The sequence below is a fragment of the Populus nigra genome, chromosome 6 (genome assembly GCF_951802175.1).
Source record: "Populus nigra chromosome 6, ddPopNigr1.1, whole genome shotgun sequence".
Classification (NCBI taxonomy): Eukaryota; Viridiplantae; Streptophyta; class Magnoliopsida; order Malpighiales; family Salicaceae; genus Populus; species Populus nigra.
Genome location: NC_084857.1, coordinates 19,271,949 through 19,343,462, shown reverse-complemented (window position 1 = coordinate 19,343,462; position 71,514 = coordinate 19,271,949). Strand labels below are relative to the sequence as shown.

The 71,514-nt window shown below is 34.6% G+C and overlaps 6 protein-coding genes across 11 annotated transcripts in view; 4 read left to right on the top strand and 2 right to left on the bottom strand.

Moving 5' to 3' along the window:
• Positions 1 to 1,116, top strand: part of LOC133695703 (protein SRG1) — a 1,792-nt gene extending 676 nt beyond the window's left edge. For both annotated transcript variants that reach the window (XM_062117631.1, XM_062117630.1), the window contains 3 exons: positions 1 to 178; positions 272 to 599; positions 680 to 1,116. The exon at positions 1 to 178 is cut by the window's left edge and continues 70 nt beyond it. In XM_062117631.1, coding sequence (XP_061973615.1) covers positions 1 to 178; positions 272 to 599; positions 680 to 940 — 767 coding nt within the window. In that variant the 3' untranslated portion in view covers positions 941 to 1,116. The remainder of the gene's footprint in view (positions 179 to 271; positions 600 to 679) is intronic.
• Positions 1,117 to 4,675: 3,559 nt separating this feature from the next.
• LOC133696564 (cullin-1) lies at positions 4,676 to 12,491 on the bottom strand. Of its 3 annotated transcripts, none has more exons than XM_062118782.1 (20): positions 12,257 to 12,491; positions 11,535 to 11,722; positions 11,313 to 11,412; positions 10,035 to 10,220; positions 9,782 to 9,829; positions 9,492 to 9,695; positions 9,312 to 9,389; positions 8,998 to 9,087; positions 8,822 to 8,902; positions 8,629 to 8,691; positions 7,304 to 7,339; positions 7,143 to 7,229; positions 6,912 to 7,061; positions 6,776 to 6,831; positions 6,551 to 6,671; positions 6,281 to 6,442; positions 6,012 to 6,155; positions 5,673 to 5,891; positions 5,426 to 5,593; positions 4,676 to 5,323 (listed from the first exon to the last, which is right to left on the bottom strand). In XM_062118782.1, the coding sequence occupies exons 2-20, from the start codon at positions 11,672 to 11,674 to the stop codon at positions 5,222 to 5,224; spliced, it is 2,235 nt and encodes a 744-aa protein (XP_061974766.1). In that variant the 5' UTR covers positions 11,675 to 11,722; positions 12,257 to 12,491; the 3' UTR covers positions 4,676 to 5,221. The 3 variants fall into 3 exon arrangements, with proteins under 3 accessions (XP_061974766.1, XP_061974765.1, XP_061974767.1); XM_062118781.1 differs by having other exon boundaries at positions 11,535 to 11,713; XM_062118783.1 differs by lacking the exons at positions 11,535 to 11,722; positions 12,257 to 12,491 and adding an exon at positions 10,689 to 10,811.
• A 13,445-nt stretch (positions 12,492 to 25,936) lies between these two features.
• Positions 25,937 to 26,863, top strand: LOC133697318 (uncharacterized). The gene has a single exon (XM_062119793.1). The coding sequence runs from the start codon at positions 25,937 to 25,939 to the stop codon at positions 26,861 to 26,863; it is 927 nt and encodes a 308-aa protein (XP_061975777.1).
• Positions 26,864 to 37,569: 10,706 nt separating this feature from the next.
• On the top strand, positions 37,570 to 42,810 carry LOC133696045 (uncharacterized). Of its 2 annotated transcripts, XM_062118062.1 has the most exons (4): positions 37,583 to 37,711; positions 37,888 to 37,957; positions 38,967 to 39,803; positions 40,511 to 42,810. In XM_062118062.1, the coding sequence occupies exons 2-4, from the start codon at positions 37,952 to 37,954 to the stop codon at positions 42,287 to 42,289; spliced, it is 2,622 nt and encodes an 873-aa protein (XP_061974046.1). In that variant the 5' UTR covers positions 37,583 to 37,711; positions 37,888 to 37,951; the 3' UTR covers positions 42,290 to 42,810. The 2 variants fall into 2 exon arrangements, with proteins under 2 accessions (XP_061974047.1, XP_061974046.1); XM_062118063.1 differs by lacking the exon at positions 37,888 to 37,957 and having other exon boundaries at positions 37,570 to 37,711.
• A 1,123-nt stretch (positions 42,811 to 43,933) lies between these two features.
• On the top strand, positions 43,934 to 47,121 carry LOC133697899 (uncharacterized). Of its 2 annotated transcripts, XM_062120723.1 has the most exons (3): positions 43,934 to 44,400; positions 45,307 to 45,428; positions 45,683 to 47,121. In XM_062120723.1, the coding sequence occupies exons 1-3, from the start codon at positions 44,244 to 44,246 to the stop codon at positions 45,965 to 45,967; spliced, it is 564 nt and encodes a 187-aa protein (XP_061976707.1). In that variant the 5' UTR covers positions 43,934 to 44,243; the 3' UTR covers positions 45,968 to 47,121. The 2 variants fall into 2 exon arrangements, with proteins under 2 accessions (XP_061976707.1, XP_061976708.1); XM_062120724.1 differs by lacking the exon at positions 43,934 to 44,400 and having other exon boundaries at positions 44,416 to 45,423.
• Positions 47,122 to 47,695: 574 nt separating this feature from the next.
• LOC133697898 (mitochondrial thiamine diphosphate carrier 2-like) lies at positions 47,696 to 51,956 on the bottom strand. Its single transcript, XM_062120722.1, has 7 exons — positions 51,537 to 51,956; positions 50,906 to 51,022; positions 50,166 to 50,277; positions 49,527 to 49,654; positions 49,129 to 49,281; positions 48,342 to 48,491; positions 47,696 to 48,177 (listed from the first exon to the last, which is right to left on the bottom strand). Exons 1-7 carry the CDS (start codon positions 51,681 to 51,683, stop codon positions 47,959 to 47,961), a joined length of 1,026 nt encoding a protein of 341 aa, XP_061976706.1. The 5' UTR covers positions 51,684 to 51,956; the 3' UTR covers positions 47,696 to 47,958.
• Positions 51,957 to 71,514: the final 19,558 nt, after the last annotated feature.

Below are 71,514 nucleotides of genomic sequence, written 5' to 3'. Positions count from 1 at the left end.
TGCCTTTAGAGGAGAAGCAGAAGTATCCCATGTTGCCAGGGACTGTTCAGGGATATGGACAGGCCTTTGTGTTCTCTGAGGACCAAAAGCTGGACTGGTGCAACATGTTTGCTCTTGGGCTTGAGCCCCACTTTATAAGGGTCCCAAAACTATGGCCAGCAAAGCCACTCAAGTTCAGGTAACAGTATAAACACAATTTCTATTTCCTCCAGAATTTTAAGCGGGCAAGCCTTCAATTTACTTATAATGCGTCGTGCAATTCTTGCATCAGTGAAACTGTAGAGGTCTATTCAGGAGAAGTGAGGAAGCTGTGTCAGCATCTACTGGAATATATAGCCATGACACTAAACCTGAGAACAGATTTTTTTGAAGAGATGTTTGGGGTGGCTGTGCAAGCCATAAGGATGAACTACTACCCACCATGTGCAAGACCGGACCTTGTTTTAGGTCTGAGTCCGCATTCAGATGGAAGTGCCCTTACAGTGTTGCAGCAAGGGAAGGGTGGTTCAGTAGGACTCCAAATCCTTAAAGACAACAAATGGATGCCTATTCAGCCCGTTCCAAATGCATTTGTCATCAACATTGGCGACACTTTAGAAGTAAGGAAATCATGCGCTTTCCTTTCTCCATCTTAGCATGAATCGATGTTGTAGAATTCACTAATTTTCTGCATGCACAGGTTTTAACAAATGGAAAATACAAGAGTGTGGAACACAGAGCAGTGACTCACAAGGAAAAAGACAGGCTCTCTATTGTCACATTTTATGCCCCTAGCTATGAAATAGAGCTTGGACCAATTCCAGAACTGGTGGATGAGAACAACCCATGCAAGTATAGGACATACAATCATGGAGAGTACAGTAAACACTATGTAACTAGCAAGTTGCAAGGCAAGAAAACCCTGGAATTTGCCAAAGTTGAAAGCAAGAAACCTACTTAGCCACACCCACCCACCTTGGGGTGCTCAATATTTAGATTTTGTATAAAATGTCGTTTATGTTTCTATTTAGAATGGTAAGGTCAAATCACAAGTTGATGGGATGCACTCTTCTTATGCAAACTCATTTGTATTAGCTCATCAATTAATACAAGGCGGTGGGGTCTTGTGTTTCCAAAGCATTTCTTTGTCCAGTGCGTTTAGTAAGCAGCAGCAGCAGCAAGTAGGAATGAAAACAAGAATCAAAACAGAAAAAAGATGTCACTTTTACTATTCCCCGTATCAGATTCCTAATAGCGAAAGAAACCAGCAATCATGTGGGGAGAACCTAACCACACTGCCACTCCATATTTCTGCAAGAATCAAAACACAAAAGGGACAAAATCGTTGGTCTTCAATTGTTTAAGGGGAGGAAAGCATTTTCTTAGTGGTAGGAAAGAGGAGAGCCCACATGTATCATGTAATGCATACTGTTAAGTTGTTAATATATTATTGGTGTGAGGGTAGCACTAAGCAACCAACTAGTAATTGGGCTTCTGGTAATTCTAAGCTGAAGTGACAACAAGCAGATCACAAGAGAAATTCCCAGCATGCATGACATAAGGTGTGAGGTAAAACAAAAATAATTGGCAGAAATCTCAAGATTCATAATAAAACTAAAAAGAAGAAAACGTTCAGCAAATTGAGAACCGCATTTCCAAGGAAAATGATGGTGGAACCTGCAGAGTAGAATATTTAAAAAATCGCTTCCCCTAAGCCCATTATAAATGACCTTTTTGAAGTGAATAATGTCTTGTGTTGAACTCAATCATAAAGCATAACAAACAAAGGAATGCTGATGCAATCAATTCTGCAGGAAAGACAGCCTGGAAAAATTGCTGGTGCAATCAGCAAAGTGGAATATTTTATACTAACTATCCACCGTTACAAGCTTATACAACAAATTATGTCTTGTTTGAACTTAATCAAGGAGAACAGCTAGCAAAGGAAAGATGACGCGATCAATTTAGTGGGGAGAAAAAGAGAGAGAGAAGAAAGAAACGTGAGAAATTCTGACCATGTTAACAAATAAGTGATGGAATGATTATCTCCACTTTCCATCAATCCCCCAGGCCATGGGAATAAAATCAGTATCTCATTGTATTCTTAAGAACTATGATTGAAGCTGAAAATGCAAATCCAAAATACACTGCACCGCTCATAAGTTTGGATTGGGATCATAACACGAACCTTGCCAGCTTTTATTCTCAGTTTTCACACCAAAAATCCTAGTTACTTCGACCTATCACAGGCAATGGAAAGCAAACATTGGTTCAAAGAACCTGCAAAACTTTCATGGTCATGGAAAGCTAAATCTTATTGAGCCCCCTGTCTATAGCAAATGTTCCTTGTTCCTCTTATTCAGGAATGAAGCAAGATAATCAAGCGAAGCCTCTTGTAACTCTAAAATGGAAATAAAATTTCTCTTCCAGCCAGCAATTACAAAAAAATACATCATTTAGCTGAGAGTTTCTGGGCAGCAGATGACTCCAGCTTTGATCACGTCAGAAAGAACTGGAGAGGATGTATTAAACAGCAAGATTTCATAGTTGAGCAAGAAGGACCGCGTAGAAATTCTCTTTGCCAGAAGAAATCATCTGCTTCAGAAAAAAGAGAGAGAAGAAGCTTTCGATGATGACGTTCGACAACCCACGATGGACAACCAAACGTGCAAGTTTATTGCATTCCACAACTTGCTATCACCATTTTCGATTGTGGAATCATCCCTCCCTCCCTCTTTCAAGATACTCTTTTTCTTTAGGAGTGGGGGTTTTTGCGGAGAGTGATCTCAGCAAAATGGGGTCCAAAATGCATGAGGAAATCCACAGGTTGCAAGTCAATGTCATTAAAATAATATAATAAGTAGAATGGCGAGGAATAGGAACTTAAGACTAATGGCAAAAGGACTCAAGTTGGGGACAGGCAGACAATTCATGGAAGGACGCAATTGCTTCCTAGTGTTTGCTTCCTGGTTTGGGAGAGTAAAGAGAACCGTCGGTTTTGCTCCTTTCACTTGTCCATTTTGGGACCCTGTTTTGTCCAAATTGCAAAATCTATGTTCGCTTCACGCACATTCATCGACCCTCATTGTCGCACATCATTTGTGACTGAACCGCGTGAATTATCTTGTCCTACAAGCTGACTTCAACTGAGAAAAATCTCCATACCATCTTTCAGTCTCCGGCTCCAAGCTTAACGCTTACGTTAGCAGTAACAGCAAGCTCCTTCCTGCACTCCTTTGGCGGCTTGATTTCCATCATAAAGGATCGAACAATCATCCCATGATCCCAAGCAGTGAGTCAACCACTTTTCTGGGATTTACTTGGCTAGGTTCCGTGTTTGAAAGCCAAAAGTCGGAAGATATTTGTCTGACGTCTGATCAAATAGAATAATAGGTCTAGTCATTTCAAATCAGACTACTGCAAGCGTCATTTCATTTCTCAGCATGACTTCAAAACCACAAATATTTCCATCTTTCACGTTATGGGACGAATCTTGTTGAAAACAACTTCCCATTAGAGCATGCAAGATGCACAGCTTCAGATTCTATGAACTAGAAATTATTGTTAAGAATCTAGACTCAAAAGCAAATACAGCTGCACGCTGCTCTGAAGAGCCTATCATGCTGCTTCCATTAAAATAAACTATTTCTAGGACAGAACAATTGCAACCCCGCAACGATCGACTTGCCCATTTTTACACGAGCTGTAATGGTTTAACCGGATGGCCATGCTCATGTTACACAAAAACAATGCCATTTCAAGCTGGCTCGATCCAAAAACTGATTATAAAACATAAAGGCTTCCGTTGTTTATATAGGAAAGGCCGAAAAAATAAATTCTTGAGTTATTTCTATTTAATAAAATCAAGGGGGTGGATTAAGCTATGGGGACCGGTCATGTCATCCCTAGCTTTTGAGGTTTGGTGCTGCTGAATGTTCGTAAAACACGTTCCAATGAAACAGTTTGAAAACGAACTCATTCCACCAGAGAACGCAGTTGATTTTCTAAATTTGAAAAGTTGGGATCGTGTTAAATAGGTGCGATCAAGTGAAATAAGTCGACCAATTAACATGCGCTCATAACTACTTTAAAGGGGAGTTAAGGAATCAAAAGTATTCAAAAGGGAGTTAAGGAATCATAACTATTTAAAAGGAAGTTAAGGAATCAAAAGTGAGTGCAAGCGGACATTCTGATTACAAAAAAAAAAAAAAAAAAAAAAAATTAGGGAATCACCAACCATATGATGCCATGGAGCTGTCGTATCATCTTGAACTCGGGTCCCCAAAGAGATTTGGCGTGTGGTTGCAGTTTATAAAAACATATGGAAGAAAAGCTATAGATTACAGTTTCACGAGAGTTTTTAGCAGAACTCATGCAGAGTTGCAGAGCAAGGACCGCATCACAAAAACAATCGGGGAGCTATTCATTATATGCATCATGGCCGGATGACACTTGTACCATACCACCAAAAGGGAAAACATTATGGATGACAAAATATTCAAAGTTGAACCATTTTTTAAAGAAAACCATCAATAAAACAACTGGGACAATGTAATGAGAGATGTTCAACTTTTAGCTCTCCTTGGAAACGGATGGACTTAAAATACAACAATTGATCTCAACTTTTTTGGAGACAGTGAAATGATGCAAGTTAAAGCAGTTCCAAGTTTTTACAAGTATGGACAATCTAATAATATTTGATAACCAACACATCCATCTAATTAAATAATGCAAACTCGGAGTTACTCTTATAGGTGATACAATGAAAAACATAAAATAGCACAGGTAATGATGCTCGCATTCAAAGACATACCATTCACCTGGTAGTTTCTGGATCCGACAAACAAAATGTAAAGTGAAGAGAACTAAATTACATTTCCCCCCCTTCTACTGGAATAGCAAGCACAATTATTAACAAACAAACAAGTAAGTCATGTGGTAGACTCAATGCAGCAAGGTAAATGATACATGATAGTCCCCTTGGCACATTGGATCACATTAGGGAAGCAATTAGATTTCTCCATCTGTGGGTACACAATCTATAGAAGTTGTTCATACCTGGCTCCGGAGGAAAAATATGCGAGGGTTCCAGCTCCTGCTTCCAATCAATCACCAAAGAGGCACTCGCTAGCAGCATTTATACACACCCGTGCTATTTCAACCGTATACAGTCGCTCTTTGGTGTGATTTGCAGCAACAATGGTCACCAAGTCATTATTCATGGACGATCAAGCATGCTGTTTTATGCCAAGTATCTGAACAAATTGGGGTTTTCTTTGTCCCTTTCAAGATAGTCTCGAGTAATCAGATCTTCAATCCGTTTTTTAATTGCCTTGAAATCAGGCTGCAAATCCACATTTCAATTAAAACAGTGATTTAAGATAGAGGGAAGAAAAGGAACGCATACCATCAAGGCATCAAGAGGAAACTAAATGTCAATATCAACCTTGAACATGCGACCCAACTGCTCAACACACTCCATAACCAATTGCTGGTGACCCAAAACTTTGCGGCTCTTCATGATGCGCACAATTGATGCATCAATCGCATACCTTCTGTCCTTATCAACATCTTCAATTACTTTCTTCTTTTCATCTACAGGAGGCAGAGGAATCTGCAAGTTGAACAAAGAAGGCTCATTAGCTTTCACATGATACAGAACAGCGCCAGGACATTGTAGAAGCTCTCAGCACCTTGATCCTCCTCATTTTGTCAGTAAATTTGGAGTTGAATTCAAAGTGATCGGTAGGAGATATTGTTTTTGTATTTGGCTCTTTGTTTAGAATCTTATACTTTGCACATGACAAAGAGTGGAGCAGTCTAACAACATCATCATCAGTCAAGTTCAATTGAGTCATGATCTCTGAATAACTCAATCTATCTGAGGAGTTAAAAAGCAACAGTGCAGAAGCCTATTAAACACGGGAAAAAATCAACATTAGAAATAAAGAAACTTATGGACAACCTGCACTTCTACACTAATCAGAATTAATAAATAAAAACATATGCGATTAAATTCATAAACATAACACCTGATAGGTTGTCACAATCAACTCCATGGTTTTTGGTTCAAATTTCCCAATAAGATTACAGGTACCCAATGAGTATATCCACGTAAGTTTCCTGTGCTTTGTTTTTATTTGATAAAATTCTCTAAAAACTTCAACACACTTGACCTAAAGCGGAAGCAATCAGACAATCAGAGAAAGGTATGCGTTAGTGACACGTGACCTAAAGAAAAACCACACATATCAACCAGAAAGCAACAAACATTTTAACTAAGACAAATTAATAAGCATACCATCTCCGCTGGAAGGTTCAAATCAAAAGACTTGTAACTAGGCCAGAAGCCAGTTGTCAAAACTGTAACCGTCAAGTCAATTCCTGGATTTGCATTTGGGTTGTTGCTTAGATACTCCTCAAAACTGGTTTGGTTTTCCCGAGCTAATGTCAAGTCCGTAACCTAGATGACAATCAAATTCAAGAAAGAATCGCAATTTGCATCCCAATCTTAAATGTGCATAGCAATCTAAACTTCTGAATTAGAAAATGATGGTTCAAGGCAACTGACCATTCCCTCCATCTTTGAGGTGAACTGCCCACCACATTGCTGCTTCAGCTTTGTCAAAATGCTTCTCTCATGGTCATCATTGGCACTCTTATCAAAAAGTAGACGTCGAGCAAGCTTTTTCCTGCCAGAAACCATGCAACAAAAAAATAATCCTCTTTTAGTTAAAAAGTTCACCATATAATGTTCGATTAAAGCATCTATTCATCAGAAGATGACATAATTCACCTATAAAATTCAGCAAACAAGTCTTTGTCGCTAATATAAGCAAGCAGCTTCACAACCTATAAATCAATGACAAATTCAATTATTAAGTTAAATAATAACATGAGCAACAGAACCATGCAAAGGCAGCACAACAGACCTTCTCCAGTGTTTCCTCAATGGCCTCATCACTCAGTTTCTCACTCCCACCTTTCTTAAGAATGTTATCACAAAAGGTTGCTAGTAATTCTGCACTTGAACTTCCAGCAACACCCTTGTTGCAAAAGACCTCAAAAGCTTCCTTGAGGGCCTGGAGAAGAACAAGTTTTAGACACAACAGATCAAGAAGGATTTAACCTTTGAATGTCAGGTATAAATAAACCACACAAACCTTGTGGAAAAGAGTGTGGTTCTGAAAACAATTGTTGACATATGCCAGATATTTGTCATGCAGCTCAATCACCTTCCTGACAAAAACCTGAAGGCCACCAAAATCAGCTTCCACTTATTTCAACAGTCAGTCAATATATGGATTTAAAAATGGAGACTTGCCTGTTCCTGCAAGCCAACCACGTCCTTTTTATCTGCCTTTTTTTATTAAAAAAAAAAAAAGTAACAAAAAAGCTGGCATTAGAATAACATGAATATAAAAAGAGCATTCACAAATATACCATGCATGTTGGTGAGAGTAATGTATCATGCAACCAATTTTATGAAGAGCTCATTATTAATGCAAAAATAGAGCTCTGCTGTACCAATCATCGGAAAAATCTCAACTTAGGAGCAGACCACAACCACGTGTGTTTGACTGATTTATTAGCCTAAAATCATCTCATAAATACCCTTCAACTCCTCAAGTAGTGGGGACTGAAAAATTTATCTATGATAAGCTTTGGGCAACCATCAGGACTATTCAGCAATACTTAGTGGCAGAGATACCAATATAGTTCTGATAGGTCATTCATTTCAGTTTTTTATGGTCTGTATTCCTACTTTCTCACAAATTGTAAAGACAAGAAGAACCAGTAAAGACCCAAGATTAGCAAGCAATCTTCCAAGGATGATATGCCAGGATAAATCTGATACTCAACAAGCATCTAAGGATCTATGACTAGGGTATGTAATTTATGGATGCTGTGCACAAGAGCTTTAGAACCTCAAGCTTGCTAAGGATATTTGACTACCCTAGCTCTTCTTTTAAAGAATGACGTTTATCATTGTCATGGATAGAGAATAAAATATTTCAAAAATAATAAAGTTGCTAAAGTGTTCTTAGCAAACTACAACTGGTGCAAAAGCAAGCACCATTTTGTCTTGGGAGCTGATGAGTTAGGGCCAGTGGGTTGCTGGGTTGGATAGATGATGGAATTGGATTCTGATATTAAACAAGGCTTTCGCCGATTTTTGGAAATTGGATTTGCTTTATTCATGAATGCAACAGAAAATGGTCATATACCCCATAAGGTAAGCAGGACGGTGGTGAATTAAAATCAATTTCAAAGCCAAGTTAAGCAAAAAAGGGATGCCAAATTATTGACAACAACATTTCACGTAACCTGCACACCAAGTATATCTTACCATCCTCATTATCATCATTATTATAGAGAAAACTGCTCAACAAATGAAATCTAAAAGTTCATACACAATCACAATACTTTTAGTGGAAGGGATTTATGAAAGCGGTTTCAAAGATTACAAAACAGTGCATAACCAAACAATGTTACACAGAAAATTGCACAAAAATTGAACAGATCTAAGAGAAAAACTCTACTTTTTGCTTGATGAGAGGGGCAATGAAATGCAAATATGAGGAAAGAGAATTTTCCCAGGAGTTAAATTACATAAATTGCAAAGTTTAGAATAGCCATAGGACCGACCTTCTTGCTGCTTGCTGCATCTTCAGCCTGTTTGACCAAAGCTGTACCTTCAGCAGTGACATGCTGTGTTATGGAACAGAAACTATCTCAGAGCATAGAAAAATGAAGGTGAAAAAACCAAGAAGAAAAGATAGAACCAACAAAATGCTTATCTCAGATTCCCCATGGCCAATAAATTATTAAGCCTACCAACCTGCTTAAATATACTAGAAACAGGATCTAAGCCTCGAGGTATTTTAGAAAAGAGCCTGAACATTCTTGATAAATCCTCCACCTAAAACAGCATGAAACAAAGCAAGAACACAACGACTGTTAGTTAATTTGCAATGAGCAGAAAAAATGGTTAACTAATGAATATATGATAAAAACCTTGTCATCTCTAAGCAGTGCATGACATCCAGAGTGCTCTTTTTCAAGCAGCTGGTTGGCATATACAGACAACTCCTCATGTTGAACTTTCTGCAGAGAAGAACACATGACTTCTGACACAACAACAAAATAACAGAGAGAATAAAAACAAGGGTAAAACTTTAAGTTAGGCCTCAAACCAGGCAATGCAGCTGTTTGAACCAGTACCTGAACTGGGATATCCCATTTTACAAGGTTTTCTAGTATTTTGTGTGAATAACCACCACTAATGAGCAACTAAAACAAAGAGTTACAGCATAGAATCAGCCACAAACCTCCAGCAATTTTGGCTCACTACTGGAATGCAAGTAATGAGAAACCCTATCTTTCTCCCTCATTAGACACTCCTCAGCCTGGAATCACCAACAAGATGCATTAGAAACTATTTGCATTAAAAACCATTTCATGAGGGCAAAAATTCTTTTTGACTCATTAACAGAACATATCCAGTTTACCTTTAACATGTAATCTGGACATGAATCATCTAGGATCCAGTTTGATGCTTTCCGAGAATAATAAGCAGCTGTATCTTTAAGCATCGCTGCTTCAAAGTCATTTTCATAATAATCCATCTGCCCCATTCCGATTTCAACAAATATATCTAAGACATTCTTCAATAAAGCTCGGTCAATCTGCTCTCCTTCACGCTCTTGATCAATCTGTTTAAGGACAATCATGTTAGCTATTTTGTCCATGTGTTAAGAAACAGAAAACCATCCATTTTAGAGAAACAATATGACCCTACCAGAGAAATTACAGCATCCCTCACTTTCCCATTCAACTCTTGGTACACCTGGAATCAAAAGACGTTCCATTATATTACATTATGATGTATCTTCTTGCAAGGGAATAGTTGTGTTAGCAAACAGAATATAGTGGAGTTTCAATTGGGACAATGGTTCAAGAAGCAATGGAAGGAAAAAAAAAATCCATCACAAACGCAGAACACAGACAGAATATAACACAGCACATGAGTCAGGTAATCAGCCATGACATACCTGATTGCGGAAACAAGCAAGTCCAACTTCATTAAGGGGTGGAAGTGACCTTCGGGCAATAAAATAGCGATCAAGGTAATGGAAGAAACGAGAAAGCCACCTGACCATGACTTTATGGTTTGCCCACCTTTTAACTAGCTCTCGTAACATAAACTCATCATGCTTCTCCCTTAAGGATGGCAATACCTGCATCAGAAAACAGAAAATTGGCAACAAATTGAGAAGTGCTTGATAAAAAAAAAACAGCAGAACATTGCATTTTTAATGGAGACAAATGAAAACTAAGACCAATCAGAAACATATCTACATATATTGGGTTGAAGTAAAAAGAAAAAATGATGTTAACAGAGGTTTAAGAGGGTTTTTTCTTCTTGTAAACAAAGTTCCATCAACTTCCAGTAAACTCATATGAAGGAATCTTATATTTGAAACAGACGGTAAAGCAAACAAATAGAAGGGGAGCAGCACCATGATGTTCAACATGTGCATAAGATGTCTCCCTCACCCAACCTATCTCCCTCCATCTCCTTTGAAAAGGAGCTGACAAGGTTATTTTGTTCCAAGTATCAATGAGATGGCAATGCATAACATGTGTTTATTGGAAAAAGGATAGAAAGTTGAGAAGACCTTGTCAAAGTAAGGGTATACATTAACCTGAATCACTTTGAATCCAATCCAAAACTGATTCACATGAATGCATGCGATCACTCAACCCAAATGTACAAGTAACCAGGGGGATTGAATATAAGATGCCTCATTTCTGAGCCACTGCCTCACCTGCATTTTTCCAGTTCCATGATCATGAAAAACAGCCAGGTTTCAAGAAGCAGGTATGTTTTCCAATCACATCACTTGGCATGGATTGACATGACATAAAATACACCATTCATTCACCAAGATGTATCAAACAATTACAAGAAGTTAAACAATAGCCTTACCTTAGGCTTTCTACTCCAGTGATAGGGGATGCTATCAATAATTGGTAGACAACACTAGCATTTAAAAATAAATGTTTCCTTCAAAACCATCCATTAAAAACCATAAATAGCAATTTCTCAACCCCCAAGCTACAGATCCTTGACTTGAAAGTATAACCATCCATTACAAGGACAAATTTGTCAATGCAGTAGTAACTAAACATATAATTTCTTGGTCAAGATGCAGATAATGGAAACGAGTTGACATTTCTTGTTGGTGAGAGTACATGTGACTCTAAACATGACGAAAAACTGTATGTACCAGACATGATTATGCAAACTTGATTTATATGTTCCTCACCGTTGAAGTAATGTATTCTTCAAAAGACTCCCGGTACTTGTCATATAGCTGTTGGGAATAATCATGAGGAGGCTTCTGCGTACACATGTTGTAAATGGTTCTACAAAAAAAAAGGAAATAAAAACATCATCAACAACAACAACAACAAATCAAGTCAAGCATATGCTAATTCAAACACATGTAAAAATCATCACAGACAAAATGTGGCATAGAAGTGTTTACGTGTATAGCATCATGTAGTCCTCGGAGCTGAACTGTGGCTCAGACAACCCTTCTAGGATGTTCTTCAGCTTAGTAATTCCCTTCTGCATAAACTCCCATCCTTGTTCAAGATCAATAGTCTTCCGCTCATTCATCGTCATATTTCCAAAAACTTAATTCCAAATTCCCAATACCAATATCTGCGAAATCTCAACACACAAATCATATATCTCACTACACATCCTAACACGAAACCAGAATTTATTTTATGAACAGCAACGAAACATCAAACGGTTAACAAACCAACAAAATTCACAATCTAAACAACATTCACTTAAAATTCTACTTAAAAAGAAAGGCAAATTTGTAACCAAATAGTCAATATCAAGCTACAACGAGCTGGAAGTTAATCTCATCAGGAATAAATAAATGAAACCCTAATTTATTTACAATAATGTTACTGACAAAAATCCCTCTTTTAGAGCCAAAACCCTAATTTTCCCAAAAAAAAAACCAGTTTAAATTTACGATCAGAGGAGGTATCCTAAGACTAAAAGTCATAATATTTCCAAACGAATTACGAAAATCGGAGGCTTGAAAAATAAATTATCAACAAAAATAAAATAATCAGAGAAATTAAAAGGGAAATCAATTTAACATGCATACAGTAACGATCAAAAGAAAAAAGAGATCGAGAGGACCAAATTCAAATCGATCGATAGCGAGCGAGAGAAGAGAAATACCTGATTTTTACTTCTGGGTTTTGAAAGAAATCGAAACCCTAGAAGATATAGAAATAGTGGATAGAAGAAGAAGAGGTGGGATTGGGAGAGACCATTGATTTGAATTAAGGAAAGGTTGGTGGGAGAGAAGGATTGTGTTGAAGTGGAAGAGTTTTGTTTCATTCACCTCTTCTTTCCATCCCTCCTATTTTCCATCTCTAATTATTTAATTTGTTTTTTTTTTTCAAGACAAAAACCACGACTAGTGTTGTTACACCACTTGTGTTGTGATTTTTATGTAATCGAATCAATTTCTGAAAGCTTACTACATGGATGCGGGCCAACATAAATTTTTTTATTATAAATAAAAAATAATAAAACTCGGGTTATTAACTTAATTAAAATTAATAAATTTATATAATTTTAATAATATAAAAAGATAAAATCAAAATGCAAAGAAAAAATAAATTAATAAAACCAACTTGAATTCATATAGATTAATATGTAAAATCTATAATCTAACGGGAAAAATCTAGTTATTCACATTTTCCTTCCATCTCTCCAATTTTTCATTGCTAGTTATTTATTTGTTTTTTTAAGACAAAAGCCACTACTTGTGTTGTGATTATTATATAATCAAATCAATTTAATGAAAGTTTATTATATGGGTGACTTTGGCGGGTTTACATTTTTTTTAATTGTACATAAAAGTAAAGGCAATGCAAATATTTTGACAACATAAATATTTTTTCTAATATCACTTGACATGGGGATAAAATTCTCAACAAGATTTTTCTCTCAATGCGATAGTCTAGTCTCACACTAGACTCAACCTTCCTCACAATTCCAACTCGTGTTTAGCCTACCACTAAGGTGTTTCACACACCCAAAGAACTTTCCCCGAATTCTTTCACGTAATAAACAAATCAGAAACGTAAGCACAATTTACAAGAAAACACTCTCAACCTTTATTAATTCCGAAACAAAAGATACACAAAACTAGTTGTGTGTGTCATGCACAAATCTGCTTGCAGGCTACACCTCATTAGTTCTCTTTTATCTTAAGAGAACGTGGAAGTTAGTTATAAAAATGTCACCCCTAGACAGATCTATACAACTAGTTAGTTTGGACAAAACAGTAACTGTCGAAAACTGCCTCCAACCGCCCCTTTGTAACTTTCCTTGGTCTGTTACCTCACATACCTTCAAGCCAGTCAGTTGAGCCCTCTCTGCCAACCTAGTTGTGCTTTTGCACGTCTTGGACATCCCTCTATCCAAGTCTGAAGTCGTGCCAAACATGCTATCGATGTTCGCATGCACCCGTTATGCACAGCTACCAAATCTGCCTCTGCCTATGCCTATGCATGATGCCTTTGCCTATGCATGTTGTTGATATCCCAGCAGTGTTCTCGTTGGCACGCCTTCGCGCCTAGGACTGTGACAAACCACCCCCACCAAAAGAGTCTTACGCCCTTATCGGAATCGATGTGAGGTAATCTCGCACCTTGTCCTCGTACTGCCACAAGTCAATATCTTTCTCCCATGAAACCTCTTCATTTCTAGCCCATTGAACTAGAAATTCAATCCTCCGGTTCTTTCTATGTTGCCCAAGTCTACGATGATCCATTATCCTTACAATATCATCGTCAAACTGCTTCTGAACCGTTATTGAGACTCGGGTTATTGACTTGACCCAAGTTAATAAGTCCGTATAATTTCAATAATATGTAAAAATAAAACAAATGCAAAGAAAAAAAGGTTAAAAAAACCAATATGAGTCCATCCAAGTTAATACACACATTTCATGTTAAGTTTGGGTAGGTTCCGGGTCAGTTTTGATTATATGTATACCTTATCCATTATCTATTAGGTAAGATAACCATAAAAGAAATATTGACATGTTTGTGTCGATATCCATCAAGATCGAATTAAATTATCATCTCTAATATTAAGGGATAAAATTATTTATCCATATGAATATTTATTATCTAACAATTATTTATTATTGAATAGAAAACAAATTAACTAGTATATAAATTTGAAGTGTGTGTGTGTGTGTGTGTGAAATTATTAAAATATAAAATAATAAATATTATATATATAACATTGTATTAAAAAAATCTAAATATTCAATAAATATATTTGTATAATATAAATATGCATTTTTCTCAATCACAAACAAGGAGGGATGAAATTTAAAAGAAAGAAAAAAGGCAATAAAAAAAGGAAGCATAAAAAACAAAGAGCAATAAAAAAAAGTTGATAAAATTTAACACAAAAATAAATTAAAATCAAATTTTGAGTATGGGTAGCAATGATTTCCTACATGTCAAATTTCTTAATATTCATATCCTACCTGTTACCCACTAAGTAAAAAATTTAGATATTCATAAACTATCAATCAAATTTAGGTATATGGGCATCAATCATCTAACTATTTTTTGTTATTCAATAAAAATTAAAATAATTAGTATATTAAATTATAAAATTATAATTTTATGTCAATATTAGGATATGTATAATTATATTGCACTAAAAAAATGTAAATGTTTAACAAGTGTGTGTGTGTATGTGTATCGCATTGTATTAAGAAAAATATAAATAGTCAACAAATATATTCGTATAATATAAATATACATTTTAGGTTAGGCTGAGGTGGATTTCAAGTATGTTTTAATAATATTTATACCCTACTCATTACTCATCAGGTAAAGTAATTATTCAAAAAACACTAACCCGTTTAGGGTAGGGTAGATCAAGTTGACATTCATCAAGTTTGGATTAAATTCTAATATCAAATATTGAGGGATGAAATCAAAAACAAAATTGAATTGGGAAAAAAGATAAAAATGAAATAAATAAAAATTAAAAGAATAAGAATCAAAATTGAAAAAAAAAAACTAAATGATGAGAGATGAAATTGAAAAAAAAAAACTAACCTACAAAAGATTTTAAAAAAACAAAATAGATGGTAAATCAAAAGAATGAGGATTAAATTTAAAATAAAAACTAAATGAAATCAAATAATAGGGATGAAATTGAATAAAAAACCTACAAAAGATTAAAAAAAAGATGGGAAATCAAAAGAATGATGACCTAATTGAAAATAAAAACTAAATAAAAGCAAATGATTTAGACAAAATTAAAAAAATAAACCTATGAAATTTTTTTTTTAAATGTGAAAATCAAAAGAATGAGGGTCATATTATATTAAAAACAAATGAAAGGAAGTTTGTGTACTTTGCCAAAGAGAAGAGAGAGAAAAGTGGAAGGAGGAGAAAAAAGTCTAGAACCACACCACCCGTCTTTTGCCACCTCGCACGCCACCACTAGGAAGCTCTTTGTGCACTGCTTCAAACGCCACTATGGAATGCAGTGTTATATGGCTAGAGGAGCCAATACGCGCTTCCCGAAAGGCGTTGGCTTCTCCCCCTTATTGATGTGTGCATTACATGCCTAACAACGTTTATATATATATATATATAAAGACCAAATTACTCCTAATTCTAATCGACAATTACAAAAAAGATAAAGTGAGATGATAATACACCCCTAGACCCAAATTCAAGAAAAATAAAAAAGCAAGGGTAACTAAGTAATTACATTGTTCAATAAAAACTAAAAAACCAGAAACACCCCTTGCCCCAGGTTATTTTTTTTTTAAAGGTAGATTAGTAATTCCATTATGCAATAAAAATATGAAAAGATTGATTCACCCTCAAACAAATTGGTAATGACCTTTCAACCTCGTGAAAATGTCAATCAATTTGCCTCCCCAAGACTTAGAGCGTGTTTGGGAATGCAATACAAACCGTGTTCCCTCAAATTTTGAAAAAAAAATTGCTAAAAATTATTTTTTTTAATATTTTCAGATCGTTTTGATGTGCTGATATCAAAAATAATTTTAAAAAAATGAAAAAATATTTTTTTGATGTATTTTTAAGCAAACAACACTTTGAATCGCAACCGCTACCACAATCTCAAACAGACCCTTAGCTCTTCCCTTACAATTATGGAGAACAAAATCATTAGTGCATTGTAGCAATCCATGATGTACTGAGTCTTGCTCCACAATGAAAGGCTGAGCAAGCTTAATTTTTTTAATATTTGAAAATATTTTGTATTTAACTATTTTTATATAATTATAATTTCTTATAGTCATTATAATTTTTTATATTCATGATACTTTTATTATAAAGATTATTTTTATTTTATTCAAAATTAAAATTATCATGTAAAAATCATATTTGTTAACTTGAATATATATAATGTAAAATAAAATAATTTTAATATTCTATATTGTTAAAAATCTAAAAATATTGTATTATTCATCATTTTAGTGTTTTTTTAGAAAAATTATATGTTTTAGGCTAATTTTTTCTATTGCATAGTTTTACACTAACAAACATATTTTTTATCTAACTGTTGAATCGGGATGGAATTTTACCAAAAGTCCTCAAAGGTTTTTTTTTATATTGGATTAAAAATTTAGATAAATCAAAAATCATGAAGGCCTAGAAATAAGGTCTAGAAGCTACTATGAGATAATTGCATTATTTTCCCAGTTGAATTAGGTTATTTTTTTTATTTTTTTATAACTCTTTTATTATTATTTTTTAGAATTGTTTAGGATATTTTTTTACGTGGTATAATAGAGTTATTTAGCTTGTATCTAGGTTTGATTCAGCAACCATGATATTTTGAATAAACTTGTGTTTTGCGCGATGTAACATTTTTTTCATTGTTGGGACAAAAAATAAATTTGACTTATCAAGATATAACTGACCTTGACCTTGTAATGTTTTTCTTATACTTCTTATTCGTGAATTGATATTTATTGGGTAGTAGTTCATTCCAATAATATTGGTGTTTTGATTCAGTTAATTTCATTGTGTCATACTCTTTTATCAAATCTGATTCATTGATGTTTGGGAATTTGTCTTTTTTACATGTGAGTTATGTAATCACATGATCATGAAGTTCGTATCAAAATTAATAAGATTGATAAATCTCTTAAACATTCTAAATAAAAAGGGAAATAAGCCCTTGTATTAATAAAAAACAATTTATAGAATGTGAATAGAAATTTTTATAAATAATAAAAATATTATTGTTGATTAAAAAATATGAAAATATGTGTTTTCTATATAAAATATGAAAATAAAAACTTGGAAAACATTAAAAAGTTGTTTTCCAAAACTAAAATTGAAAAGGCATGTTTTTTAATTCTCCAAATGGAATAAATTATATACTTGAACACTAAATCCTATTTTCCATTTTTCTTAATATATTTTTCTAGAAAATAGAGTTATTTTTAACATTTGAACACGACCCTAATTTTCCTTTTTTTCTTTCTTTAGTTTTTTAAAAACTAAAATAGATTCTTAATTTTTTCTTCACTAGTCATAACTTCTTCTTTTTTGTAACCTAACGTAGTTGTTTCCGTCTATTAGTCTGTGTGGTATTGTGGTTGCAGTTTGAAAAAAAGTTGTTTTATAAAAAAACTTTTAATTAAGATTGGTTTGATATTTATATATGTTTGGTTAAAACTGTGATTAAAATTGAGGTTGAAAAAAAAGTAGTTTAATGTATTTGGTTAAGAATGTTTTTTAAATTGAGGTTATAATATATATATATATATATATATATATATATGGTTTTTAAATTTAAATATTGTAAATTTAAATACTACTATTACATCATGAAATAAATAATGCTTTATATAAAATATTTTTTATTGTTCCATTAAACTATCTACAATTTCATTACGTATAAAATTCATTCGATAAGAACTACAGTTTCCATGATTTTTTGAGCGTGCAATAAAATTATGTAAAATATTATCAAGAATAAAATTGAGATTACAGTGCGAGTAAATTTAATTCACTCTAAACTAGTTTTTTTTAAAAAAAAATTATTGTTCATGTTCACGTGAACAGTGCGAGTGAAATCAATTCATTGCACTGGTTTTTCAAAAAAAAAAACAATGTTCACTGTAATGAACAGTGTAGAGAAGAAAAGCATGGCTACATTGTGCAAGAAGCAACAAGGAGTTGCTTTCCTTCCCCCTGCGTTTCAAACGCTAAAATCAGTGGGACCCATGAACAGTAAACTATTTTTTTTTCATTACCAAACAGGTTGCATCTGCGTTTTAAACAAAACACAGACGCAACCTCCTAAACAAATGCTACCTTAATCGCTTGGGATTGTGAAGTTGGTATATATTTTTAATCATTAAATTGCAAGCTTTGTATTATAATTCAGTGGTTAATGAATGGAAGTAACATGAGGTCGAGGGTTCATAGCTGGGGGATGTAATATTTTTTTCTCAACAAACAAAAACAAGGTCAATATATCTTTCAGTTTATGTTTGTTTTTTTCTAATAAAAAATAAAAAATAGGTTAGGCATGTGACATCCCTTCGGCCACGTGCCTAGTTATTTTAGACAAGCCTAGCCCAATGTGATTGGCTCTTTTATATTAGTCCTTCTATGTTTTTATTTTTAAAAGAAATTTATCGTTTAGTGTGGGGTATTTATGATTTTTTTTTTGTATTGGGTTAATGGTAAATTAATTTTTTATCATGTAATAAAATAAAAAAATTAATTCAACCCAATAGAATTCATAACTTGGGTCACAGGATTGAAAGATTAAATAAATATTAATTAAAGAGCTGAGTCAGGATTTTTCAAATTTGAGATGTTGTACCGAGTTTTTTTTATCTTTTTTTTAAAAAAACTTCATCATCTAATGTGGGGTTTTTATTGGATCTTTTAGTGTTGATTAATGATAAATCATTTTGTTTTGTATTTTTATCATATAATAATATATGAAAATTAATTTGATCTAGTGGAGTCTGTGACCTAGTCACGGGTTTGACAAGTGTATAAAATATATTAAGAATCGGGTCAGAATTTTTTCTAATTTTTCCTTCCCCGCCCTATTTTAATCGGTAAAAAACCAACATGACAATCAAAATTTCCCCTCTTATGATCTTCTAAGAGAGCAAAGAACATCTCAAAACTTTATTCATTAAAGTTTGTGTTCTCCTATTATTGTTGTGCATTAGTCAAGCTACTTTTGCATTTTTAGTCATTTTGGCTTGGTGGTTTGCTTATGAACGTGTTTTTTTTTTCCTAATACAGTCGTTGTTTGACCTTTAATATATATATATATATATATATATATATATATATATATATATATATATAACCACGTCATTGTAAGAACTATTCTTCCTTGCATTATTATTTTTTTCTCATGTGAGAATTTTCATACTACAACAACGATAATGTATGTGATGTGTTTGTTCCACGCGAGAAAGTTTGACACAAAAGCTTTTGTAATTCAAGGTTTTTATTTTAAAATCAAATTGTTAAGAAATAAAAAGTGATGCAAATATTATTATAAGAAAAGTTATCTATGAAGTTTTGAGTATAAATCATTGTGATTACCAGTATATATTTTATGTAATGCTCGTAATTCGTAATTCATACACGTAAATGTTAATTTATAATAAGTTTGACACAAAAGCTTTTGTACTTCAAGGTTTTTATTTTAAAATCAAATTATTAAGAAATAAAAAGTGATGCAAATATTATTATAAGAAAGGTTATCTATGAAGTTTTGAGTATAAATCATTGTGATTATAAGTATATATTTTATGTAATGCTCGTAATTCGTAATTCATACATGTAAAATAATAATATATTATATTTTTTTAAAGAAATCCCTAAACCCGTTTTGATGAATCAAAATATTATATATATATATATATATATATATATATATATATATACTTTTTTTTTATAAAGTCCATTTTTAAAAGGGTCCAAGGCACCTAATAACCCAACATACATAGGATGAGTATAACGACAAGCCCGGATGACACAAGTCTAGTTTGCTTCCTAACCTAATATTTTTTAGTTCAATTTCCTGCTGAGCTTATATACATATGAGTCTGATGAGTTGCAAAACCCAACATTCTAATGTTCAACTACGCGTCGAGCCCAAGTACATGTAGGTCTGGCGAGCTGTCAGACCCACACCCCTAGGTTCCACTACGCGTGGAGCCCAAATACTTGTGGGTTTGGCGAACAGCTAGACCTAATATCCATGTGTTTAGCTACACATTAAGTTCAAGTACATATGTCTCTAGCAAACTATCAGACTCAATATCTTTAAGTTCCGATACGCGTCAAGCCCAAGTACTTATGAGTTTGGCGAGCTGTCAGACCCCACATTCTTGTGTTCAGCTATATATCAAGCCCAAGTACATATAGGGCTGGCAAGCTGCCAGACCCAAATCCTTGGGTTCCACCACGTACCAAGCCCAAGTATATGCGGGTTTAACGAACTACCAGACTCAATATCCTTAGGTTCAACCACGTGCTGAACTCAAGTATATGTGGGTCTGACATCATTCCAAGTTCAAGTATGGAACTAAAAATCGTTATAAGTTTTATGTTGGGTCACAAGAATTTGTTTGTTTATTCTTATGGCTCTTAACATAAAATGTTAAAATTCAAGAAAAATCATCTGCCTACACCCCTAGGTGTATAAAAGTCTACTAAGGGTTTATCATATTTCTATCAATATTAATATTGTGTAAGGTGTGTGTGTGTGTGTGTGTCTGTCTGTCACTAATTTGATATTTCTACTAAAAAAACCCTTTATGCAGTGGTAACTGCTCAAAGCTCAAAACTTATCCAACTCATAATAAACCTCCTTACAAAAGATCAGCCCATAAGTACTGAAAACAATTTTACTCCAAACCTGATCAACCCTATTACAAAAGGCCTTACAGAAAGTTTATCAGAACCCATAAACCTTCCCCTTCAAAACCCAAACTAAAATTTGATCTAAAAAACATTACCTGTTACAAATGTGGTCAGAAATGACATTTTTATCTTTGAGGGACATGGTAAGGTTTGGATAACAGTCAAAAGATATTGGACCGCTGCAGAGGCTAGATTCAATGGAACTTAGGAGTGAGTCATAAAAGTTGTGGAATCTAGCATCTCGAAGGACAACTAGAATGGATGTGTTTAAGCCTTATTTTGTAAGTGGTTCTATGCCGACTTTATATATATATACAAGAGATACTTATCCCTCATCAAAGTCTTTTCTATGCTTTGACATTATCAGATGAAGCTTAATCCTTTCAAGTGTGTCTTTGCCATTAAAAGAGGAAAGTTTTTGGGTTTTCTAATAAGTAGTAAAGGAATCAAGCCTAACCTAGAGAAGATTCAAGCCCTTTTATACATGTCTCATTCTTGGTTAGTAAAAGAATTTCATTACCTCATAGGGAGATTGTCTGCCCTTATCCTATTCATAACTCACCCAGGGAATGTACTTTATCATTCTTCAAAACTTTGAAGAACATTTTCAACTTTTAGTGGACTTTAAATTGTTAAAAGGCTTTTGAGGAGCTCAATGTTCACCTTTCACCTCCCAATATATTGTCTCAATGAAGGGAGAATGAAAGCTTTTTTCTCTATTTAGGTGTGGCGGACTCAAGAGTGAGCGTAGTTCTGGTAAGAGAGGATGAAGGAATATAACGCCTAAATTATTACTCCAACTGAACTCTTTAGGATGTTGAAACGAGATATTTGAAAGTGAAAAAAGTGGCCCCTATTCTGGTGAGTGCCTCTAAAAAGATGAAACTATACTTTGAGCTTACAGAGTCATGATGTTTTCAGATAAGCCTTTGTGGTAGATCCTCTATAAGCTAGAGATGTTTGGATACGTAATAAGATAGGCCATCGAGTTGGGAGAGTTTATACTTCAATACACATATAGACCAACTATAAAGGGTCAAGTTTTGACATATCTTATTATTGAATGCTCATTTGAATTGCCTATGAATGCATTTGAGTCCTTACCTTCAATAAGTATTTCCTCTACTAAATTAGAGGCTCTAGTAGAATAACATTTGATGATCCTCCCCTAGAAATTGTATGTTGATGAATCTTCTAATATTAATATAAGTGGAGTTAGGATAATGCTTATAAGTCTTGAAGAACATGTATTTGAATACGAAGTCCATTTTGAGTTCCCAACCATGAATAATGTGTTCGATTATAAAGCTTTTATAACAGGATTATACCTTGTAGAAGCCTTGAATGCATACTCACTTCAAGTTCATAGCAACTCCTAGTTGGTGATTAGTATTTGCCAAGGAATATTAAGGCTAGAGAACCAACCATACAACAATATCTTTAGAAAGTCCAACCTTATTTCTCTAAGCAAGCTAAAAGCAAAAGCATTTCAATCACTTACATTCTAAGGGAAAACAACCACCAAGAAAATCTCGTGTATAAGCTAGTAAGCTCTAATCCTGTAGATCTCTTTGTGGATGTCTGGGTTGAAGTTTTGGAAAAATCTAGTGTGAGTGAAGAAGAGCTTATGGTTGTTCCCATCAACATCGAGGAAGATTAGAGAACCATAATTTTCAAGGGATAGGTATAAGATCTCTCTAAGACAATAGCCCCACAATCTCCATAGGATGAGTATGAGATCTCTCTAGGGCTATAACTCCACAATCTCCAAGTGATTGACTTGGTCTCTCTAGGACAATAGCCTCACAATCTCTAAAAGATGAGTATGAGATCTTCCTAGGGCAATAGTCCGACAATATCTAAATGATGAGTCCAAAGCCTTCTTAGTACAATAACATTAATCTTAAGGTAATGCCCAGGGGCATCTCTTCAAGTCACCAGAGATACATTCAGACAACTAGATTAAAGGAGTAAGAACTCTTAGATAAGGATATACCTACAACCTAAATTTCCTCTCAATTCTAGATAGGAGGTGAATCTTATTAAGGTTAGGCAAAATTCAAATCTTGCCAAGATTCTTAAGAAAAAGTTTAAATCTTGCCAAAAATTTTAAAAAATTTCTAAGTATGGGTGTTGGACCCATACACACCACCTAAAGGATTTCATTCTAAATATTTTTTTAAATATGGGCGTTGGACTTATATAAACTACTTAGAGGACTTCCTCCTAAATATTTTTCCAAGTATAAGCATTGAACCCGTAAAAACTGCTTAAATGATTTCTTCCTAAATATTTTAATATGAGCATTGGACTAATATACTACACAAGTCTACAAAATATCTCTAAACTAAATAGGAAAATGAATAACAACAATTTCATAAAATATCAAAATGTAAAATATATTACAAAAAGATAAAACCCCATAAAATCGGGGATGTTTACAAAGTTGAGGGGATTTAGAGTGCTACGACTTAGATATCCAAGTCAGACTCCTCAGCAAGGTATTCCCTATGTTAGGTAGTTGTAGCCCTAGTATGGAACACATATACAAAATTGAGCATTAGGACTTGATAGAAAGTAGTATTAAAGTCCACTTGCATTTCTCATAAATGATTAAAGAAGTAAAAGTTAGACATGGTAAGAAAGATCTTATCCCTAACCATCTCAGTCGGGGTTGCAGACCCAAGATCCTTGGGTTCAACTATATGCTAAGCCCAAGAACATATGAGTCTGGCAAGTTGTCAGAACCAACATTATTAGCTTTACCTACGTGCTGAGCCCAAGTACATGTGGGTCTAACAAGTTGGCAAACCCAAAATCATTGAGGTTAGTTATGTTCCCAGCCAAAATACATATAGATTTGGTAAGTTGTCAGATTCAACATCCTTAAAATCAGTTACTTGTTAAGCCTAAGTACATATGGGTCTGGTAAGCTACCAGACACATATGTTAAGGGTGCAGACATACAAGCCTAAGTCAGGTCCACTCACATATGTACTTTCCTCTTTGAAGCCAATAAATTTGTTTTTAATTGAAAATATTTTTTATTGTTAGTTTTTATATGGCTTTTATAAATTGATTATTTTTTTGATTTTTTTCCATATAGGCAAATAAAAGTCATGAAGGATTTAATTTTTTTCATTTTTGTTTGAGACTTGCTTTTTACATTATAATGAGTTTTTGCATTAAAAAACATGTTATGAATAAAAAACTATTTTTTCATAAAACTATTTTTCACTCTTTTATTTAAATTATTGAGGTTTTTGAGAATCTTTATTTGAATTATCTTGGATTTTTGTTTTTTTTTCAAAGAAGGAATTTTTTGTTAAAACAAAAAAATGCATAAATAATAAATGAGTACTTTAACTTAAGAAATGCATTATCTCTTTCATAATTTAAATATATCAAGCTCCTACGAATATTTATTTCAATCATTGTATACAGGGGCAGAGTGAAGGGGAGGCAAGCAGGGGCCCGGGCCCCTGCAAGAAATTTTTTTTTTTTAGGGGTAAAACAAAAGTGTGAATTAATAGGTATTAAGACTGTGGATACTTGCCGGGTGAAGAGAACAAAAGGCTGAAAAGAATGGTCCCACAGCCCATCAATTTTGTGTAATTAATTAATGGATTGTGATAAAAAAAAATGCCTACGTGGAAAGTAATAGGTTACAAAGTGATGGATTTGTTTCTTGTCTTTTCTCTCCCTATAGACTACAAATTACAACCCTAATATAAATTGTTACAAGTCCAACGCAGCCTATCAATACAAAAACAAGAATAAAGATCCTAAACAGAATTTTTGTGCAGAAAGATTGAAGCAGAGTATTATTTGATTTATTTCTCAGTAAATAAAACAAGGTACGTAATTGGATATTGATAACTTAAATTTAAAATATATTTTTATTTTGTTTTGAGATGTTTGTTAAGAATTTAGTAAGATTTTTTTATAATTTTATAATTTTTGCTTTTTTTTTCAAATTTGCTAGTTCTAACAATTGTTTTTTGAATTCTTGTTATAGTGATTTTTTTTCTAATTGATTAGATATATTTTATTAGTTTGCTTTGATTATGCATGGATTTTTTTTATGTTTTGTTTTTAGCAGAGCCACCAAAATTATCAATTTTTTCTCACTATATATGTTTTGATTTTAGGTTGAACCATGAACAAAATAAGAAGAATTGATTCTTTTTTTGAAAAAAAAAGAAAAAATATTGACAACTCACAGCCTAGTGAACCAACTCCAAATAATGTTGAAGTTATGGTTGAGCAGCCTCTATGTGCTTCAGTTTACAAAGAACCTGCGCTGATTAGTGAGCAGCCTCTTACTAGAATCGATATTGCTCATTTAATTAGAGATCCAAGCAATCGTCCTCAAATTTGAGAATACCCGATTAATCAACAAGATGAAATTCAAAGGGCATACATTAATTTGGGGCCATATCAACCTTTGATGTCTGAATATCCGCTAACTGGTAATAAACATCCTCGTCGATTTCAGTCTCATTGGTTCAAAAGTTATCCGTGGCTTGAATATTCAGAGAAAAATACTGCATTTTATTTCCCTTGCTATTTATTTCCAAGTAAACCATCTGGAAAGCCAGGATCAGACACATTTACTGTTAAAGGATTTAATTGTTGGAAGAAAGTTAATGATGGGGAACGATGTGCTTTTTTGACTCATATGGGAAAAGGTCCAAATTCAGCTCATAGATTTGCTACCAGGTGCTTGGAAAATTTGGAAAACCAGTCATGTCATATTGAGAAGGTAGTCAATAGGCAAACTACTCAAGATATTCAGAATAATTGATTGCGTATTAAAGCTTCAATAGATATTGTTCGTTGGCTCACATTTCAAGCATGTGTTTTTAGAGGGTATGATGAACGTCCAGAATCAAAAAACCGAGGTAATTTTCTTGAAATGATGGAACTTTTAGCATCATACAATGAACAAATAGGTGCTCTTGTTTTGGGTAATGCTCCACAAAATGCTAAATACACCTCACATCAAATTCAAAAAGAAATTTTGCATGTCTTTGCTAGAAATGTTCAGTCTTCAATTCGTCATGAGATTGGTGATGCAAGATTTTGTTTAATTGTTGATAAAGCTCGAGATGAATCTAGAAGAGAACAAATGGCCCTTGTTATTAGGTTTGTTGATAGAAGTGGATTTATACGAGAACGATTTTTGGATATAGTTCATGTCAAAGATACAACTGTTGCAACTCTTAAGGAAGAGATTTCCTTTGTTTTATCTCATCATAATCTGGATGTTCAAAATATTAGGGGTCAAGGGTATGATGGTGCCAGTAATATGCGTGGAGAGTGGAATGGTTTGCAAGCTTTATTCATTAATGATTGCCCTTATGCATATTATGTACATTGCTTAGCTCATCAATTACAATTGGCTCTTATTGCTGCAGCTAGAGAAATATCTGATGTTCACACTTTCTTTCAGAATTTGATTTTTATTATTAACATTGTTAGTGCTTCTTGTAAGCGTAATGATGAATTACGGGCTTTTCAAGCGTCTACAATTGAACATTTAGTTGATATTGGTGAGATTGAAACGGGTAAAGGAGTTAATCAAGTTGGTGGTTTGCAACGACCTGGAGATAACAGATGGAGTTCGCACTTCAAATCAATTTGCAGTTTGATAAAAATGTATGGGGCAACTTGCTTGGTTTTTGAAAACATTGCTGTAGATGGATCTACTTATTCTCAACGTAGTGATGCGGCTTTTTCATTTAAGTTGCTAATGTCATTTGATTTTGCACTCATCTTACATATAATGAAGGATGTTATGGGAATTACTGATATGCTTTGCCAAGCTCTGCAACAAAAATCTTAAGACATTTTAAATGTTATGCATTTAGTGACTACCACAAAGACTTTAATTCAGAAGTTAAGAGATGATGGTTGGAAAACTCTTTTAGAAGAAGTGACATCATTTTGAAAGCATCAAGACATTGAAGTTCCTGATATGGATGCTTGTTTTTCTAGTGTGGGATGATCTCGCCGTAAACAAAAATCAGTAACAGTTGAACATCACTACCGAGTTGATATATTTACAGCTATCATTGATCAACAATTGCAAGAGCTAAATAATAGATTCAATGAGCAGGCAATCGAGCTTCTTCAGTTGAGCACAGCTTTAGATCCTAGAAATAGCTATAAATTATTCAATGTTGAAGATATATGCTTACTTGTTGACAAGTTCTATCCTCAAGATTTTTCTGACCAAGAAAAAATTCATTTGAGACTTCAGTTGCAGCATTATGAGCTTGATGTACCCAATCATCCAAAGTTAAAGAGCATGTCATCGATTGCTGATTTATGTCAAGGACTGGTTGAAACAGGAAAATCAACAATTTATCCACTAGTTTACAGGTTGATTTCTGCTTATTTTGACTCTTCCTGTTTCGACAGCAACTATTGAACGAGCTTTCTCAGCGATGAAGATTGTTAAAACAAGACTTCGTAATTGGATGGAGGATGATTTTCTTACAAATTATTTGATTGTCTACATAGAAAAAGAAGTTGCTGAAAGATTCACAATTGATATGATAATCGATGATTTCTTTTCTATGAAAGAACGACGAGCACAATTAAAATAAATATGTAAGAATCATTCTTTATTATTTTTTATTTTATTTCAAAGTTTATCAAACATAAATAATGCTTCGCTTTAGCTAATTGTTTCTTTTATACTTTGTATGTTTATATTTGATAGGTATAAAGACCAACAACATTAAAGTGATGGATACATCATGCAGATGGAATTAACTTCATTGCTTTGACTGAATTCAGTATTGCTCCAAACCTTTTACCTTATACAAATGTCATTATATGTTTGTAATAAGTTATTTGAATAAAACTAAATAATGCAGGTTTTTTTTTTACAACTCATGTATAATAAATTAAAACAAATATTATATATTATTATATTATTTTTTGCCACCCCTAACAAATAATCCTAGCTCCGCCCCTAATTGTATAATTAAATAAAAATTAGTTGTAAAAATCATCTCGTGATATTGTGCAAGCTTACAAGCTAGTGTGTGTAATATGTGATCAACTTAATTATACATTCATTGCAAATCAAGGTTAAACTAAAATGGATGTCAAAGCTGTGGTGTGAAGGAATTTGTTTTCCAACCTTTATTGTTGTGACACGTTTTCATATACTTCTCCTTAAGGTATAAGAAAAAGACTTACATAAAAGCAATAAACTATTGAAAAACAACACAAACAATAAGAAGAAGAAGTTTGAAGTAAGTACTGAACTTAAAGCACATTTATTTTCATGTTTCAAAAATATTTTTAAAAAAGATGGAAATTTTTTTGAAGTCAAGTAATGTATTTAAAGTTTGTTTGTTTTTGTGTTTCAAAAATATTTTTTTTAAAATTATTTTTTTTGATATTTTCATATCATTTTTATATGCTGATATCAAATATAAATTTTTTAAAAAATATCATTTCGATATATTGATATATTTGTAAGTGAAAAATACTTTAAAAAGTAATCGCTACTATACTATCAGAGGGTGTTTGAAAATATGGTAGTTGTTGTTTTTCAAAGTACTTTTTGTTTATAAATGTATCAAAATGATATATTTTTTATTTTTTTAAAATTATTTTTGGTATCAGTATATCAAAATAATTTAAAAATATAAAAAATATTAATTAAAAAAAAATAAACCTTTTTTTTACACAAGCGAACGCACTTGGATTGACAGGGGCTCTTTGGAATTTTTTTTTAACCAATGAGAAATTGTAAGCATATTTATTTTCAAGTCAAAAGCGGAGTACTTTTTCCTTGTAATTATGAAGGATTGCTCAAGAAGAAAAACGTCTTAAACAGCAAAAAACTATAGTATTCATTTTATATGGTATAAAAATATAGATATATAATCTATTTAAATAATAAAATAAAATGATATTATAAATACATGGTATTTAATTTAACTCTTCTATCTATAGTTTTGAAACCCGAACCGGTCTAGTGGGTCGACCCGGAACCTGGCCGACCTGGACTTGGGACTGGTCCGGGTCTAAGTAAAAACCCGCTTAGGAGTTGGCCAGGCAAAACCCGGTCAACCCGGCAGATCAACCCGGAACCCGAGCAACCCGGGTAAACCTTGTTGAGACCCGACCTTTTTTTTTAATACAGAGACTTAAAACGACGTCGTTTTGGCATTTTAAAAGCCAAAACGATGAAGACGAAGAGCATAATTGCAGACAGAGAGAAAACCTAATTAAAGAGAAAGCGATTTCAATCGCGAAGAGCAGAGGAGCAGAAGACTCTTGATCAATAAAGAAAAAGCGATTTTAATATGGTTAGACTCTTGTTTCTCTACACGAATCTCCTTCTTTCACTCTCTCTTTTCTTTATTCTTTGCTTTTTTTTGAACTTGCAGTTCTGGTATCGATTCGCAGTTCACACCCACAGATATATTTCTCTGTTCTTTTCTTTTCTGCACGTCTTTATTTAAGGTTTTTACATGCATGTCTTTGAGTGAATTGACAAGGCTGAATCATCTTGGATAAAAATAATAGTGAATTATTTCAGTTGTATTCTTGTTTTTTGAGGACAAGTAGGGTTTATTTTAAACACCTGGATCAAGAAACTTGGTTATGGACATAATCTTTACGAGGGAGAGAGAGATATAGGGAGAGAGATGAGAAAAGATTACTATCTTCCATTCTTCGAAACAGTGACATCAAGAGGAGGTTTATGTTCATTTCTATTAATGGAGTTTATTTTATTTTCACATGGGTTTCTATTGTTGGCTTTGATCTGTAGCGAGGTTTGGCTAAAAAGTAGTGAATTTGTAATGCTTAGAAATTAATTATCCTAGTTTAGTATATATTATTTCAGTTGTATTCTTGTTTTTTAGGACAATTCTATTTGATGCTAATTCATGTTGAAATTCAAAAACTTGTTTGGGATTTTTCTTGATTGATTTGAATTTTATGGGAGCTACAATGTTCAGGATGCTTGGATACTAGTCATCTTGTGCCTTGATTGGTTATAATATCTGTACGGTTGCTTCATTTTACATTTTTTCTTTAGTTCTTATGGCCTTAATCTGTTTTTGAAACTGTTCCATCGTATCTTCTGCCAGCATTCAGAAAGTATTCTTAAACCTTCTTCCTCTCTAGTTGCTTATATGTTGTTATCATTTCATATGGAATCATCTTGAAAGTATTGTTTTTTGGGTTGACCCGGGTCAACCTATCTGACCCGTGACCCGATCATTAGACCGGGTCGACCATCGGGTTGTGTTTCAAAACTATGCTTCTATCTTATCATAATTCTTGTACATAATACAATATATTAAATATCATAGTTTTAAAACCCGGCTGACCAGGGGCTGGAACCGGGCCGGGTTAAAGAAAAAACAGGAGAAGGAAAAACTCGATGTGACCCAACGGGTTGACCCGGCAAGACCTGGTTAAAAATCTGGTTGCAACCCGTTGACTCTTTTTTTTACTAAAAAAATGTCATTTTGATTTTTTTTTTAAAAAAAAAGTGACCCGAGCGACCCAATTAAAACCCGGAACCCGGGCCTAGGACCGGGCCGGGTCTAAAAACTATGTTAAATATACATGAATGTATATAGAAAGAATGTTTTTTTAGAGTGATGCTTATATTAATTTGTGATGGATTTACGAAACTCTAATATATGAATCACACACAAATGACTAAAAAATTATAATAATATTTTCTAAGCAAACATACCATCAGAAATAGACAAACAACAACAAAAAAATCTTGATTCTCATTATGTTTACATATGGACATATCAAATCTCAATTTATTTAAGAACTAAATTCTAAACTTATATACAAAGCTATTTATTTTATATCACATCTATCAAAGTCAAAAATCCTTATTAAATCAAATTAAATATTTTAGTATTTTTTATTAATTTAAATAGATTTTTAAATATTCATACCATTAAAAATAAAAGCAAAACAACAAAAAAACAAACAATTTGCATACATTTAATGTATTTTGCATTTTCAATACATATTCAATTTAACCGTTTGATTTTTCTTAAATTTTAAAAGAAATACTGAAAATATAATATATGATTTAATAATTTCATTTAAAAATTTTGTAATTGAAAAATGATAAGGGTGTAAACGACACATAATTCAATTAATACACTTACAGTTTTATTAAAAGTTTGAGGTCCTTGTTAAGGATTGATCTCATATAAAAGACATTTTTTTTAATTTTAGATTTAAATAAATATTATTATTATTATTATATATATGTGTATATATATTAAATTAAAAATTATAATATGCGATTTCAATTACATAGGTAAAACAAAAAAAACAATAAACAATAAATATTGTAAGAAATTAATTTAGGATTTACAATTGTCAACTTAAGAGGGATATATTTTAATTTTACTATTATATAGTGAGGAAAAACAGACAAGTCGACTAAACTTAAGAATTCTGATTTTATGTTTAAGAGATGATTTCTTGAATTATAATTCTAAATTGTTTTGAATTTGAATTAAAATTATAAAATCCTTGAAAATTATTATATTTTAGTTGATGGTAATAATTATAATAATAATAATAAAAACTATTAGAGGCTATATATTTACGTGTAGAGATGCTTTCTTGATTATTGTGACACAAATTGCATGCTAGGAAATTGAAAGATGAACCAGGAACAGGATAGGGTTACTCTTGTCACCAATCATTTTTACAGCAAAATTTGAATCACAACATTTATCGCGGAAATTGAAATCGTTACTACTAAATGAATCGGTTGTTTGTGCACTCTATATTTTCTTTTGTTCATCTGGATGGGCTTAATTATACATTATGCAAAAAATAGAATAGCACTAAGGTAATATCTTTTTTTGTATTTCAAAAATATTTTTTAAAAAAATTTAACAAAATTATTTTTTCTTTACTTCAAATTAATATTTTTTTGATATTTTCATATCATTTTGATTTGTTGATATCAAAAATAATTTTTAAAAATAAAAATATATATATTATTTTGATACATTTTTTAGAGAAAAACACTTTGAAAAATAATTGTTACCACACTTCCAAATACTCCCTAAAAGAGTATTACAAAGTTTTTTTAAAAAAAAACAAATATTGAATGCAACTAGAATCTAAACCAGTTAACTAACGATGCCTTATGTTTTTTTTTTTTACCCAAAACCTGTTTTTCAACTCATTTTTGACTGAAAACACCTAACGAACTATGATAAACCTAATTATGGTCTAAGAAAACCAAAAAACTATCCAAAAAACCAAAATAAAAAATCAATCTAGGCTCAGATTTGTTTTTTCACAAACTTTAAAGGTAAACAAAAACACCTAATATGAATTCCCCTCATCAAATAAAATCATTTGACACAGATATTGATCGTTTTGGTGGCCTACATCAATGTCAATGATATTTTTTTTCTTTACTGTCAGAATTTAGCGACCATTTCTCTTCTCTATTAACCAGAGACTAAAAAAAATAACAAGAATAAACTTTTATATCAAAATTCAATTTGAAAAAAATTGAGGCACTGAAATCGTACAATTTGTGTTATTTTTAAAGTTTGAAGACCAAAATGTATCTTTCTTGAAATTTTTAGCACGCCACCCATATTTGATACCTTTTTAATTTTGATATTTATTCTTCTAATTCTACCATTGCCTAAGAAATACAAATTAATTGGCATTCAATTAGGATCAAACCGTCTAAAATAAAACTTTAAGGATCAAAATAAATTTTTAAAAATAAACAAGGTCATCCACAATGTTTTGTGAGAGATTGAACAATGTCAACTGCACAATATTCACCCCACACGTTTTAGTTTAGATCTCCTAGCTACTTTACTGTTTATATAAATTAGTGAAGCAACAATGATTTATTTTTTTTCTTTTTCTTTTATTTTTGTCTTTAATTATTTTTTTTTCGATTGAATACCTTTATGGATTAATTAGATTAGATTAAACTTGATATTATGGTAGAAATATCAAATTTTTTAAAAAAACTGGAATGTAAAACATGAAAAAATGCATGGCTAATTTCAAACTTGTGATAGTTTTTATTTTGATACAAAAAAATTATTTTGTTTATTCTTTAATATTTGGGTTTGAGATAGAAGAGATAGACTTGCTGAATAATGAAGAATGAGAGAGAAAGTCATCGATTAACCATATTTCAGCAACAAAAAAAACCGATCTTAGTGTTAGTGGGTTATATTTGACGTGAGAAGTTTCATTGATATTCTATTCTTGCATGAAAAAGTAGATCAAGATCAAGGGATTATTTTTTTTCTAGTTTGATTTTGTGTTTTTGGACCAATTCATGGTTGTTTTAAGTTAAGAGATTGCTTTATTGAGGTTTCTAGAATTTTTTTAAGTTAAAAAATATAATTTTAAATCAAAAGCACTTGAGACCTATAGTGGCCAGAATTTAAACAATATCATCTGCATTTATTTTTTTAAAAAAGAAGGGGGCGACCCTTTGTTTGTTGGTCCAAGAGCTAGGCTCCAACTTCTTCTTTTTTTCATTTTTTTTAAGATTTAGATTTAAAAGCACTATAAAAAAATTTAAAGTTATTTAACATTATTATTTAATTTTGTCATGTTTCTCAAATAATATTATAGTTTTTTATGGGAATGCTAACATTTTTTTTTCTAATTATCATGTGCTTAATGTTAATGTTTTTATGGTAATTTTGTCATTTATTTATTTATTTTAAGAGTATTTCTTTATCATATTATTAAATAAAAGATTATTTTAAAAAGTTGATGTTACTAAGTCATAGTCATGTTGAGTTCATGACCTGAATCACGATTGTAATAAGTTAACTCGGGTTAATTAGGGTTGGTTGAAGATGTCTTTGTCTTTGTATTTAATATTTTTACTTCATATACATTAAATTTTAAGATAATAATCATAATTTTATTTGCATATAGCTTACATATTTCTTTTAATTTAAATATTGAGATTATCATTGAATAAAATATATTAAATCATTCTGAATGTATCAAACCGACTTGAGAGGTATGCCTTTTAAATTATTTGGAGATAGAATGAGTCTTGATTCAAGGATATCTTACCATAAAAAAATAATAAATATTTATTTTATTTACATCACTGATATTGAGGCTTTTCACGTTAGAAAATTAGCATGTGTGTGTGTGTTATATGGATTCCATGTCTAACAAGTCACCGTAACAAAAATTGAGGCAGGGAAGAATGGATAAACTCTAAACTACACATTGAAATATGAAAGAACACGAAGAAGACATGGAAAGTGAATATTTGACTTCTCTTACTTAAAAATAAAAAATAAAAAATAAAAATAAAAATAAAAATAAAAATTGACAGAAAAATGAAAGAAGACGAAGAAGACATTGAAAGTGACCTCCTCTTTACTAGACATTATTGGAAGGAATTATTATTGGCACTGAAAAATGTTATCATTCATTTCATATCTAAATCTAGCTAAATCCATGTCATATCTGCAGCAGCCCGACTAAGAATTCATGTGTATTTGATTTTAATATAAATACAGTAAACACTTCTCTAAAAATATTTGTGTTTATGTGGAACTCATTTCCATTTACATACTAGATTGGAACTCGCACTGCACCGCGTGGTGATTGTGTGTTTGAAAAAAGCAAGAAGAACCCGATATTCAAGTTATTAACCTAACTATCTTCAATAAAATCAGTTAATTTAATAATCCAACTTAAATTGAAAGCAACAACAAAATACGAACAGTAAAAAAAACCTATTAGTAATAAATAAATAAAAATAAGCTATCAATATCATATATATATAAAGAGAAGAAATAAAAAAATCATTGGAAGCCCACCACAAAAGAATAACTAAAAGAGCTTGCTGAGTTGATTTAAATTCAACTACAAAAAAATGCAAGACGACATCGAAAAAAGTTGCATGATTCGCTAGAGCAATATCCTATAAAATATTTAAACAAAACATAATGAAGTGAGTATTCGTCTATATTTAATCATTCAATTATCTTAATTAAAGAAAAAAATTATTTTGAGATAACTCGACCAAATAAAAAAAAACATAAAAAAGCTCCAGATAACTCAACCAAATAAGAAAAAAAAAGGATGTAAAAAGCATATGAAAAAATAACAATGAGCTTAATCTCCAATAAAATAAAAATCAAAGGATAAAATCTAAAAAAACTTTAGCTTAAAAGAACAATAAAAAGAAAAAAACAACCCCTAGCAAACATCATTAAGCTGGGTTAATTTTTCATATTGAAATCTGTGAAATTCCAAGATGAGGTTAACCAAGAAGCTCAAATTCAAATCAACTCAATGTTGAATGATAAAATTGAGTGTAAGAAAAAAAAAACAAACTACAAAATTTAACAAAGAATAATATATATATATATATATATATATATATATATATATATCAAAAGAATAAAGATAAAATCTGATAAGAAAAAAAATGATAGGGGTGAAATCACTAAAAACATTACACTATAAAAATTATCTCGTATGACATAAATAACAATTAAAAAAACAAGGACTAAATAAGACCAATTTAAAAAATCCAATGAGAATAAAATTGAAACAACTTTCTTGTTTCGTATGTTACTTCAAATAAAAGAAGTATTAACCAAAAAATCAAGGACTAAATAAAAACATAAAGAGCAGTAACAAAAATCAAATGAGGGTAAAATTGAGGTAAATTTTAATTTTCATAAGTTATTTGAAATAAAATAAATATCAACCATTAAAGACAATAAAAAACAAAAGAAAGCTAAGGGGTTGATTTCAAAATTGGTAGGGCATGGCATAAGAATCGAGGGGAAGAGAGAAAAAGAAAAGAAACAAAGAAATGTTCATCGAAGCCAAACTGAATCTTTATTTTCTACACCTGCCACCTCAATATAAAGAAGACACCGAGACGAATTAAATGATGTCCCAAAATGATAGTTTTAGTTGCTAGAATCAATTGCACACGTCGTTCAAAAATGATATAGCGGTTGACATGTTGATGCGTGCCCAACATAAGTTAATATTTTTAAAATCACTTTAATATATTAAAAGATAAAACGAACCATCATTTTAGCCAATAACAAAAAAAACCCAATAATACAATGACAAAAATACCTTTAAATCTAAGGCATAAAAAACTAAAACCCAAAAGCAAGAAAGTATTTTTACTATGCAAATGCTAAATTGATAATTCTATTGAGTATTCTATAAGTAAAAATACAAATTTACTTCTAAATGACACCGAAAAATGCACTAATTTTAAGTGTATTTATAATAATTTACAGTTTAATTTTATAAATAAATATCTTTTTTGTTCTAAATTAATTTAAAAATACTAAATTATTCCCTATTAAAAAGACAATCATACTCTCATTCTATAAACAGAGGGTTTTTTTTTTTTTATGAATAAAAAAAGATGAGAAATTAACTGTTGCAATCCTAGGTGCATTGTGTCTTGGATAACATCTTCTCTTTTAGTTTTGTTTATAATTTATAGCATGGCATGCGCGCACACCTCTCCCCCCTGAAAAAACCAAAATCCCACCACCCTCACGCATCTATAGAGGGTATATCTGTCATTCCAATAGATGACAAGATCTTCCATCCCCACGCTCATATCCAGCGCGTGGACACACCATCTTCAACAATCCCAATTGTCTTCTCCTAGTAGCAGCACTCTTCTACAACCCCTTGTATTCTCCTCTCTTGCCAACTAATCAACACCCCCTATAATTTATCATTTGATGATGTGGCAAGTCTCTATTCGAAGAACATTTCAACCACGCTAGTCACGAAAGGGAATCTAGTTGTATGGCACTTTTCGTCCCTTTACTATGTTGTTTTGTCACATTGAACCTCGTACTATGAAGATGTGCAATTAAGTACCTGAGGTACATATTGCACTGCGCATGTTTTGTATTATCCAGTTGACTGTTAAAGAATAGAAATAATATCAGGAGGCATGATACTTAAGAAGGTTTGTCTTATTTCTTGAGTTCAAATCTTGAGGCCACCACTTAATTCTCATTGTTTAATTAAGAAAATAATTGTTTGATGATAAAATGTTAAGCCTTTAATATATATATATATATATATATATTGATTAATATGGGTGTTTGGGCTAATTTATATGTATCTCGACTAATCTCACGAGCCATCATATTAGTAATTACATGACTTGAATCTAAGACCACATGAAAACAAATCTTTTGATTTTAAATTCTTACTATTGAGTCACCTACTAGATAATTTAAAAAATATATTTTTATTTTAAATGTAGTCCCGAATGATTTTTAAAGTATTATTTATTTAAAAATATATTAAAATATAATATATATATTTTTTCTAAAGTCTTAAGAATAAGCTTTAATTGTTGTGTAACTTGGTCATAAATCATGAAATTGTAAAAAAAAATTGTCATCTTTCGACGAAATGGCATAAAATATTAATCTTTAATGATTTCATTGAAAGATAATATAGTGTCGACTTCTTAAAGAGAGTAAAATAACTAAACGTAATCTGCGAGTTGCGATATCATTTTTGTCGACGAGAGAGAGAGGAAGAAGGAAAAAAAAAACGACCTTTGCTCTCATTTCTATTTATTTTTTCCTCTGCCAAGAAGTAAAAGCTTTCTCCTCCATGAACGCCTAGCTTCCTTGAGGTAAGCACCCCTCTTTCTCTCTCTATAACTATATATTTATATACATACATGTTGCTGCTGCTGCTGTGTAGTGTGTGTGTTTTTTTTAAGTGGGTATATAAGGTCACGTTTTGCTTTCTTTTAATCTACAACTTGTCAGTCGGTGCGTAACAAAGTACACCCATCTCTTCTCTCAGCCTTCATATTGCTCTCTCACTTTGTACATCACACTTGGGTTTTGACGGGTTTTGTGTTTTATCAATGGAGGTATAGTAAAAATTCTATCTTGAATGTTTTTGGTTGTTGTTCTTTTTAATTGTTCTAGAGTATCTAGTTTTGGATTTAATGTTGTTAGTCCTCTTGGGACTTGTTTACGGTTTCTTGTAGTATTATGAAGTAGGGCTAGGAGTAGAATTTTGTTGGGGATCATTTTGGGATTCATGTTTTTGTTACTAGTAAATATTTTCGTGCTCTCTCGATGTGTATTAGTATGTTTTTGGGACGTTAAGCTTTTGAGTGTTTGTTGTGTTCTGGGGTTTGGGATTCGTTATGTAGATAAAACGATTAAATGTTCGTAATGGGTTCTTCATTTATTTATTTATTTTTTGCTTTGAAAAGTTGGAGTCTTTATTATATGGGATTGCTTTGCTGCTGGTCTTGGGTTGGAAAAGAGATCTGGGGCTGGGGACTTCTGACTTGGTTACTTTGTTTTTACTAATAGCTGCCGGGTTTTATCTCAGTGCATGCATTTTTTTGGGGTCTGGTGATTTTGTGTAAAACTGTGGTTATGATTGTTTTTATGAGTATTGATACATGTAATTTTTGCATTTGCAGCTTATTAAATTTTCTTACGAGGGATTTTCTTTTATTTTACACTACTTTAATTTGGGAAATATTAATTTTGATAAATAAATGAATAAATAAATATTTTGCATATTTTGGCTGATATGGAAAATAATTTAATTCTAGCTAAAAGTATGGATTTTTTTTTAATTCCTAGGAACCTGTTTAAAAAACAGCTAAAAAATTGTGTTTGATTAGTGAAGGATAGATGTTCGAGAAAACTAGAGAACGTTTTATTCTTTTTTATTTCTATTTTGGTTGGAAAACATGATCAGTGATGTAGGAGTAAGTGTTATCTTCATAATATTCATCAAGCCTATGTTTAATTTATTTTTTTCTGACAATGCAAGGCAGGTTTGTGCCTTTTATGTTGTTTATTTTTTCCTTTTAAATTTTAGTTATCCATCTTTGTTTGTTTGAACTCCTTTTGCAGATGGATGCTATCGAAGGGAATTCCGAGTGGAATTGCACTGAAGATGAATCTGCTGAGCAATCACTTTCTCCAGGTATTTGTGATGCCTACAGAGATCCTGAGCTGCTTCCTCGCATTGGAGATGAGTACCAAGCTCAAATTCCAGCTCTTATGACAGAATGTGCCAACCGGTTGCTTGTGGAGAATCCAGCTGATGCAAAAATCTCATCTGCTACTTGCGATGAGTTTTTGGTTGGATTGCCTGTATCATTAATGTGGATCAGTGAGGAAGTTGAGAGCATTAAACATGAACCACAAGGTTATCCTTGTGATTTGACTGACACATCCAATAGAAACAAGTTTGTAAAACCCGAAAGCATTAGAGAGGCAAAGATTGTTCCAGGAGTTGACTTGAAAGCTAAGGTTGAGCATATGGATATTACAACGAATGGTGGCATGGAAGTAGGAGAATCTGCAAAGTTATGTTTTCAACCAGAATTAAGTAATGAAATGCCTTGTAAGCTTGGAAACAAAGTTTACTCCTTAGTTCCTGGTTCTGTGAACAACCCTTGGAGTGAAGCAGAGGAGGACAGTTTTCTTCTTGGTTTATATATCTTTGGAAAAAATCTTGTTCAAGTGAAGAACTTTGTTGAGAGCAAGACGATGCGTGACATACTTTCATTTTATTATGGTAAGTTTTATAGGTCTGACAGACACCGTAAATGGTCAGAGTGCCGTAAAATAAGAAGCAGAAAATGTGTATATGGGCAAAGGATTTTTACAGGATCGAGGCAACATGAGATGCTATCTCGTTTGCTTCCGCAATTGTCAGAGGAATGCAAAAATATTTTGCTTGAGGTATGTTATGAAGTATTTCTGAATGTAGCACAATCTTTAATGCCAAGATGCATCATTGAGTTTTGATTATTTATAGAGCACATGGGCAACTATGCATAAAAGACAAGCACATGCACACACATATCAGAAAGTCACAAAGTATGTTCCAGATTAGTTAATTTCTATCAAGAAATATGTTTTAAGTACTTTTGTTGAACTATTTGCAAATATTATTCTACTGGCTTTTTAGAGCATCACATTATTTGTACAAAATTTGAGAATATTTCAACTTTCATTACTACAGACAGAATAGGTGTTTGCACTCTATCCATGAATCGACAGATGGAGCGTCTTCAAATGATATGCTATTACAGTACTCCTTTCATCCTTTAATTGTCTTTTTAGGATAGCAGATGTGATAACAGAATTGGGAAAGACGGTTTGCTAATGATTCATGATTGGTTACGTGAAAGTCTAAAATTGCAGTTAATTTTTTTTTCCACTGAGAATGATTGTTAGATGACAGCACGAAAAGGGCGGTGTGAGCATTGGTTTGAGATGCAAAGTTCATAGTTTCACTTCTGATAAACATGTCCTATGTTTGAGGCTCTTTCTTTCTTTCTTGAAAAGAAATTTTGCAGTGCTTGGCTGTTTTGTTTTGATCTTATCTAGTTTATTAGTAGTCCATAATGCACTATCCTTTGAATATTAATTTCATCAATTGACAGGCTGCCAAGGCATTTGGAGAGGGAAAAATGTTGCTGGAAGAATATGTATTCACTTTGAAGTTGACAGTTGGATTGCATGCCCTCGTAGAGGCAGTGGGAATTGGTAAAGGAAAACAAGACCTCACAGGCTTTGCCATGGAGTCTCTGAAGTCTAATCAAGTTGCTCATGTCCGTCCAGAAATACCAACCGGAAAAGCATGCTCAACCCTTACACCTGTTGAAATTATCAACTACCTAACTGGTGGCTATCGCTTAAGCAAAGCCCGATCAAATGATCTGTTCTGGGAAGCTGTTTGGCCTCGATTACTTGCAAGAGATTGGCATTCTGAACAGCCTAATGATCATGGTTTTGCTGCTGCCTCCAGGCATTCTCTGGTCTTTCTGATCCCTGGCATCAAGAAGTTTTCAAGAAGGAAACTAGTGAAAGGAGACCACTATTTTGATTCTGTCAGTGATGTCCTGAATAAAGTTGCTTTGGATCCAACGCTTCTTGAGCTTGACATTGGAGAAGATAAGGGTGATGGTAGCAAGGAAGAAACCACATGGAACAACAAGACAAATTTGGACCAAGGAGATTTTCCTGGTCAACAACGCCATTGTTACCTCAAACCTAGAACTCCAAGCCGTACTTCAAATGCCATGATGTTTACCGTGGTTGATACAAGTCTTGCCACTGAGGAAACAAAAAAGGTGAGAGAACTGAGGAGCTTACCAGTTGGATTGATGAGCATATCCAACTCTAGAAGTGATTCTGAAGATAGTGATGATGATTCTTCGAAGGAGTCAACTGATGAATCTGATTCTTGTGATAAGAATAAGAGTACCATGATAAAAACCATAAAGAATGATTTGGACAAGGGAGTATTTTCTGACAGTGAAGGCGTTGAAAATAATGCTTTAAAGCAGAGTTTCCCTATAAATGGTTCAGGTTTCACCAAAGCTCTTGAAGAAATTCCCGTGGACCAGAAAACTGATAAATGTGATGATATGCAGATGAAAAGGGCTATCAAGCGCCAAACAACCCGAAGAGTAAGACATGGAGACAGAAAACTTTTGGCCCCAGTGGCAAAACATCTACATAGATTAATTGCTTGTGACCAGACAAATACAAGCTGTGGTGTAATTAATAGTCATGGGTTAAAACAAGATGAGCTTGGTTGTGCTGGAGAAGGTCCCAATTTTAGAGACGAATTTCTCTCTCGAGTGGATCCACCTGTGGAGAAATTATCAGCTACCAGTTCTCCCAGAGGCAGTCCAAATATTAGTGATGAATGCGCTCTCAGCAGTAATTCCTCTGTTGCTGAACATCCTCATGAGAAACTTCAATCCCGGGCATTGATTGACCTGAACATACCTGTAGCTCAAGATGCTGAAACGGAACCTTCAATGATGGAAGTGATAGAAGTACAAGATGATCAAGCAAGCAGGCAAACAGAGGATTTTTGGCGGCAAAAAAGCATTACACCGGTAGAATGTGATTCTATTCCTCAGCAGCCACCTAATATGAACACCCGAAGACACAGCACAAGAAACCGGCCGCCGACCACTAAAGCACTAGAAGCTCTCGCTTGTGGCTTCTTAAGCATAAAGCAGAAGCGGAAGAGTAGAGATGATTTTTCACTAGATAACCGGATGTCGAGGCCTTTACGACGTGCTCGCAGTAAGATGAGAATCACTGAAAACTTCAGTGTTGATATGACAAATTTTAAAGGAGATGAAAGAAGAAGAAATGGTGGGTGCAAGAGTAACGGAGACATGCTCAGCAAGGTTCAGATTTAAATCACGGGTGGTGTTCCAACCTTGGGCTCCAAGTTTTTTGGGTGCTGGTCTGCCAATCTGTACCATAGGAATGAGTCGTTAAGACTCTGGAAGGTTCAGCTCTTCTCAGCAGCTGAAGTACTCAAGACTTGAATGAGGCAGCGCTCCTTTGTCTTGCTTCGAACTGCAACATGCACGGCTTCATGCTAACTTCACAATGATCAGACTAGAATTATAAACTTTCCAAGACAACGTCTACACTGGACAAAGAACCTTGCGAGATGTCTAACATCAGAAAACAAGATGGGGAAAAGGTTGCTTAGAAGTCAAAGTGTTGTTTTTCAACAGCATTTGACAGTACAGATACTTCTTAATCTGAACTCCCATATCACCTTTTGCCTAATTGAGGCAATCATTGCCCCATGATCCAACCTAAAGTCCAGTATGGTCTAATCCTCCCTCTCAATGTGTGTTTGTTTTCTTTTGAATTCATCCATAATGAATCGAAGTATTGGTAAGCAGATGGATTCTCCTGTTCTTAATCTGAACTCCCATATCATCTTTTTTTTTTTTTCTATATTTTTTTAGTTAGTTATTAACCATTTTTAAAGTTTACTATATAAATATTAGAAAAATATTTTATTTTTTTAATATAAAATTTGAAATTCTTTACTATATATACTCTATGTTTTTTAAAAAAAGTTATTTTTTTAATGTGTGATTTGAAATCCTTTTGTATATATATTTTATGTTTACAAGAAAAAAGTTACGTCTTTTTAATGTGGGATTTGAAACCCTTTAGTATATATATTCTATGTTCTCAAGAAAATTTTTTTTTCAATGTGAGATTTGAAACTCTTTCGTATATATACTATATGTTCACTAGAAAAAAATTATATTTTTTAAATGTAGGATAAAAAACTTTTTGGTTTAAATACTTCAACTTAAAAGGATAACATAGTAGTTTTTCAATGTGAGATTTAAAGCCTTTTAATATATATATTCTATTGTTTTAAAAAAAAATTATTATTTTAATGTGTGATTTGAAACCCTTTCGTATATATACTCTATTTTCACAAGAAAGAAGTTATTTTTTTATATGGGATAAAAAAAATTTTAAAATATTTTTTTAAACTTCATTATTTATAACATGTATAATATATATTCACAATATTAAAACTTTAAATATTTATTTTTAATTATTCTGAATTGATCCGAGTTAACCTATAAAATTTGAGACTCGATCTCTTAACCAGATCAATTTTCAAACCAGATTTAAAATAAAGATTTTATAAATATGGTTAAAAATAATATGATAGAAGCTTAATTACTATTTTTCCTAATGTAGGGAAGAGGGAATGGATGGAAGTATGAGTAATAAATAGTGTTATTAATTTTTGAATATTTTTGTAAATTAAGTTGTTTTCTTATGTTTTATCAAAGAGAATTATTTTAACCAACTTAATTTGGTTTCAGCGATTCTAAATCCTAATTGATTAATTTTAACAAAAGCTATCACTAATCTTTTAGGAAAATAAAATTCACTAATCCCATAAGCTAATTAATTAAGTAAAAAGAGTTTCAATTAAAAATAAATAAATAAATAAATGGAGGGGACGGGAGGGGGGCAAAAAGGGTGAAACGTGAAACCATGCAGTGCAAGAAGCCACCTTTTTAGTTCTTTCTAATCAGAGTCACAGCAAAGAAAGACAAAGGAGGATGTAATCCACGTGGCATTCAGATAAGCCACCAACGTGTCACCCTTATTTCTCCTGAAAAATATTATCAAGAAAACCAGCGCGTGTTATCCACTCCCATCTTCTTCTTCTTCTTCTTCTACTCCGTTTCTCTATTTCCTACTACGCTGCCCAAAAGCACGCTCTATCATATTTCCCCGCCATTAAAAAGACAAAATTAAAGGTGGCTATGGTGTTATTGGCATTGACATTTAATTGCTATAATAAAGAAAACAAGAATGGGTCAGGCATTTCGTCGAGCATCTGGAAGAATCCGGGCACCACCAGACCCACCTCTACACGGGGTGAGGCCGCCGTTTACCTCCACCGAAAAAGTTGAGTTCTCGAGGAGCTCCACTGCCAGTCAATTTAACAATGAGAACGGTCTTGGCTCTGGTTAGTTTATCATTTCATGTTGCTGCTTCTCTTAAGAGTTTCTTTTTTTTTTTTTTGGTAAATGATGAAATATTGGTTCATTGCATGAGAAAATAGCACAAATTGAGCTCTATTTTGGGGGTTTTTTTCCTGAACCCAGAAGCAAAAACACATGGAGGAGTTTTTGGGCTTTCGAAATTGTATATAGAATCTAACCCTCTAACCCCGTTACCCTGGTATGATTTGAAGGGTCTGTTTGGTTTCTGGGATAATTTTGAAAGGCACAAACTGTTGATTAAGAAGAATCTGAAGAGAGAATAGAAAGAATAGAGATAAAAGAAGAATAGCAGATTAAGAAAGAACAGAGAGGAAGAGAAAATAGAGAGGGAGAGAGAATAGCAGATAGTCTGCAAAATTTATCAATTCTCATTGTTACCTTCCAAGTCTCTTACAATTCTCTTTATATACAATGGATTCCCATTCTTTACGTCAACTAACTAATCCTAGCTGATTAAAACTACTAACTAACAGTTATTATAACCTCCTAACTAACATTCCAAGTGTGAATCCATCAATGCACTTGCTGCTGCTGCTGCTTCTTGTTGCACTCCTTCCAGCCTTCATCATATCCTCTGGTTCATAACAACACCCTCCCCATCAAGAGATTCTTGTCCTCGAGAATTTATATTGAAATCTGGAAACTGCCTTGATAATTCTTCTTGACCATAGTTTGATAGTATTAATTGGTTGGTATTGATAATTGATCTATGTTTGTGCTTCAGATATTGAGCTAGTATTTGATAAGGTCTTTTGGATGTTCTTTTTCGTGACTCTCTACATGCTTGTGGGATGCTACTCTTAGGACTGGAACTTGCTAACTTAATATTACTTTCACTTCTTTTTTCTTACCACTCCTCGCGGAAGAAGATGCTCGAAGAATTAGTTCTGACAATGTCCTTGAAGAACGAGATTCTCGTTATGATGCGTTGCTTAGTCAAATGGTGGGCAGAATTAAATCTAAGCCCGGAGGAAAGCTTGAAACAGGTGAGGTGGGTTATTGGGATTCACTCTTGCTGTGTACATTTCTCTTGCTGTGTACATTTTTCAATCAACTGTTGATTCATAGATGCTATCATTTATTGCTTGTCACTCAAACACCTTTTACAGTTCTCCTTCCCATTTCTTTTAGAAAGATCATATAACTTTATTAATTAGAGATAATGGCAACCTGAAAATTATATGCTGCAGCATGTTTCTCTCTCTTCAGATCGTCATTTGAAAATCCAGTTGGATTTCTTGACAGGCACCTGTGGTTGAAAGGTACGATAGGCCCATGCCAAAACTGAGAAACACAAAACTTGATTCTGGCAGATATGAAGAAAGGCCTGGTGCTCCAGGAACTCTGAATGTAGCACAGCTGCGCCAAATAATGCTCCTGTATCAAGGGAAGGCTGATGATCATGAAGGACCCATGAACGCCCAGCAAGTTGCTGAGAAGTTTCGACTTGAAGTTGCACAAGTTCAGGGGGTCCTGCAGTTCTTATCACTGCCGCCAGAGGATAACAATAAACAGAGAAGCAATTGGTGAAAGATTGTGGGCTTTTAGGATACGCTGTTGAATAAGAAAGCAGTCAATGCCAGAATTCCATGTCCTTCGTTATAGAGCTAATCAGCAAGATACAAATATACTGTTAGTTGACCGTTCTTGCGAACAGAATTTTGGACAACAATTTGTCCTGTTGAGTATGTCATCAGCAAATTTTGTTGGTAATCTGATTCTGACCACTAATTGACACTATTTGCTTGTACATAGAGTTGGGGAACTATTCCCCTACTTGTTTCTTGCGCTGATATGTAAAATGCCAGTCCTGTATGTTTTATCAACTCCGAGTTATGCAAGGCTTTAGCAAACAGCAAGGTGACAATGGAACTTCCCAGAAGACATCCAGGACCTACATGCAACTTGGGACTCCATGAACTTCCATCCAAACCCTTCCATGGATGACCATTGCGTCTGCAAAGGCCACCCTTCAGGTGCTTTTACAATTGATTCTGCATGGGAACTTCCCGCCATTCTTTCATACTCTGGCTTGCTTCTCTAGGTTGTCTGTGCACCATGAATAGGCTGCACATGGCTCGAATAGAATGCGGTCTGCATACGGAGACTCATGATCACTTATTGTTCCGTTGCCACTACTCTAGCTCCTCAGTATGGGGAACCATCAACAACAAAGCTAACATGCAATGGCCTGCTAGCTCTTGGCATCATCTGCTTCTCTGAGCTTCATCAACTTACCAAAATAAGAAGAACATCACCCACATGATTGCTCGCCTCCTTCCATCCACCATGGTCTTCTTCATATGGCAGGAAAGGAACAACAGAATCTTCAGCAACTGCTACCAGCCCTCGCAGACAACTAGTGAGGAAATCTACTAGCTTATCATAACTCACATAACAAATATGGAGCACAAATGCACCATCCCAGCCCTGATCTGAGATGTTTGCAGCCTCCTAGATCCTTAGAGTAATGCTCCAATGGCTGCATTTCTTTCTTAGTTTTCTAGTTTGTAGTTTTCTTTTTTCTGTTTCCTTTTTAGAATTGGCTAGGTAGTTTTGGAATGTTGCGCATTCCAGTCTCCTAGCCTATTTTTATTTTAGACTTCTCTCTCTTCTTTCTTTTTTTTTCCTTTTTGTACTGTTCCTATGCCTGTTATTTCAGTTATTTTTTCTTCTTTGTTTCCTGGTTCTCCGAGAAGTATGCCTCTCATTCACTTTGTAAGTTCCTTCTTCAATACAATTAAACCTTTCCCAAAAAAAGAAATAGATAGGTGACAATTTACATTCAATGATGTGGAGGTTTCCCTATGGACTGCACGGTCAGGACCTGCCACTGCGGTAGTTGGCCGTTGCCACCCTGTGGCCTGTTGCCCGTAACTAGTATGTTTCTGGTCACAAGCTTATTCTCCGGTGATACATGAAGGGTGGTCTTAGACGGGTAGTGGTTCCATTGATTACATTGCCAAGATCCCCAACGTTTATAACCGCTGCAAATTCATCAAACATTGGTCAGATGCCCAAATCAATAAAACAGCAATTGGCGACCAAAGTGTAACAAAAAAGCAAACCCAGAAACTTGAGGATTAAATTCCCAAACAAGGTCCCCAGTAACATTAAGACGAGAATTCATGCTCCATAGCCAAACCATTGTGCTCCAATCCCCTTGATTCCCAAGAAGATCTCAACGTTGAAATCCCGCTTCTACTAAACAATCAAAATACATATAACTAAACCAGCAACAACAGAGCTTCCACCATGTGAACAAATTTAGAGATTTAATGAACAGTCCATGATCTCCAGTGGCATATAAATAATAGCATTGTCTACTGCAACGTTTACCTACAAAAAATGACCATACCCTCTAAATTTTAATTTTTACCTCGTTTACTCTACAAGCATAAAATCCAGCCTCTAAAAATGACTAATCAAAATATAACCACCCCCACTTCCTTCTGCGGGGGCAAGAAGAATGGGACGACCAAAATGCATAAAAAGAGAACAGAAAAAATATTTTGTTAGATTCAAGTCAAAATAGACTCCAGCCAGTCTGATGTGAATTCATACGCCACAAATGTTACAGCACCAGCTGGTGCAGCCTTGACAGTTGATGGGACGATGCCTTTATAAAGACCAGCCCAGCCCTCCGTCTGCAAAATTCGGCGAAGAGCATCAAACATGTTTCTGTAAGCATGATGCTCGACTCGACCACCATACTTTGGGTGCCTCTGTAGTCCTTCAATCTGTAGCAGCCAAAAAACAAAGAAAAATCAAATATCATTGACAGTGCTGTAAGACAGAAATAGATGGCAACAACACTTGTTAAAACTCAAGTTTTTTGAGTAGCAAATTGATTTGGAACAAAGATAAGCTTTTAGCAATCAACATTAAAAATGCATAATCTAACCTGAAACCTTTTCTTGACCACATCAAGAGGATGACAGACAAGTTTGGCACACGTGCCAGCTGCTAACCCACAGATAAAAAGCTGAAAGCTTGAAAGGTTATCATCTGTGCTTATGGAGCTTGTGGATGAGGATTTATGATGGTTCCAGGCCTACAATGAATCCTGTAAAATGTATTACCGTCCAAAACAGCTTGGTATGTATGTGTAGAAAGCAGGATGAAATATCCACCAAGTGCATGCAACACACATAACCTTCTTTCAATTCTTGAATAGTGTTGGTTAAAATTTAAAACTAAATTGCAATTCTTAACCAATTGACCAGCTGTAAAGAACTAAATTTAGACCTTGATGACTGGCCAACAAAATCCATGACAGAATAGCTTCTCCATTGCCATTAAGTTAGCGACTGCTTTGATAGAAATGACAAGGTGTCTCTCCAGCTTTAACAAGGTGTCTCTCCAGCTTTAACAAGGTGCTGTTTTATTTAAAATGAAAAATTATTCATACAGCAGAGCAGATAATTCCAATTGTCTCACTCTCAATATATTTCCACCTATAACAGAATTTTGAATAGTGTTGGTTAAAATTTCAGTGTGTAACGGGTGGATAATCCCAAAAGACCAAGAACGCTATTTTTTTCAAATGTTTTACCAGCACACTAGATTGACTTTCTGACCAAATACCATTCTGGTTCTTCCAATTCCAGATAAAAGTTATTATCCCTTTAAAATCTTACTGTGGTCCAGTGCTTAGACACTTGACTACAAAAAGAGATCTGAATTCTTACCATGGTCCAGCGCTTAAATGTATCGTAGGTGCCAAACTGAAGTCCAGCATAAGGAACAATCTCAACCAGTGTTGGGGATAATCCAGCATATAAGCCTCTGAAGCCACGAGTTCTGACAATATCAACAAATGCTGACCTCATTGTTGGATACACCTACAAGGCACTAATCAGTCAAGCAGTAAAATGTAATAAAATCATTCTAAGGTGTCTGGAAATAGTGTTTGAGAGACAAATGAACTGAATAGGGTGAAGTGAATTATATACACTCCTTTATGCAGTCAACTTATTTCTGCATAGCTGGTACTTCCACTAATCAAAATCATCACAGGGAAAATTCAAGAGAGTCGCCCATGTCTCTTAGAGAGCATAAGAATGACACAAATAATCATATTCTATACCTTAGGTTCACCCTGTGAAGCTAGTATGGTTCTTAGAAGATCAAATGGGTATGACCCAACTGTAGCTGCACACCCTGCTAATGCTCCGCTGGCATAGGAGAGATAAGGACTCAACTGAATATGATCCTCTGCATCATATTAAGCAAACAGGCCAATAAAAGAGACCTTCAGGATTCGTATACAGGACAGATATTAAACATTTCATCACCTCCAGTGCCATCATATTTTCAAATAACATTGATACAATGACCTTCACCAGCATTAGGTATAAAATATAATAAATTGACAGTCAGAATCTGAACCATATGTTTCTAAACATACAGTAGAGCATAATACAAGTAGATTTTCCAGTAAAATTGTGCCAAACCTGTCACCATACATAACTTCATGCTAATGTATTACAAAATTTGAATCAGTTTTATGTTAATCTGAATGTTGAATCAATCTATAAGCAAGGGAAAACAAAATAAAAAATGAGGTCATATTTGATTTGTACATGTCTATGTCATCCATTCACTAGTCAAAAATATTTTCATTATGTTCAAAAGAAACCTTTACTGACAACAGCTAAACTACGTAATAGAACATTCATTGCCAGAATCAAATTTTGAGATGATATTAATCTGTTTATAATCATACCTGTCTTAGAAGAACCGGCAGCAAATGTTTTCAATTTGTGCAACACCGCAAATTGTATGGCAGTGTATGGCATAACCATAAGTAAAGCTGGGACATTTCCACGCCAAAAACCCTACAGCATGCAATCGTCTTGGATAAAAAGCAAGAAAATGGTAGCTTAAAGAAAAGCAAGTTTGGAACCAGGAAAATGCAATCGCCTTCACAAAATTAGTTTTTGAAAATATCTAGAATGAACTCCCGAGAACAATATTTGGAAATCATAAACCATCCACTATACACAATGGCATGGAGTGAAGGAACTGTGGTATGTAGCAATGCGTAGAATATCTACAGCTGAGATTAGTAGCTAAAAGAAAACCAAGTTTCATTTACCTTTACTACCTGAAGAAGATGGATAGATAAGTTAAAAAACCACATTCTCAAATTCTGGGCTCAGATCCCTCTAATTATTCAAAAAAAAAAAAATCCCATCCTCAGAAAAATGGAAAAAGGAACCTACATTTCACTTTAATATTTATACCACACCTCGACTGAAGCTATAACATAAAGTTGGTAAATTGGGAGTAAACCGCCTGGGGTTCAGCAACCCTGCTTCTGTAAAATTCAAATCATTGGCTTAGATTTCTAAATACTCATCTACAACAAGTATCATTAAATCACCAACTGTGTACCAATTTTGATTTACACTATCCAAATAAATCATCCATCCAAAAATAATAAACATAAAGAATGCATCATACCGGTAAACCTTCCTCTCTAAATATATCCTTTGTTGCTTGCAACATTCCTGTGTACTTTGATGGTGCAGTCACATTACTGCGAACCAAAGCCCACAAAGACGTTGGCTCCAGTTGAACCTGTCAACAAATACACACCCCAATATTTTTCTTAGCTTCACCACTCGACACCCTTTGACTCATAAAATAACCTATATACAACCATGCATTTGAAAGACAAACACACAATAACTAACACCAATATATAAATTAACACGCAGATCTCCTTAGTGTACAATAGCAGAAACCCCTTTTCAACTAAAGATCTGCACTCCCCATTTCCAGGCCTCCATCATGAACTTTAAATTCTTATTCAAGTTGCATATTAATTCCATTCACATGAGCAACAGAACTTTACAGATATGCTCTATTGAAAAGTGTTCATTAGAGAAACAAACATTGACAACTTTTTTTATCAAACAAACAGAACCTTACAGAACAATTTATCAAGACAGTGAAAACCCCAAACAAGGAAGTACAAAAATCGCATTGTTTCATTGAGAAAAACAAAAACCCATCGTAGCATAACAATCAAATTTCAAACCCACATAATTCAACAATTAATAATAATAAAAAAAAACTAAAAAAAAATGACCTGGAATCTGATCTTGATGACATCAAGAGGAGATGTAACGGTACGTGAAATACCACCAGCAATGGCACCTGCTGTTGCATCTATTAACGCCCTTTTTATCTGCCCTCCTCCATCTGCTGTTGCTGGCTCCTCCCCCTCCATTCTCATTATTACTGATTAAATATCCCCTGAACCGAACCGAACCGAACCAAACGCCCCCTTTCCCTTTCTCAAGCAATATCAACAATAACATAAACCCAAAAAGAAAGACCAGTCAGTTTAAGGAAAAGAGGAGAAAAAACTGAAAATGCTGCAAAGATTCAGTTAGGGTTTTCAAAAGAATCTCGTGATGCTTGGAAAGAGAAAGAAAGAGAGGTAGAGGCGAAGCCATTTCTGTTTTTTCCTTTTTTTGGGGTCTCGTTAAATGGTAAACGCATTGATTTTGCTGGGTGGTTGTTAGAGAGGAGGAGGAGACTAAAATCTTTTGTGGTTTTTTTTTTTTACAACAGTCATTCTACTTTACTTTTGTCCTGTCGTCAAGTCTATTACAAGAACACTTATTTTTAAAAATCCTTTAAAAGGGCGGTAAAATCTATTTTTAAAAGTATATTTATTTTTTAAAAAAATTAAAAAAATATTTTTTAATATTTTATTTTATAATTTTAACTTCTTGATGTTAAAGATAAAAAAAATCTAATATTTTTTTATATATTTTTAAGATAAAAAAACTTTTAAAAAATATTATGCAATATAATATCACGCCTAAGAGATTTTAAATGATTTTTCACTTGAAAATATATTAAATTGAAGTTTTTTAAATGATTTTAATGTATTAATATAAAAAAATTATTTTAATTAAAAAAATACAATACATCATATTATCAAATATATACTTATCTAAATCAAATGCATTACTTAATTCTTTTTAATCTCATCTCAAAAGAGAGGGGTGAAGATAGTGAAATATAAAATATTTTATTTTTATTTTTAATTTAAAATAATGTGAATTTATTGAGAAATGTTTTTTAAATACCAATTTTTTAAATACATATCTTAATTTTCATTCTTTTAATAAAATATATATTTTCCCCTCTATATATCTATTTTTTATATCTCGAGACACTAAAATCAAACTCAATCTAACACAAAATAATTTTCCTCAATAATATGTGGTACTTTGAAAATCTCAAAATATTTATAGCAATATGCATCAATAGAATCAATTAATTTGTAACTAATAAATAAATTGAGACCTCGTGATAATATGTTTTTATTTATTAAAATTTACCAATCCAAGATGCATAGTCTTAGAAAATATTTATATGATAGAACATTCAAATTTGAATATACTCTAAAATTTATTTTTAAAAACAATTTATTAATAGTAATTTATTTCTTAATTGTTCGTTAATGAATATGTATAGTTTAAAATTTATTTTGTTATTATATGTGGCAATCTGGAATGGATATTAGTATTAAGTATTTAAAAATTAATTATCAATTAATCTAATGTGTGTGATTTACAAAATAATTCTAATCATTAAAGATAAAAAATTAGTTAAATTTAAAAGAAATAAGTCTAACCATAGTATTGAAATCCGGCCCGACTCGACGGGTCATACCAGGACCCGGCTGGAACCGGGCCGGATTGAAGAAAAAATAGAGGAAGGAAAAATTTGACGGGGTTGATCTGGTGACCCGGATGACCTGACAAGACCCGGTTGCAACCTGTTGACTTTTATTTTTATTGTTTTTTACTAAAACGACGTCGTTTTGATTAAAAAAATGACCCGGACGACCCAATCAAAACCCGGAACTTGAGCCTTGAACCAGGCCGAGTCTGAAAACTATGCGTCTAACAATATCTTCAACATAAATAATCAAGTTTTATTAGGTTATGAAGTAACACGACTCTGTTTAAAAGGTTTGATATTTATAATTTAAGAAATATTTAGTTCTCTCAAATTAAATGTGATAATTTAAAAAATATAATACTTTAGTTGATAATGATTTATCAATACAATATCCGTAACTCAAAAAATATATTAATTTTGTATAAATATTGAAAGGAAATATATAATAGATAACATATAATTTTTTATAAGCTATTATTGAAAATATCATTATTTCATGTTTTGCTAAAAAAATAACCTAGTCAAATTTATGTGGTGCAAATATCAAAACATGATTTGTGAGCAGATTCACAACAACACGGGAGCCCATTCACAAGTATATTAAAAAAAAAAAAGAGTTTAACAAATAAAATATTGACGAATATAGCATTGTAATTTATATAATTTTTTAATTGGCCCCGCTATATTGCGGCCATACTACATTATTTTACTTGAATTTATTTGTTTTTATGTTTCAAAATTTTTTTAAAAAAATTTATTTCTTTTTATTTTTTATTTATTTTAAATTAATATTTTTTAGTGTTTTTATATTATTTTAATACGCTGATGTTAAAAATAATTTTTTTAAAATAAAAAAATATTTTTTTAATATATTTTTAAATAAAAAATATTTTAAAAAATAATTATAATCACATTTTCAAATACACTGCTCTTAAAAGAACATGTAATGTCATTTATTTCCTCTATTGTTGGATTCTCCTCCAACATGAGGACTTTGGAAGGGCATCCCTCGTATGGTTAAGTGGGGGTAACTCAAACATGATTTATGGAAGTGGTGAGGGTTATATTTGAAAATAATCTTTCTTTTGTCACTCTCATTTTCAAAGTGTATGATTACTTCTCTATGAAAATTTGCATTTTAAGCTTATGCTTTTCTCTTTATAAGAGAATTGCACTACTTGTTCGGATTTTTATCATAATAATTAGTTGTAAATTAGATAATTGATTGTGCAATTTTTGTTGATCGTAAAAATACATTTAGGCATTGTTAACGTGTTTTTTAACAAAAAAAAATTAAACCATATGATGATTGACTCGATATGAACTTTATTTTTTATTTTAAAATAAACTATGTAGAAGTTGCTTTGACTTGATTTACTCGACTTGGTGGGTCTAAAAGCAATAAGAACTACTAGTAAAAACATGGTTTGACCTAAAAAAGTCCAAGATAATATTTTAAAAAAATATATTGAGATGATAACACATTTGACTCTACTGTGTTTAATAACAAATTAAAATAAATTATAAAGTTTAATTTTCAATCAACCGAAGTTAACTAGCCGAACTCGTGACTCGAGTCATGTACTCCACTGGGATTAATAGTTATTTTTTTCTGAAACTATTTTTTATTTAATTATACGATAAAAAAATAGATGTTCATAAAATTAAGCAACAATTAAATGTCTAGACATTTGTCTGAAACCACAATAAATCTATAAAAAAAAACCAAAATAAATTATGAACTCTAATTCAAAATCAACTAAATTCTGAAGGATAAAATTTATAAAAAGTAAAAAAAAATCAAATGTCGAAGGACTAAATTGATAAAAGAAAAAAAATAAAAGATGAAAAAAAAGCAAGCTAGGCCAGACGCACAAGCCTAGGTGCCCTAGCACGTTTGGGCCTTAAAAAGCTCGAGTGTGTGGGCCTAAGGCAAGCCAACGCTCTTGGCCCATCTTTAATATTTTATTTTTAAAGGGTATTTGTTTGGAAAAAAATGACATGTTGCCTGCTGTGGTAGATGACACGTTATATATTGCCTAAAATTCGATCATCATTGTCTCACGTCACCCGCGCGATGTTTGTTTGACGATTTTTGTTTTCGTTTGATTGTTCTTTGAGTTATTGGAAGTCGCCATCTAGTATTTAATTGAGAGTTACTAGGAAACTCAAATGTACTGGTCTTGTCAGAGATTCACAGGTAAGGGATTGGTTGTAGTTAGGGAAGGTATTAGCACCTTTAACGCACCCTATCTGAGGTAAACTGCTTCATGGCTTTGATGTGTTAAAAAAATTTTAAAATTTTTGTCTTTTCATTGAATATTAAAAATACGACTTACGTATAAGTTCGTAATCCTTTATCGTGAGTAAATCAAAATATTAAATTCTTTTTTTACCTTTGCGATTTTATCATAAAATAAAATAAATAAAAAATCCATATATATTACATACACACTAAAAATTATAAAAATTCAAAAACTAAACAAAAATTACATTAAACAATTTAAAAATTACAAAACAACCCTTAAAAAATCTTGGAATTGTTGGGAACGGTTATGTGAATCCTCAGGGACAGCAGGAACAGAGGCGGCGCGTCTTCTCCACGCGCCGCTGCCAGAAAACCCAGGCTAGCAGGGGTCAGTCACAGCTTCCTCCCCTCTTCCCGTCCTTGCCAGTGTGACCTGCAAAACACCAAAAAACGCAATAGGCAGTTGATTTTAGTTTTTCTTTCCTTTATTTTCAGATCTATTTCTATTTCTCTTCTTCTTCGTTTCGAATATGCTTCTCTCTACATATCGGTTCTTTTCCTTTTCTTTCCCATTCTTCTCTGTTTCAGGTGGCGGCAAGACAAAGGGGGCCGCCGGCTACTAGGCTTTTATCGGGTCTAGCCGGAAAAGATGGAGAAGATGGAGCTGCTGTGGAGATATCACCGAGGAAGGCCAGTCTGTGGTTCTGGTGTTGCTTCTTTGTTACCATCAATGGAAGGGTTGAGGGAAAACTGAGAGAGGAGATGGACGATGGAGAGGGGAACTTGTTCGATTTTGGAGGAGAAAGGAGTGGGTCTATGGAGGCTAGTTTATAGAGATTAAAGGTCCAGTGGGTGGTGGCTCTGGTTAAGAAGAAGATGGGGCGGCTGTGGAGGGAAATGGGGCTGTTTTGCTATAGGTTGAAGATGAGGTTGGCTGTTTGTACAGGTAAATGTTGAGGGGAGACGGGAGCAGCTGAGAAGAAGATGGGTAGCGACAGCTGGCTTTGGTTTTTTTTTAGTCTATTTTTTTTGCAAAAAAGAGAGGGCTGTTTGTGTGTAGAGAGGCTGTTTGTCGGTTATGGAGAAGCCAAGTGAAGGAAATTGGTGATGGGAATGGAGGTCTGGTTGAGGGCTGAAGGTTTCGGTTAGCTGAGGGAAAAATGAAAAGGAGTCAGGGGTTTTTGGGTGCAGGGGATGAAGGCCAAAAATCCCAAAAGAAGGGGCTGCGGTTTGAGAAAGGGAGCGGCAAAGGAAGAAGAAAAATAAAAAATATTGCTAGGTTTCCAAACTTGGTCCCTTAACTTCTTTCTTTTTTAAAAAAAAATTTGATTTTCTTATTATTTTGGATTTTTCTTATCAACATCGCCTCGAATGAGGAAAATCGGTGATTTTTAAAAATAACGCGTTAAAAGTCGAACGTATTCCAAAGATCTTTGAAAATTTAAATTCTTTTGAGACGATGTTGAAAATGCTAAAAATAATGCAAATATATTAAAAAAACATATTTTTTTGGATTTTCATTGTTTTTCACTATTTTTGGATTTTTTTTGAAAATTTATCAAAACATGGGTCAAAATTGAGTAACAACAGATGCCCTTTCCTTATGTGTGTTATAGAGACTTGTATTTATAGGTAAAAATATTGCTAGGTTTCCAAACTTGGTCCCTCAACTTCTTTTTTTTTTTTTTGTAAAATTTGATTTTCTTATTATTTTGGATTTTTCTTATCAACATCGCCTCGAATGAGGAAAATCGGTGATTTTTAAAAATAACGCGTTAAAAATCGAACGCATTCCAAAGATCTTTGAAAATTTAAATTCTTTTGAGACGATGCTGAAAATGCTAAAAATAATGCAAATATATTAAAAAAACATATTTTTTTGGATTTTCATTGTTTTTCACTATTTTTGGATTTTTTTTGAAAATTTATCAAAACATGGGTTAAAATTGGGTAACAACAGATGCCCTTTCTTTATAATGCTTAAGAAACAAAACTCCTCAATGTTTTGCATAGTTAGCTTTGTAAAGAAAACTTGTCTTCTTGTCTTTCTCACTTGCTGAATATCCACTCATTTAAAGACCTTACTCTTTTTTTTCTTTCTCTTTTCTTTCTCTTTTCTCTCTCCTTTTCTTTTCCATTAACTTGAGATCCCATCTAAAGACCTTACTCTTTTTTTTCTTGCTGAATATCCACTCATTTAAAGACCTTACTCTTTTTTTTCTTTCTCTTTTCTTTCTCTTTTCTCTCTCCTTTTCTTTTCCATTAACTTGAGATCCCATCTAGCGACCTCTTTTAATCAAAACAAAAGAATGTGTGTAGCTTGGTCAACCTGAAATTTCATCTGGCGATTCCCTTTAACCAAAGCCACTTGAGATCCTATCTGGCGACCTCTTTTAAACAAAACCAAAGAATGTGTGTAGCTCGGTCAACCTGAAATCCCATCTGGCGATTCCCTTTAACCCAAGCTACCTGAGATCCCTTCTAGCGACCTCTTTTAACCAACACCAAAGAATGTACGTAGCTCGGTCAACCTGAAATCCCATCTGGCAATTCCCTTTAACCAAAGCTACATGAGATTCCTTCTAGCGACCTCCTTTAACCAAAACCAAAGAATGTGTGTAGCTCGGTCAACTTGAAATCCCATCTGGCAATTCCCTTTAACCAAAGCTACCTGAGACCCTTTATAGCGACCTTCTACAACCAAAACCAAATAATGTGTGTAGCTCGATCAACCTAAAATCTCATCTGGTGATTCCTTTTAACCAAAGCTACCTAAGATCCCTTCTAGCGACCTCCTTTAATCAAAATCAAAGAAGATGTGTAAAAAATAATCTTATTATAATGGGTGACCTACCCAGGTGAAAAGAATGTGAAGTGTGGTCTCATTGTAATGGGTGACTTACCCAGATGGAAGAATATGAAGTGTGGTGTTGTAACCCATTTTTAGGTCCCCATATAAAAATAAAAATAAATATATAAATATATAGCCAGAAGAAATTAGAAAAATAATAGGAGGATGGAGGGCTCAGAAAAGGATCAGAAAAAATGATTAAGGAGGTTAAAAAATACAAGGATTGAAATTTTTTACAGTATATACTTGAATGATGAGAGCCTTGTGGGAAAAGAAAATTTAATTTGAAGAGAAAAGTCCAAAATTGAATGTTTATGGACTTAATTGGATTTTATTGAAAGTTTAATTGAATTTATAAAGGGTTTGATTGCAAGAAAAATTGATTTTTAAGTCAATTTGAGCTTTAATTGGAAGAAATTAAAGTTCTGGGGTCAAATTATAATTTTTAAGAGTTGATTTGGTCAAATCAGGGGCTTAATTGTATAAATATTGAAGTTTAATGGCCAATTAGGGACTTAATTGAGGAAATCTGAAACCAAGGATCAAATTGGAAAAGGCGCGTAAATAGAGGGGCTGTAATTAACCCAATCAGGGGCCAAATTGAAGAAATTAGAAGTTTATTGGTCAATTGAGGGTCAAATTGCATAATTAGAGACCAAGGACCAAAATAAAAAAGGCGACCAACTATAGGGGCGACTATTGAAATTGGCAGGGATGCAATTGAATTAATTCTTAAAATCCAGATTACATTGTGAGGACTTAAAAGAAAAAGGATAAATTAAGGACTGATTTGGAAAACATTTGCTGGCGCCACATTTAAATGAAACGGCGCGTTTTGTATAAAACGACGCCGTTTCATGTTAAAAAAAAAGGCAGAACAATGTCGTTTTGAGCGACACTATTCTTCTTTCTCCTTCCTCCGGACGTGCAGCAGGGGAAGGTAGACAATTTTCTTCCTCTTTCTTCATTAATTCCTGCGAGCCGCGTGCCCTGCAGAAGTCTCGAAACCCCAAGCCTTGATGATGAGAAGTCAGGGGCGCCGCACCTTGCCAGCCACGCTCACTGGCCGGCCTACCCGGCGCTGCCCTGCTCCCTATGCACATCAATAAAGAGCCCCCGCTCCTTTTGCCCTATAAATACTCCACCACAACGCCAGCACGCGAGGGAGGAAAAGGAGGAGAGAGAGAGGCAGAGAAATAACAAAGGAAAAGAGAGAAAGGAACGAACCGAAAAAGAAAAAGAAAAGGGGAAGTGAATAGAGGAAAGGAGAACCGGAATCGAAAGGAACCACCAGTAAACCCAAACTGAGAGGGACGAAAACGGACCAAAAAGGAAGAACCGGGGAAGACACAAACGGGAGAGGGACTGTGAGGTTTAGAGGAAAGGGAAAGAAAAAAAACAGTAAAGATAGAAAGCAAACCAAAGGGGAAAGGAAACGCAGCAGAAGAAGAGGAGGAGAACAAAGGAGAAGGGAAGAACAGAAGCCTTTTTTTCCACCGCCTGAAGCAGTAACATTACTGTTTGGAGCCACCGCCCGTGAGCCACAACACCGCCACCGGCCTCCATCGCAGCACTGCCAGCGAAGCAGCCAGACCAGCAACGCACCATCTCCTCCACGCCAGGTAACTTTTCTCCCCCCTAATTGTTTGCACTTTCGTGTTTTTTTTCTTCCCTGCATGCAGAACGCTGTGCGTTCTGCATGCAGGAGGAGAGGGGGAAAATAATTCCCCCCTGATGTTAGGTTGCTGGGCCAGGCTGATTCTGGCCCAGCATTGTCGTTTTTTTCTTCTCTGGGCCAGACTGGTTCTGGCCCAGCCATGTGTTTGTGGGCCAGACTGATTCTGGCCCATCTCTGCTGTCTGGGCCAGGTCCGACCCAGACGAAAATAAGACTTTGTTGGGCCGAGATTGGCCCAATCCCTGCTGGGCCGAGATCGGCCCAACCCTTATTAGGGGCTGAGTCCAACCTAGTTAGTTGGGCCGGCCCGGCCCAGCCCAACCCACCTAACATTATTTATTATTTATTATAATGTTTTATATATTATTTTTATATAGATATATATATCGAAAAAAAATAAAAAAAATTCTGAAAAATCCTTGAAAATATTGTTGATTTTCCTGCATATTTTTATCAAAATGGCTTAATATTGGTTTGTATTTTTATACCGTAAAGATACAAATCCAGTATTAAAATACCCGGTTTTCATCAAAAACATCAAAAAATTGTAAATAAAAAAATGTTTTGCTTTCAAAAAAAATCTGAAAGATCCTAAAAAATATATTGTTGATTTTCCTGCATATTTTCATCAAAATGGCTTAATATTGGTTTGTATTTTTATACTATAAAGATACAAATCCAGTATTAAAATACCCGATTTTCGTCAAGACATAAAAAATATAAAATATATATAAAAAAAATGTTTTGTTTTCAAGCATACGGCCTAGTCTCTCTAAAGTTAAAAAAAAAATAAATCATCACATCATATTTTCATACAACAAAAAAAATTTCAAAAAAATATATGTATTAGTATGCACTTTGGCTGTAACAACAAGTTTGTTAGAGCCATGAGATATTTCAAAAATTCTAAAAAAATCTTTTGTCTTCTTTTTAGTATTTGGATTATGAATTTATACGTAAAACGTATTCCTGATATTAAAAATATATTTTTCATATAGACGTTAGAACGGTTAGGTTTTTACTCAATAAGATAATTACTCGATAAGATAAGGACCTCCTTACTGAGGAGGACTTTTCTTAAACCATAGACAGACCAACAACTAGAAATACAATAACACCTTAGCTTTTTATCAGACAATCAAACAATGCAGCTTACCTTATGTAAGGCGTATTTGGGGTGCTAATACCTTCCCATTACACAACTAGTCCCCGTACCCGATCTCTGAGACCAGTTAGGGTTCCTAGTGGCCAAAATACTAGGTGGCGACTCCCATTTCATTTTCCACCGATAAACGACAAGAATTTCTTGTCTCACCATATTTGCCAAATAGATTTACATTTTAGATTTAAAGTGGGAATCATATTGTTTCGCCGCGACGCTGCACACGTGCGACAAAATGGCGACTCCACTGGGGACCTTGTAGACTACGCTTTGTTTTTGTCTGATTTGTTGGTGTTTTCGTGTGTTTTTATTGTTAATGTCTTTCCTGTTGTTATTTGCGTATTTGCTTTATATTTTTTACACATACTATTCATGCATTGTATAAAACTGTCTCATGCATCACATACTTTGATTTTGAGAAGCACACACAAGCTTTAAGTTAGGTGGGGGATTAACGATCTGCCCTATGACTATTGGTCAGGGTTCAGATGCGTGAAACACCCAACTCATATCTGAGTGCCTGCTTGGTAATGGTGGGTATACGTACCTTAACTGTTCCTTGCGACGCCCCCATACTGTCTTTACGAAGAACGTCACTGGGCAGATATGAGACCCTTCAAGACCAGATAGAAAACCTACCCATTCTCACTTAATAAATAGAGCTTGTCCTTAGGATGTGTATCTTATGTTCATTTGCATCATGATTAATAATGTTAAATTCATCAATCCAGGTTTTTGAGCTGAAATCATGACTAAGTACCTATCTTTCCAAAAGTTTGGGCAAGAATCCGAGTTGACTTAGTTAGCTGAAGGGAAATGCCCAAGAATCGATGCTAGTAGGTTGCCTTGCATTACCAAGAGAAATCACATGGTAAATGACTTGGGGAAGTTATTGTCTATTATGGAATATATTGATGAGACTATTTTTGAAAGGCGATATGGGAGAATTGCACATCTAATGAGGTTACCCGTACAAGCAGCAACAATCAAAGCCTTACTGAATTTTTAGGATCCTAGTTATCGGAGTTTTACCTTTGGGAACATTGATATGACATCGACTTTGGAGGAATATGAAAGGATTCTAGATTTTCCAAACAACAGCCACAGGATCTACCTAAGACGAAGATTTGAAGACATAGCTTCGGAGGTAGTCAGTTTATTAGGTCTGGGAAAGATCAGCCAATGTAGAGTCGCCGAGGGGGGTTTCAAATGGAAGGTCATTGAAGCCCGAATGAAGAAAAATGCTAAAGAAGGCAAGTTGGGAGAGGAATGATACAGGTTGGTGGCCTTCGCCATTTTTGGACTAGTATTGTTCCCGTCTGAAATCGGAGTCATCAGTTTGGAAGCAGCAAGTGTCTTCATAGAATACGAGCGTGACCGAATCAATCCCTCATCAACCATTTTGGGAGAAACCATGTTATCACTCAACCACTGCAGAACATATGGAAAAGGAGCCATGAGATGTTGCATCCCTATGTTGTATTTATGGATTATTAGTCATATCGAAACACCAAGGGACATCTTTAACAACTTTTGGTGGTTTGACCTGCGACCGTTAAAGGTTACCATGGATGAGATTTGGAAGAATTGGGATAAGAAAGCATGGATAGATAAATATGCAGCATTGCCAAGGAGCAACTTCAAATGGAAAGCACCATGGATGAACAACTCCATCTGCACAATGAGCTGTGGAAGCAAGATATGGGTTCCTTTGATTGGTGTAACCGGGTACATCAATTACGCCCCCGCCCTCGTAACAAGGTAGTTGGGTGGAATGCAGTATGCACCAAGAACTCTAGGTTTAGCTGATTTCATCGGTTTATTCAAGCACCAACCGTTCCTCGAAGAGATGGAGCTTATCCAACAAGATTGGGAAAGACCCCTAATGGTAAAAAGGGAAGAAGGGAGCAATTTTGAAACATCATTCAGCCAGAATTATGCAGTTTGGAGGAATGAAGCGCTTTTTGAAGTGAGGGATTTCTCAACACAAGAACATCCAGAATCAGCGATGGAGCAGCCAAAAAGGAAAAGAACTGATAATGAGGAAGAGTTAAGAAAGCAGCTAGAACGATGTATAATTGATCTCAACAAAAGTAAAGGGCAGCTAGAACGATGAATATATTAGAAAGTCAGTTAGAGGAAGAAAATACGATGAGGGTTTACTTGAACCAGCAATTGGAAAAACAGGATAAGCAGTTCATGTCTTTAAAGGAATGGCAGAAAAGGGTCGAGGTAGCTGAAGAAATAGCAAAAGGGGTCCAGGCTGAGTTAAAGAATCGAATGACCGAATATGATAAGCTGGTTAAGAAGAATGGGCTCACAGAAAAAGAGTTGGCAAAGGTTAAAAGATCAACAAAAGGCAAGATGAATGTTGACAAAGAGGTGATGGATTCCTTGAAGAAGGGAAAGAACATTCTTTTTAGGAAAGTAGAAGTTGAAAAGGAGAAAAATCGACTAGCCCAGCTCGACATAGAAGAGGAAATAAGGATTAGAGCTCAATATATGGTGCAATTTGAGGAAGAGAGAAGTGCAAGAAAGGCCGCTGAGTCTGATATGAGAGATTACCAGAAGAGAGCTGGGTCTTCAAAAGGAAGGATGATGGTTCTACAATCTGAGATTGAGATACGAGAAGAAGAGTTGAGGGAGTTGAGAAGCCATTACTTCGAGATGGAAGAGGGAGCCGAGTAAGGCTAAGCAAGAACGTCAAGAATGTTAAGACTACATGGATAGCTTTGCAGTTCAAATTAACTCCAAAATAGCCGAGCTGGATATAGAAAAGGAAGAACTACAGAGGGTAAGGGATAAGTTGGCACGGTCGAAGGATATGGTTTGAGTGTTGGAAAGAAGTAATGAATCCTTAGGAGCCAACAACGAAGTGATAATTGCAGATAACACCGTGTTCCATGATAAGATAAGGCATATGACAAAGCAGGTCGAGCAAGCAGCCCGCTATGCGGAAAGGCTACAACAACAAGCCACCCAAGTTGGAAATGATGCTTCAAAGTATCGAGAATACATTGGGGCCATCACCGCTTTTATTGGGGACTTAGCTAATAGAGGAAATGCCTTTTAAAGGTAGCGATCTATAAAGCCCTTTTCTGTTATCATTTTGTATGAGCGACTTCTATTTATAAGAAGGCCATGACCTATCTTTCTTTCTAATGTGTTTTGGTAAGCTACTATGATAAGAACTTGGCAAACCCTCCTTTACAGTAATCAGGTCGACTTGGAAATCTTGCCTAAAGGATTACAAAAGTCATGAATCAGCTCTAAATTTTTTTTTCACATCATGTGCACCATATTTTCATCATGCATTTTGTTTTTAATTTATCATACGCATTCCAGATCGTGAAACATAGGTCCCACATCCAAATTCCACCACACCCGGTCCAGATCGAGGATGGAGAACGAAGAAAGAGCTCACTTAGAGTCACATTATCAGACCGAGTTGGAATCTGTAAAAAATGAAGTTTCTCGGCTAACCGACCTACTTGAGCAACTTCTAAGAGCTAAGAATGGGGAGGGAACATCAGCACAACAACCTGAAGGAGCGCCAGCAGCTCACATCCCTCAAACATCTCAAAACCAGGGGGCAAACTCGGCCAATGAACAACATTTTGTGCCTATCACCCCTATCCAGCCAAATCATGCTCCAATCACTGTGGACTTAACAGTGGAGGGAATCCCGGATAATAGATCTCCCAGTTTGATGGACCAAGACAAGTTGTTTGCTTTGGAAGAAAGATTAAGGGCAGTTGAGGGTAATGACTGGTTTGACCCTATGCGAGCAGCTGAAGTATGTTTGGTACCAAACATCGTGATGCCTAAAGATTTTAGGATACCAGAGTTCATTAAGTACACTGGTTTGGAATGCCCAAACACTCACCTTCGATCCTACTGCAATAAAATGGCTGAAGTAATCCGCGATGATAAATTGCTAATCTACTTCTTTCAAGATAGCCTCGCAGGATCCGCTTTGAGCTGGTACATGAGGTTAGATAGTGTCAGGATCAGGAGCTGGAGAGACTTGGTGGAGGCCTTCCTTAAGCAGTACAAGTTTAACCTGGAAATCGCTCCTGATCGAACAAGTATAATGTCAATGGAGAAAAGGACCCAAGAGTCGGTAAGGGCCTATATGCAAAGGTGGAGGGATGAGGCAATGCATGTCCAACCCCCTTTGATTGAAACAGAGATGGTGACCTTATTTGCAAATACCTTTAAGGCACCTTATTATGAGCATTTAATGAGTAGCTCCTCTCAGCATTTCTACGATGCGGTGCACATAGCTGAAAGGATAGAGCAAGGGATTAAAGCTGGACGTATAGCTGAGCCATTGGAGAAGAAGGGTTTTATTGGAAGAAAGAGGGAAGGTGATATTAACAGCTTGGAAGGTAGATACAAAGGCAAGAGAGTAAAGTCTTATAATCCACAAGTACCTACATCCCAATTCTCTCACATGAACATTAGCCAACCTTTCCCCCCCAATCGAACAAATAACTAGTCGAACAACCAAAACCACCACCAAAAACCAAATACAAGATGCCCTTCAGAACAACTGCCGCCGTTACCCATGCCTTTGAAGGACATGTATGCCAAACTGTTGAGTATTGGACACATAGCTCCTATCCCTGCACTACCATTGCAACCACCATTCCCAATTTGGTACAAGCCCGAGTTGACTTGCGAGTACCATGCTGGTAATCCCGGGCATGGGATTGAAACCTGCTACGCTTTCAAGAAGAGGTTATTGGAGCTTATTAAGATAGGATGGGTATCTTTTGAAGACAAGCCCAATGTTAATTCAAACCCATTGCCTAAGCATGCCCTAAGTAGTAGTGGAGTAGGCATGATAGAAGTTGGAAATCAATGCAAGGCGTTGAAGGTGTCCATGAAAAAGTTGTACGACATGTTGGTACAATCAGGATTTCTAAAGACAAATATGGAGAGCCATTTGGAGGGATGTGATTACTATGAATTCCATGGAAGAGATGGACATCATATCGAGGATTGCATCGAGTTTTGCGAAAAGATTGCAAAAATGCTGAAAATGGGGGAGTTGAGGATTGAACCCATTGAAAGCAATGGTGAGGTGAGTATGATGGAAGGTCAAGATAAGATGACAAGAGTATGTAGGGTCCAACCAACAGCTAATGGGCCACCAAAGTTAATCTTGGTTAAACCTTCCTACACAAAAGGAAATCACAATGCCATGCCTTATAATTATGGTTGTGCCTCCAACATTCGAGCTCCTCTTCCTTTGTTCCAAACTGAGATAAATGGTTTGACTCGGAGTGGTCGGTGCTTTACGCCCGAGGAGCTGAGGAAGGTAAAGGGCAAAGAAGTGGTAGATCTTGACAAAACACTAGAAGTTAATAAGCCGGTAACGGAAGAGGAGTCGAATGAATTTTTGAAGTTGATCAAGCATAGTGAATATTGCATAGTAGATCAATTAAAAAGGACTCCAGCCAGGATTTCCCTTACGTCCTTGATACTCAGCTCTGAGCCGCATCGAAACGCCTTGCAAAAGGTATTGAATGAGGCGTATGTACCCCAAGACATTGAACATAAAACCATGGAGCATCTCGTGGGGAGGATCCACGCAACTAATTACCTATACTTCACGGCTGATGAGCTTGATGCTGAAGGTACCGGACATAACAAGCCCTTATACATTACGGTTAGGTGCAAGGATTGCATCATAGGAAGAGTGCTCATCGATAATGGCTCGGCTCTTAAAGTGTTGCCAAAGCACATTCTGAAATAAATGCCGATCGATGAATCTCATATGAAGCCGAGTACTATGATGGCTAGAGCATATGATGGCTCACCTAGGCCAATAATTGGGACTATAGAAGTGAAGCTATATGTGGGACCATAAATGTTCCTCGTGACACTTCAAGTTATGGATATCCACCCTTCCTATAGTATGTTGTTAGGAAGACCTTGGATTCATGCAGCGGGGGCTGTAGCTTCATCATTGCACCAATGCCTGAAGTATATCATGAATGAGATGTTGGTAACTATCAAAGCTGAGGAGACAGTATCCATGATAAAGAATGTGGCTGTACCTTTTATCGAGGCAGATGATTGCAAGGATAACAATATCCATGCTTTTGAGATTGTGAACACTGACTGGGTGCCGGAGAACACAGTACTGAGAGAGCCAAGGATCTCAGAAGCAGCAAGGATGTCAACTCAATGCTTCTTGGAACGCGGGATCCCATTTCAGTATAACCCTATCGCCGGGGTACCAGAAGGGGTTGATCCGACAAAGATGACATGTGCTGATCAAAGATTTGGGCTGGGGTATAAACCTAACAAGGATGATCATCGGTGGGCTGCTGGTCGGAGAAGGGAAAGAAGAATAGCTAGAATTGAAGGAAGGGAGCCTGAAGAAGAAAAGCTAGAAATCCCTCCCCTTAGAGTGTCATTCCTAAAAGTTGCATACGTAATGCAACATGATAAAGGAGCCGAAAGCCTTGGTCAAGCACTGGCAAATATGAGCATAAACACCTTGGAGGAAAATGAGGTGAAAGGAGATGTCATGAAGACAATAGCGGGAAAGGGAGATGAAGCACTGCCACAACTGACGGTCCACACACTAGAAGAAGTCTCCGCCAAAACCTTTGTGCCAAGTTGGCTTAGGGCGAGAAGTTTCAGAACTGGGTGACCCAAGAAGCTCCAGTAGTTTTCAAAATGTAAACCCATTTTGTTTGCCTTAACATGCTTTTGTCATTGCTTTTGTTTGCTTTTATTTTCTCTAGTTGACATTCAAGGCTTATGATGTTAGCTAGATTTTGTGTTTGTCATTGAGCCACCTTTTCTTTAAATAAATGATGAGATCATGCACTTTTCAAAATTGTCTTTTTTATGCATTTACACCAAACACTTCCCACTTTCAGGAATCCTGAAAGCGGATCTCCTGCAACATCACATACATTTAGCATCAAGAATAAATGACCAAACTTGAACGAACATATGATAGCTATGGAAGAAGAAGAGTGGGATGAAAGCAATATCAGTGAATTTACTAGACTAGTGGAACAACGGGAACAGACTTGGAAGCCTGCCGTAGAGGAACTTGAAACCGTCAATGTAGGCAGTGATCAGCTCAAGAAAGAGTTGAAAATAGGTACCTTAATTACTTCTGAACAAAGGAAAAAAATGATCGCCCTAGTACAAGAATATTCAGATGTCTTTGCTTGGTCCTATGAAGATATGCCCGGTTTGGATACAAATATTGTAGTACACAAGATACCATTGGAAGAAGGTTGTAAACCAGTCAAGCAAAAGCTGAGGAGGGCCTACCCGGATATCTGGATCAAGGTTAAGGCAGAACTCGAGAAGCAATGGGATGCTGGCTTTCTAGAAGTAGTTAGATATCCACAGTGGGTATCTAACATTGTGGTGGTGCCTAAGAAGGAGGGGAAGATTAGAGTTTGCGTGGATTTTTGGAATTTGAATAGAGCTAGCCCTAAGGATGATTTTCCTCTACCACACATAGATGTTTTAGTGGACAACGCTGCTCGAAGTTCCACATATTCCTTTATGGATGGTTTTTCAGGATACAACTAGATAAAAATGGCTCTAGAGGATAAGGCGAAAACAACTTTTGTCACACCTTGGGGGACATACTGCTACAAGGTCATGCCATTCGGTTTGAAGAATGCAGGAGCAACCTATCAAAGAGCAATGGTGACTCTGTTCCACGACATGATGCACAAGGAAATTGAGGTGTATGTAGATGACATGATTGCCAAGTCTAAAAAGGGAGAGGATCATGTTGAAGTTTTGAGAAAGTTATTTGAGAGGTTGAGGAAGTATGAATTAAGGCTCAATCCTGCAAAATGTTCATTCGGAGTTAAATCAGGTAAGCTGTTAGGATTTGTGGTAAGTGATAGAGGTATAGAGGTGGATCCAGATAAAATAAGGGTCATTCAAGCTATGTCATCCCCTAAGACGGAGAAAGAAGTAAGAGGATTCTTGGGAAGGTTAAACTACATTGCTCGGTTTATAGCTCAGCTAACAACAACATATGAACCTATATTCCGACTATTAAGGAAAAAGAATCCTGGAGCCTGGAATGAGGAGTGTGAGGATGCATTCAATAAAATCAAACATTATTTACAAAATCCACCTTTACTGGTTCCTCCGGTATCAGGAAAACCTCTGGTATTATATTTAACAGTAACCGAAGCAGCCATGAGATGTGTATTGGGTCAGCATGATGAAACCAGAAGGAAAGAAAGAGCTATTTATTACTTGAGTAAGAAACTCACCGAATGTGAGTCTAGATACACTGAGATAGAAAGGCTCTATTATGACATTATATGTTATACTATACCACTTGGTTGATTTCAAAAGTGGATCCTCTGAGGTATATTTGTAACAAGCTCTTTCTCTCAAGTCGAATTGCAAGGTGGCAGGTTTTATTAGCAGAATATGACATAGTGTATATGACAAGGAAAGCCGTAAAAGGGAGTGCAATTGCTGACCATCTGGCTGATAATGTTGTTGAAGATTACGAACCTTTGGATTTTGATTTCCCCGATGACGATATATTGGCAATAGAAAAAGAAGAAGTGAAGATAGATTGGTGGACCATGTTTTTTGATGGGGTCGTGAATGTATATGGTAACGGGGCCGGTGCGGTCATAATCTCTCCTAATAAGAAACAGTATCCGGTTTCGGTTAAGCTGCATTTCGAGTGCACCAACAATACAGCTGAGTATGAAGCTTGTATCCTTGGTTTAGAAGCGGCAATAGAGCTAAAGATAAAGAAGATAGATGTGTATGGGGATTCAATGTTGATTATCTGTAAGGTTAAAGGGGAATGACAGACCAAAGAAGAAAAGTTAAGGCCGTACTAGGAATACCTATCCACACTATCAAAGGAATTTGAAGAGATTAAATTCACCCATCTAGAAAGGGAGGGGAACCATTTTGCGGATGCTTTGGCCACGCTAGCTGCTACGACTACCATTGATCTTGAATATAAGGTACAACCTGTGCACATTGACATTAGAAATGACCCAGCTCACTGTTGCTTAGTTGAAGGAGAGATAGACGGAAAGCCTTGGTATTACGATATCAAGAATCTTGTGCAGAATCATGAATATCCGGTGGGAGCTTCTAAAACGGATAGGAAAACCTTGAGAAGGTTGGCCATAGACTTTTATTTAGATGGAGAGATTTTATACAAAAGATCATTTGATGAAACCCTGCTAAGGTGTTTGAATGAAACAGATGCTAGAAAGGCATTACGAGAGGTCCATGAAGGGATTTGCTCAACTCATGCTAGCGGGCATATGATAGCAAGGAAAATACAAAGGGCTGGTTATTTTTGGATGACGTTGGAGAAAGACTGCATCGACTATGTCAGGAAATGTCACAAGTGTCAAGTTTACAGTGATAAGGTCAATACACCGCCAGCTCTGCTATTTAATCTAATATCTCCTTGGCCATTTGCAATGTGGGGAATTGATGTGATCGGTCCTGTTAACCCAAAAGCTAGCAATGGGCATAGATTCATCCTCGTGGCTATTGACTACTTCACCAAATGGGTGGAAGCTAATTCGTATGCCCACGTAACACAGAAGGTAGTGAAGAGGTTTGTAGAAAAGGACTTGATTTGTTGATATGGTCCTCTGGAAAAGATAATGACCGATAATGCACAAAATTTCAATGGAAAAATGATAGTGGAGTTGTGTACCAAGTGGAAGATCATGCATTCGAATTCCTCGCCATACCGGCCAAAAATGAATGGCGCAGTAGAAGCCGCCAACAAGAACATCAAAAAGATTATTCAGAAAATGGTAGTCACGTATAGAGATTGGCATGAGATATTGCCATTCGCTTTCCATGTATACCGCACTACAGTCAGGACCTCGACAGGGACTACCCCTTATTCTCTAGTGTACGGTATGGAGGCAGTGATACCGTTGGAAGTGGAAATCCCATCGTTAAGAGTATTGATGGATTCCGAACTAGAAGAGGCTGAGTGGGCCAAAGTGAGATATGAACAACTGAACCTGATCAGCGAAAAGAGGATAGCTGCAATATGTCATCATCAACTTTACCAGAAACGCATGGCCATGGCATACGATAAAAAGGTTAGACCACGATTGTTTCGAGAAGGGGATCTAGTGTTGAAGAAAATATTGTCGTTACCCGGAGAAGATCAAAGCAAATGGGCACCAAATTACGAGGGTCCTTACGTAGTAAAGAAGGCATTCTCAGGAGGAGCGCTGAAGTTGGCTAGAATGGATGGAGGAGACCTAGCTAGGCCTGTGAACTCCGACTCTGTAAAAAGATATTATGCTTGATGCATGCTCCTAAATCAATAAAGCAAAGTTTGGCCATCAACTTCTTTCTTTTTTTTGCATTGATCTCATAACACTCAATTTGTTTTCTAGAAAGAAGAATCT

Excerpts from the sequence above, each read along its gene's own strand:
- LOC133697898 (XM_062120722.1), bottom strand. The coding sequence starts at position 51,683 with ATGAGAATGGAGGGGGAGGAGCCAGCAACAGCAGATGGAGGAGGGCAG. Across the intron at positions 50,278-50,905 it reads TTAGAGAGGAAGGTTTACCG|GGTTTTTGGCGTGGAAATGT; the intron begins GTATGATGCATT and ends TGCATGCTGTAG. Across the intron at positions 48,178-48,341 it reads TGGTCAAGAAAAGGTTTCAG|ATTGAAGGACTACAGAGGCA; the intron begins GTTAGATTATGC and ends TGGCTGCTACAG.
- LOC133696045 (XM_062118062.1), top strand. Across the intron at positions 39,804-40,510 it reads GCAAAAATATTTTGCTTGAG|GCTGCCAAGGCATTTGGAGA; the intron begins GTATGTTATGAA and ends ATCAATTGACAG.
- LOC133697899 (XM_062120723.1), top strand. The coding sequence starts at position 44,244 with ATGGGTCAGGCATTTCGTCGAGCATCTGGAAGAATCCGGGCACCACCA. Across the intron at positions 44,401-45,306 it reads TGAGAACGGTCTTGGCTCTG|ATGCTCGAAGAATTAGTTCT; the intron begins GTTAGTTTATCA and ends TCGCGGAAGAAG. Across the intron at positions 45,429-45,682 it reads GAAAGCTTGAAACAGGTGAG|GCACCTGTGGTTGAAAGGTA; the intron begins GTGGGTTATTGG and ends ATTTCTTGACAG.
- LOC133696564 (XM_062118782.1), bottom strand. The coding sequence starts at position 11,674 with ATGACGATGAATGAGCGGAAGACTATTGATCTTGAACAAGGATGGGAG. Across the intron at positions 6,672-6,775 it reads TTGTTTGCTGAATTTTATAG|GAAAAAGCTTGCTCGACGTC; the intron begins GTGAATTATGTC and ends GGTTTCTGGCAG. Across the intron at positions 6,156-6,280 it reads TGAACCTTCCAGCGGAGATG|GTCAAGTGTGTTGAAGTTTT; the intron begins GTATGCTTATTA and ends CTTCCGCTTTAG.
- LOC133697318 (XM_062119793.1), top strand. The coding sequence starts at position 25,937 with ATGGAACTTTTAGCATCATACAATGAACAAATAGGTGCTCTTGTTTTG.